The following is a 72,089-nucleotide window of genomic DNA, read 5'->3' on the forward strand; positions in this document are numbered from 1 at the left end:
ACCCAGAGCAATACTGGATCAAATCTCTGTGCCTCCATAGTCTGGCTAAGCTGATACACACAATCAATCATGGCAGTATTATTATTACCATTTTAAATGAGCCACACTGAAAAGGATTATAACCACTGAGTTGTGTCCGTGGGCCTCAACTTTCCCCTAAATACGTTTACATGCACAGATGCTTCTTGACTTAGAGCAGGGTTACATCCTGATAAACCATCGTAACTTGGGATATTCTGCAATTGGAAGGACAACAAGAATCAGGGACAATTCATCTTAAGAGAGCAGACTTCAATTCTCGGTGACTTTTCCCCTCGTTACTCCAGAGTTACACAGAGGAAAGCAGAGCTCAGGGAGGGTCAGGGACACACAAGGCAGGCCCTATGAGTAGGTGGGATGATCTGAGAAATACCAAGAGGCCCCACCTGACAAGCATATCTTCCCCTAGGGACATTCCTGGAATTTTCATCCTCAGAGACAAAACTGAAAGACCCTTTTAAAATGCACAGAAGTGTTAGAGTATCATGGATTCATTTATAAGTTGATCAGAACAGGAATAAAATAGCTTTTCAGGAGGAAAAAAGCGATTACGCTCTCATCTTTGCTCTGGCAAAATGGTTTTTCTTCATCAGACAAAACCACCAGTCTGGCTAAATTAGCCCCCACAGCTGGTCCGCGGTGCACCTAGGACTCAAATCCAGGTCTCTGACTCCAAAGCGTGCGTTCTGAACTACCAGTGTTCTATCAGACTTCCTCACAGACATCTGGAAAGGGACAGATACACATATGCAAAGGAAAAGAAAGAAACTATCAAAGATGTGTACTTTGGGGATAATTTCTTCTTTGATGAATAAATATGCACAAAATGTTATATGTCATAGAGTAATCGCATCTATTATGCTAATTGTGCCACATTTGAGCATAGGTCTTGTGAAGTCCAATATACGTTACTTAACCTTTTTCAAAATTAAGGAATAAATTAAGTATGTAGTTCTCCTTTTTAAAGAAACAATTTCTGTTTCTCACATTTGAATTGCTTTAATAACTTTATAAAACTTTTCACTGTTTTTGTGTATATTTTGTAGTGTATGCATTAGTGGATAGGAGACATGAAGTATTTCTCTAAAATCTTGTAATTTATTTTTGCGCTTTAAAATAACAGGTATTTTGTAAAAGCACAAGAGAATAATCTGTCAGTATTATTTTGCTGACTTGAATATATAAAGGGCTATTTAGCTTTTAGCTAATATTTGGAATACATATGGCTAGATAGTTAAGGTTTCTCCCCTTCCCTGAACTATATGGAATACAGTGAACCTTGTATTTTATATTTCCTAAATTTCTGCATTTATTTAAATAAAAATGCTACCAAGCCAAGTAAAACACTAGTTTGGTAATGCTGAGTTCCAGCAAAAGAACACATACAAATGACAGGGGCCAGGGAACTTGAAGCCTTATTTTTCCCTTTACATAACTACTCATTACGAGTGGTGGCTGTAAAACAAAACCTAAAACTATGAAAAGGAGAAGCTTAATTAAGATTTCCACTCTATCCCTCTAGGGGTAAATATGCTCAAAAAGCCTTATTTGGTTTTTAACAAGGATGACAAGTCTGATCTCCACACTGACCACACTGACACATGCCCAGGTTGCGAGCTCCATCTCCAGCAGGGGGCGTGCAGGAGGCAGCTGACCAATGATTCTCATCATTGATGTTTCTATCTCTTTCTCCCCCTCTCTTCCTCTCTGAAATAAATAAAATAAAATAAGTCTCCACGTTAGGCCTGCATTAAGCACTGTGCATCAGGCATCTTGGGCTAGTTATCAGCATTGTGAAAAGGAATAAAGGAGGAAGGACTCCATCTCTTGCAGAGAGATAAGCCCAGTAAGATCTGTCTATCAATGATAAATATCACAATCTGAACTCTCATTAGTCTCCTCAGCCCTAGAACTGAATCACTGAGCCCTGGATGGTGTGGCTCAGTGGATAGAGCGTCAGCCTGTGGACTGAAGGGTCCCAGGTTTGATTCTGGTCAAGGGCACATGCCTGGGTTGCGGGCTTGATCCCCAGTGGCGGACGTGCAGGAGGCAGCCAATCAATGATTCTCTCTCATCATTGATGTTTCTATCTCTCTATTTCCCTTCCTCTGTAAAATCAATAAAGATATATTTAAAAAACAAAAACTGAATCACTGAAAGATATGATCCAATAAAAGTTTGCATAAAGTCTATGAAAGGCACCTGATTTTAACTGTGCACGTACATATGTACGGCGAGCATTATGCCCAAAGTCTTTCAAAAGGGTAAGGTTTATACTTTCATGAAAGACTCCTAAAACTACCGGAACACGTAAACATGTTTAGCCTGGCAGGTGTGGCTCAGTGGTTGAGCTTCAACCTATGAACCAGAAAGTCATGGTTCAATTCCCATCAGGTTGTGGGCTCAATCCCCAGTAGGAGGAGTGCAGGAGGCCATGATTCACTCATCATTGCTGTTTCTATCTTTCTCTCCCTCTCCCTTCTTCTTTGAAATCAATAAAAATATTTTAAAGGAATTTTTAAATACGTAAGTATAACATAATGAGGTCAATTGCCACTTCTTCTGGAAAAGATGCGAGGTAAAATTATTACACATACATGGAATTGGATATGTACATGTTTACCTAGCTATGGAATGTTTTCTTTGCATCTCTTCCAAAATGACACACACACATCAGCAATGGAATCCTTCATTTTATTCTTTAAAAATATGTTTTTATTGATTTTATTCCTTTTTTTTAAAGATTTGGGGTTTTTTTCTAAATGTATTTTTATTTATTTCAGAGAGGAAGAGAGATATAGAAACATCAATGATGAGAGAGAATCATTGATCAGTTGCCTCCTTCACATCCCCCACGGAGTATCGAGCCCACCACCCGGGCATGTGCCCTTGACCGGAATCCAACCCAGGACCCTTCAGTCTGCAGAGAGGAAGGAGAAGGAGAGAGAGAAACATCAATGATGAGAGAGAATCATTGAGCAGCTGCCTCCTGCACACTCCACACTAGGGGTTGAGCCTGCAACCAGGACATGTGCCCTGACCGGGACTCAAACCGGGACCTCCTGGTTCACAGGTCAACACTCAACCACTGAGCCACTCCGGCTGGGCTGGAATCCTTCCTTTTATAGATTCTAGTGTCAATTCCTCATTAAAGAGGAACCTGAATGCTGACAAACCATGACACAAAATAAAACATGATGCAGAATACAACCCTGCTTGGGTGGCTCTGCAGTCTGCTCTAGGGAGACCGAGGGAGAGAGCTGCAGGTGAGTCAGGGAGGAACACTAACAGTGACTCGCATTTCACAGATCTGCGGGCCCAGGGGCTAGATTGCAGCTCCAGCCACGGGCCAGCGCTGCCTGCATTTCCACGATAGGCCCTGTCTTCACTTTTTAAAATACGAACAGGCTTCTCGTGGGTGGGATCAGATGACTGCCCCTCTCCCTTCACCTGTGAAATTTCAGAGCCTATTTGAAAAGGGCCATTGTTTCCCAGGAATGCCAGGCCCAGTCCAGGAAAGAAAGTCTTCGTTTCAACAGGAATTTGGAGCCTGCCTGGGAAGGCCCGCCAGTTACTTGGTGAAAACTGGCAATTCATTCAAGTTCTGAGCAGTTACTCTCCGGGCCTCACTCTCTTTAACTTTCAACTCCTGGGCTCTATGACTAATGTGTTTTTTCCCCTCGGTCCCGGGATGTGCCTGCGTGTGTGTCTGTGTGTGCGTCACGGCAGAAGGCAGTGTGCGCGGTGCCACCGACGCAGGGGATCTCCTGGAACGGGGGGCTCAGTCCCGAGCGAGCGGGAGACATAGGCCCTCTGTTCCCACGCGGCCCTGCGCTGCCGGTGCTTGAGCGCATTCATGTGCGCGAGCTCCCGTGTTTAACAAGCATCTGGAAATGGGTTCTAATAAAATAGTTTGTCCAAGAAGACAAAACAAAGACACAGGACTTGCATTCAGGATCTGGACAGGAGGCCCCTGTCAGCAGCGCATGAAAAATCACTCCTAAAGTAAAATCTGGATGAGAAGCCAAAAGAATACATTGCTCTAAAAAGAAAAAAAATAATTTTTCAAAAAAACAACAAAAACTGGACACAGAGGTGTGGGGACAACCTTTCTCCTTAGAGGAGCAGGGACTGGCTGAGTTTCACCACCGACAGTCCCGACTGGCCTACTGTTCGGAGCAACCAGACATTTTCTACAAAATGAGCTGGACATTTTCCAAGACGGTCATCCTACTAGTGAGACATTTAAGGACACTGAGTCCTTACTAAGAAAAGCTACCTCTGCCCCCAAATGTTTCAAAGCATCAGCCAACATCCAAATGGACTAAGATGTAGAAACTAAATAATAGTAGTAATTAATAATAATATCACGTGTTTATTAGCCCATCCACTGGGGAGAGGATGGTGGAAATATCCTTTCAAGGCAAGGCAAGCAGTTTTGAATATGAACTGGCATGAATTGCTTTTGTATTCAACATCTAAAGATTTAGGCAATCTTTTTTTATGATTCTTGATACATCACTGATTTAATCCCTCATTTAACAGGAACGCACCATTAACTTGTGGCGGATTAGCACGTAATAATTTTCCAAAGAGAATCTTCTAAAATGAGCAAATGGTGAGAACAGGCTACTCCAGTCAAAAGATGACATTTGTTTTCTTTCCTCCCCTTTCGTCCAATGTTTCCTGCGATCTTGCTGAAAACCCGAAGTCGTAACATTTCTAGTCGTTGGACGTCAGGGAAGATGGGCACAAAAGCCAGCTTGTCCTTTGGAGACCTGGTTTTGAATCGGTTACAGACGACAGAAAAATACTCTTTTGTGGCTGCTAAAGTTCAGGAATGAGTCCTGGCAGTCTTACCAATTCCCCAAAGCAGAGTCCGCATTACCAACATCTCATTGGCAGGCTGCGCTGGGAACTCCCACTTGGGCAGGGCAATGAATGGACCTAGTGAAGGTGTCCTGACTCATCTGCGGGTGGCTGGTCTGGGCGCTGGGGCTCTTCCTTATTATCCCAGACATGTCGCCCATGGAAAAGCCAGGCCCATGTGCTCGCACGACGATGACAGACTCGAAGTTTTATTAAACAGGAATCCCGGAGAAAGGTTTTTTTGTTTGTTTTGTTTTTTCCATGAGTTGATACAGAAATGCAAAAGACTCTTAGGAAAGAAAACGTATGGTCAGTGGACCACTTGGTTCTTCGACTTCCGTCTCAAAGTCTTTCCTATTGGCTGGGACAGCCAGTTCACTTGGTGGAATGGGACTTCCCCCAGGCCTACGCCAGGCTCCTCTTTACGTAGACATCTGGCCCATTTGTGCCTGGAGAGCAAATGACCAGGGCCGACCCGAAAGCCAGATTCCTAGTGGGACAGAGCGAGGTGCTGAGAACGACATTTGGCATCTCTTTCCTAGTCTCGAGGCTGCTGTGTGAGGATTTATAGCTGATGCCTGAACAACGCATATAGCATCCAGCAGATGGGGGGAAATCTTAAATCACATGATTTGGCTGACTCATCCCAGTGGTAATGCCTACTTTTATCACTTAATTATCTGAAACTATTCTGGTTTCAAGTTTGTGTTACAGTGTTATAATGTTGTTATAGGAAGCAGCGCCATGGTCCTTCTAGTGATTTGGGGCAGACAGAATTTAAGATTGAACTGTATTAACCTGTAATGCCAAAAGGCTTTTCATTTGTCTGTCAATACTGACCTCTAGTGGTCAGCTAGAGCAATAGCATAGGTGGCTCAGCAGGCAAAGGTTTATTCCATGAGGAAAAAGGGTATAATTATTATATTAAGTTTAAACTATATTGGACCCTCGATGCCAATTTATAGTTTGAATCTTTAAAATTCCACAATAATCTACTGGTCTCATAAATATCTGTGTACTCTTATTTAAAAACTAAGTGATAGCTGGCAAGTTCTTAGCTGATTTTTTTTTTTTTTAAAGAATTAAGGAACTTTAATGGCTTAGAAGCAGAACAAACTAAAATGCACGTTACTGTCAATCTTTGTGTACAGGACGATGAGGAAGAAAGCATTAAAAAGCTTCTGTTCCTGAAAAGTGTGTAAACATGAAAGCAGATATGAAAGAATGACTCTCTCTTACCTCCAAGCACTGACAGCATTTTCCCTCATCACCGAGAACTTCCTTTTAAGCCAACGGCGCAAATGAGGAGTTGTGAAAAGTCTTTATGCAGTGGTTCTCAACCTTCTGGCCCTTTAAATACAGTTCCTCATGCTGTGACCCAACCATAAAATTATTTTCATTGCTCCTTCATAACTGTACTGTTGCTACTGTGATGAATTGTCATGTAAGTATCTGATATGCAGGATGGTCTTAGGCGACCCCTGTGAAAGGGTCGTTCGACCGCCAAAGGGGTCGTGACCCACAGGTTGAGAACTGCTGCTTTATAGGAATAGGTTAGGTACTTTCATTAACCTGTTATTAATTCATTGTTTTTTTTAAAGACGATATACTCTGGTAAGGCCATCAAAGAGAAAATGCCTCTCTTTGCAGCATTAAATTGGAGAATTCTATACAAATAAACTGGGAAATGTTTTCATGTTGCTTAAGCTATATTTACCATTTTGGATTTTCAAGGTAAAACTCTCTCTGACTCAAGTCAGTCAAAAATAATCAATCCAATAACTAGACTTCCTAGTTTTAGTTACTTTCTTCCAGTTACACTAGATGTCCCAATGAGCACCTGAAAACTAGAAGTGAATATACTGCAACTTTCTGACGTTAATCTCTCATCCTTCCATCCCCTTCCGTTATCTTTTACCTCACGGGGCCTGAAGTTCACAGCCATCTCTCTCTCTTTTTTTTAATATTTTTTATTGATTTTTTACAGAGAGGAAGTGAGAGGGATAGAGAGTTAGAAACATCAATGAGTGAGAAACATCGATCAGCTGCCTCCTGCACACCCCCCACTGGGGATGTGCCCACAACCAAGGTACATGCCCTTGACCGGAATCGAACCTGGGACCCTTCAGTCCGCAGGCTGATGCTCTACCCACTGAGCCAAACCGGTTAGGGCCACAGCCATCTCTTTATGTTCCCTGTCCAAGGCCCAGTACTTGACCCGCTCTCTTGTCACTACTCTCTATTCCTTGACTCTATCCCAGTTCATGCCAGAACCCTAACAGAACCCTAACCCTGAATGCCACCTTCTGTCTGCCCTCTGTATGCCTACGCTTAAGGAGAACTTGGCAACTTAAGAATATGTTTAAGATCTATAAATAGTTCCTAATAAACTAAACAGCATCTCTTGAAAATAATAAGATACAGTTTGTTGGTAAGAAACTATTACTTTGAACAATAAACTCCTACAATGTGGGATATAAAAGGAGTTATTAAAAAAGTCAATTCAGTCCTAGCCAGAGCAATCAGGCATGAGAAGGGCTGAGCGCGGACGCAGGCTCTCACTGTAGAAAGAAGATGCCTCAAGAAGCTGAGGGCACCCCCAGCAAGGAAACGAGGGCTTCCGTCCTACACCCCCGAGGAACTAGCCTCTGCCAACCCCGCCTGAATGAGCTTCCAGGTGCCTTTTTCCTGGAGCCTCCCCATAAAGCCAGCACATTGATGTCCACCTCGTGGAAGGTCGAGGAGAGAAACTAGCGGAGCCCACCCAGGCTTCTGACCTCCGAGATGGTGAGATAGCAGACGTGTGTTGTTCGAAGCCAGTTTCTTACGGCAGCCTTAGACCGTCCGCCCTCAGCGAGTGCTGAGATGACTCTCAGCCACAGGAGGCCCCGCTGAGCCTCGCCAACTGCCAACCCAGACACTTTGATGATGGAAGCCGCCAAGCGTTCGGCAGCTGGCTGGGCAGTCATCAATAAAGGGTAGAGACATGAGGGCTGAGAGCTGGAGGGCGCTGTGTTAAAAACCTCAAGCAAATGGCTCTGGTGAAGGATGGGGCCTTGAAAAGAGAGGACATGGTTAGTGAGGGCCGATGGAGGCACACGGAACTAAGGGAGGGTGTTTTCAAGGCAGAAGTCATGTCTACACATGTATGTTCTGAAGACAAGGAGATGGTGAAGAGGGTTAAAGTGAACTCCGAGGACAGAACGATGATTGGTTTGTGAAACGATACCCTGAAGGCGTGGGAGTGGATGGGCTCTAATGCACGTGAGAGGCATCTCCCCGGAGGCAGAAGGTCAGATGGGTATCAACATGGAGGGCCGAAGCCTTTGGAAAAGATTCTCTTGGTCTGTCCCACCTCCAGTGGACTTCCATCTGAAGCTTGAAGAACGTTCTATTTTTTTTTTAATCCTCGCCTAAGGATATTTTCCCATTGATTTTTAGAGAGAGTGGGAGAGAGAGGGAAAGACAGAGAGATACGTCGATGTGAGAGAAACACATCGATTGGTTGCCTTCTGCACGCACCTTGACCAGGCCCTGGGCCAGGGAGGAGCCTGCAACTGAGGTACGTGCCCTTGACCAGAATCGAATCCGAGACCCTTCGGTCTGCAGGCTGATGCTCTATCCAGAGCCAAACCGGCCAAGGTAAGAATGTTCATTTTTGAGCCACAAGTTTGAAAGCAGCTATCATCATCATCATCATCATCATCATCATCATCATCATCTCTTATTTTCCCTCGTGTATTATAAAAGCATCCCCTCCCCCACAAAAAACGGTAAACTTAGGTATTTTATTGAATTAAAACACACACACACACACACACACACACACACACACACACACCATGAAAGACATTTCCTTACTTGAGTGGTGCTTTATCTAAACACCTTGCCCCCAAATCATGGCTAGGTCCCGGTCCTCGCATACAATTCAGCCTCAGTGATGTGCGTTCCCACTTCATATAAACACGGGTTAGCACAAGGTCTGCGCTTGTTCCCTCGGCACTTGGAATTCACATTTTTGAACACTTTTAACTTTCTGGGTTCTGTGAAAGGAACGTTTTGAAGGCATTTTGGCAGGTGCGCTGGCGAGCTTCACTGAACCCATTCATGAGTACAAGGGCGCCTTCTGCACTGGTTGCAGACCAAATCTAAGGGGAAGCTCACTGGGTAAACACTCCTGTTTACTTGTCATGGTAAATCATCCGATTTACGGTTCAACGAGTTCACTGTACACAATCATTTTGTGTGATAAATAAATTAATGAGTGGCATATAGGGGCCAAGACAGACGGTCGCTTCAGGACAATGGAACACTGTGAGGCTTTACATAATGTGAATTATAATTTGTGTCGCTATACATTGCAATTAGCATCATCACCATCATCATCATCATCATCACCGTTTTACTTTCATGTGGAACAGAAGTGCTCCCAGAAAATGAACATGAACATACACCTCATGGAGCAGCGATGCTAGCTATGCCCTTGTATTTGCCAGGGTTCTCCAGGGAACCAGAACCAACGGGTTGTGTGTGTACACAGATTTATTTTCAGAAATTTGCTTACCTGGTGGAGGAGGCTGGCAAGTCCAAAATCTGTAGGGTGGGCTGGCCGGCCGGAGAACAGGGGGGAGCCGGTGAAGGCCTCTGCTTCAGAATTCCTGTCTTTTCTTCTACTCGGCCTTCAACTAGTTAGAGGAGGCCCGCCTACAACAGGAAGGGCAAGCAGCTTGACTCAAATTTAAATGTTAATTTCACCCCAAAACACCCTCACAGGCACATCTAGAATAATATTTGGTCACAGAGCTGGGCACCACAGCCCAGCCAAATTGCCACATAAAATCAATCACCAGACCCTTCCTTAATTGTAATCAACTGCAATGCGACTTTTAACATTGGGCCGGAAGGGTACACCCGTGAGGGACAGCACTGGGTGCAGCAAGTCACTACCCAGGAGAGACCGGTCAGATGCCCGTCCCTGCCTCCGTCACGTCTGCTCTGCTGGACAGAGCATGTGCAAGGCATTCACCTCCACCCCGGCCACCCCTAATCTCCACCCCTGCTCTAGTCTACATGACCTGGTGTCTGGTCCCATAAGAAGGAGGAGAGGGATGGATGATGGCCATGAGTAACCAGCAGAGTCGACCATATATCTAAATGTGAGTTAACAATTAGATATGAACGTGTGTGATTGTGTGCACTTGTGTACATGAAGAACATATTTAGAGGAAATCGTAGGTAGTGTAATTCACAGCTTAAAACCTGTTAGTACTGCAGCCATCCATCAGCTCCTGTGGTCACACATTACAGCTCTGCCAGCAAGGATTTTCTTTACGTCACAAGGCAACTAGATTCGTTTGGATTAACTCTGAAAAAAGGAGATGCTGTTCAGACTCTCCTTGATTTTAACTTAGCAGAAGTAAAGACTCTCAATAATTCTCTTTCTCACTCTTCCATTATTACAATGTTCTTGAGCCTCATGACTGATACTGCTAATTCTAATTCTTCTCTAATGTACCTAATCTGCTATAAAGAATTAATAGTTGGATAAGCCAGTGAGGATTTTTCAGCTTCCTTGCTGTCAGCATCCTATGGAAGTGTCTGCCAGTGATATTCTTAAATTGAAACATGATATGAAAATCTGGTAAGTGATTACTTAATGAAATATGTAAATCTGAACTTGACTGGATTGTTGTCAAATTTAATTGCAAGACTGAGCTTTCAACAAAATTTAAAAGTTACAACAACATGATAATAATCAAACATTATTTAATTATGACAAAGTTGATCACTCATTACAATAATAGCAGCTAGCATTCATTGAGCTCTTACAGGCACTTTACATATATTATGTCATTAAATCCTCACAGAAATTCTTGAGCTTGATATTATAATTATTTTATAGGTGAGTTTCAGAGAAGTGAAGCGATTTCTCAAGATCACAGAACTAATAATGAGTTTTCCTTCAACCATTTATGCCTATCTCTGTATAGATATAGATATATAAATATATATAGATATAGATACATATATCTATGTCTATATGTAGATATAGATATAGATATAGATATACACAGATAGGCATAAATGGGGGGAAGAGAGGGAGGGAGAGACGGAGGGGGGTAGGGAGAGAGAAACATCATTGGTTGTCTCCCCCACGCACCCAGTCCAGGGACTCAACCCGCCACCTGGGCATGTGCCCTGACCAGGAATGGAACTGGCAACCTATAGGGTGCATGGGACGGCACTCAACCAACTGAGCCACACTGGCTGTGGCTATAACTTATTATCTTAAACATAAATATGCTTTTCTTCATTTATCCATTTTTTCTAAGAAACAATAATCCAGACTGTTCTCCTATAAGTTATAATGCCCTCACTAACAGGGGTTACAATGCACAAGAAGTCACTCTAGAAACTGGGGACAAAGGCACAAAAGGGAAGCTGTGGTCCATTGTCCCCAGGGCTCTTCATTCTGACAGGTTAAGAACATGCACCCACCAACTGAATGGAGGCGGGCTGCCCATTTTTACCCTTCAACTTTTCATTTCTCTACTGGTCGCTGCAAAACTACACAATGGAGGTTCTTAGAATTGTTCATAAATCAAAAATAGGTACCTGCATAAAGAACCAAAGAGATAATCTAAGAATAAACTAGATCCATGAGTTGGGATTCTTTTGGTAGCTACTGCCGGGAAATGCAAAGAAGGTGGGTGTCGGAAGGGAGGGAGCCTGGCCAACTACAGGAGCTGGTGGGGGAGCTGTGTGTCAGGAGAGAAACCAGCCGACCCCAGGGCCAACGTTCAGGCTCCGCTCCTTGTGGAGGCCCTGTTCTGGGCCACGCTCCCTCCTTAACAACACGCCTCGCTGTTTCCAAGCCACGCAGCGCCGTATCACTAAGCCCAGCCTTGAGGAGCCCAGCCAATCACAGCGGGCTTTCATTGGACTGTCTGCTGCTCCCATGAAACCAGGTCAATGGCTGGACCGTGATGGCTTCCAGCCAATGAGTCTAGCCCTGAAGTAAACAGAGGTAGCTCAATGCAAACCCCATGGCTGAGAAACAGGATGGGAGCAAGTTACCCCTCTGAATGTTCAGAGATTTTTGCATATTTCTTTGATAGGGGGGTAGACTTTATTTTACATGAGCTAGGTTGCCAGTTTGCTTAATCCTAGATAATCGAGGTATCGCTGGATAATTGTACTGACCAAAATCATTAATTTGGAAAACAAATATTGACTAAATGTCAGCTTCTGTTGTTTAGATGTACCATGCAGATTACCTAGAAGACAACAATAATTTGTTTTTGATCTTATGAAACAGGTATTTTCTCTGACTTAATACACTGTAATATACAATCTGGCTAAAACTATCTAAGAATAGGTAAAAGCTTTTGAAAACTTCACAGATAGAAGGAATCTTATGCTACTCCCTCCTTTTTGCTAAAAATAGAGAAAAAAATACTTTCACATGCCTTTTGATTAAGAAGCATATACACACATTTAATCAATTTCAATTGACTGGTATTTATAAAATTAATTTTCAAAAGCCTCAAACTTCGATCATTTAGAGGTTATCTCATTTATAGACTCTTCAACACTTTCATTTCTTTCTTTTATACCAGGTGCCTGTTGGTAATGTTGCTAAAAAAGGTGCAATTAAACAGGCACAATAGCAGTTTCTTTTCCCAAAATGGCACACATTGCAAGCTAGTAGAGAACGAAAATGGCACGTGCCTCACACCCATGTAAGTGAGCAATAATTAGAAGAAGAAGAAGAAGAAGAAGAAGAAGAAGAAGAAGAAAAAAGACAAAGTTCTTGCTCAAGAATAAAGGACAGAGGGCATAAGATAGAATATAGCTCATGTTCCAGCCATAATCATGGTAGATTTTGGAGCCAGCAGGTGAAGGTCTGTGGTTGAAAGGAGTAAGAAAACTCTAATAATAATCCTATAAGAGACCTTTCTGACCACTGTGTTTCAATGGGAAATTATGAACATTGTAACAAGGTGTCAGTGGAATGAGAGAAATGCTAGATGTATCATATGTAGAGCATGCCCACTGACCTCTATCCAGTCTCCTGTGTGCTCTGGGCTCTGCCTGAGACTGTGCTCAGCGGGCAGCTGCAGCCTCTGACCAGGGCCTGTACCAGGGCCTGGGGCCTCTGACCGGGTCGAGGAGCCAGCAAAAGTTTTCTCTGGAAGCCCTGAGTGGTGGTTCCTGCCCACAAGGACCGCATGGAGCCTCAGGCTCCGGGATTTTGAAATCAAACACTGACAAGTGCGGCTGGTTTGAGTTTGGTTGCAGTTTGGATGCTGAAGGGATCTTAAGAGCTCAGCAAATATGGATGTGTGTGGCTTTCTTTGGCTTTTTCCATTTGGAAAGAATGTCCAGAGAAAGGGAAAATGGCATCAATTGGTCCTTAAGTAAACAGAAGTAAAGGAGAAATTTCTAGAAATGGAAGAGTTGAAACTTCAGCACGTCCAGTTATGTACGCCTCTTGCCGGCTTTGGGGTTAATGTGTCCAGGATTTGATCTCTATTGAACAGAACGCCAAGGACAGAAGTGCCCATAGGTGCCCTTGGCCAGGTCTCGGGCCTGCCCTGCTGGGGGTGAGCGGGACACCCGGGGAGCAGCCTCGAGAAGGGACACATTGCTCTTTCCCCACAGACATGCAGGCAACGGATTCACTTGTGACTCGGAATCCTAACGGGCCTCACCCGGCTGTCACAGCAGCCGGGCCACATTCAGCCAGTGTCTGTGTGTGCCGGGTAAAACCTTAAAAAATGAAATAAAAATAAATAAATACAATGAAAGATGAGCTAGTCAGAGGGCAGAGCTCATGATGGAATGAAGAATAAAAATAGGCAATTCTTATTTCTGATTAAACTTTCATCTTCCTATCATTCTACCAGTCTAAAAACCATGCACTGTCTAGTATATGACACTTTCCCGTCTTAGTTCCTGGGGGCTTAAGCAGCATTTGCCTTGCCTGGGACAAGCTTGCCATCTAGTGACCGTGACTGATAACTGAGAATATGCAGCTGACTTCAGTGCACACACAGGCATGCACTGTTACCTCGACTTAAACCATTCTTTTTTAAAAATGTATTTTCAACAACAATTTAGAGAGTGCCTGTTATGCGCTGGGGTCTGGAGCTACAATGGTGGGAGAAAATAACACGGTTCCTTAAAATCTAGTGGGGAAGACAAACATCACCCATATAATCAGCAATTACAAGTAAAAATAACAAAGAGAACAACTCTAGGGCAGATTCATTAATTTAATACTGAATAACAAGCCCATGAGGAAGACGGTGTCTTCGTTTTACAGATCAGAGAACTTGGCAGGGCAGTTAAGGAACTCCCCCTAAGTCACACAGCAGGACAGGCATATAAACCGAGGCAGTTTCACTTCCAAAGCTGTGCTTTTAACTACCTCTGAATGCAAAACGGAAACCCTGATACATGCAAGCAAGATAAAGAAAAGATTGGACGTCTGGCCTGTGTGGCTCAATGGCGGAGCATCGACCAGTGGACCAGGAGGTCACGGTTAGATTCCCAATCAGGACACATGCCAGGGATTTGGGCTCCATTCCCAGTAGGGGGCTTGCAGGAGGCAGCTGATCAATGACTCTTTCTCATCATTGATGTTTCCAGCTCGCTATCTCCCTTCCTCTCTGAAATCAATAAAAGTATTTTTTTATAATCGCACTAGGTACAGTGAGGGAGAGCAGACCGCAGGGTGTGTGCAGTGGGAGTAAGGAGACCCATTGGAGGGGTACGGCAACATTCCAGGTGGATAATGAGTAAGTGCACGAATCAAATCAAACTTACAAATAACCGGAATACACAGGAAACCGTGTGGTACCAGAGGAAGAGGTATACGGGAACTTAAAGGCAAGGACCCCAAGGGCCCCTTTGGATGAAGATCAAGATCATTAGGGGGGTGCATGTGCCGCATGTCTAAGTGAACAGAAGCAAGAACACCCCGGTGTCTTCAAGCAAGAGAGCTCTGCTTCACTGCTGCACACGGTGAATGCAGGAGTGAAGCGTGAATTAGTCAAGAAATGAGCCGGGCCTGAGCGCCCACCCGGCTGCTGTGTGCACAGTGACCCAGAAGACAAAACACGTGTGTTTCGACCCTTTGTTCCTTACACCGAGTTCTCCTGCCTGCGTGGACCTCGCTGAGGTGCAAAAAGAACTTGCTGTCTCCGAGGTATCCTATCCCCACAGTAAACCCACACCCACAAGCGCACCCTGCAGCCTCCTCTCCAGGCAGGAGCGGGAAGCCCGACGGCGCGACCGACTGCGCAGGCGCCACGCCCCTGCCGGCGCCCCGGTCCGCTCCCCGGCCGCACATGCGCATCAGACTCCTCCTGTCGGGCTTCCCTCCTCCTTCCTCAGCTCGATTGAGTATTGCCTCTCTGTTCCTTCTTTGACAACTTTTTAAATCCTCACACTCTGTCGGGCACATTTTCGTTTTTAATACCTTCCGCAGCCGCCTGGAATCCTAATCTCGTTCCTTTCCAATCACGGCAGAACCACGCCCTCCAGTCCCAGGAACCGCCCTCCAAAGTGTCACTCTCGCGAGCGTCTCGCGAGAAGGCGCCCACCTCTCGCGGTATTTCCGTGCTACCAGAATCCTTCGCGCGAGGCGGAAAACTTACCGTTGATCCCAGCTTGCGTTTCACTGCGGTGGGCCACTCTTCGTGCCGGTCCTTCCTTTTCCGGGGTCCATGGCGGCCCCCGAGCAGCCGCTGCCCGCGGCCAGAGGATGCCCGAGCTCCGCTTCACTGTCCCCGCCGCGGGGCGACCGAACCCTCCTCGTGAGGCACCTGCCGGCCGAGCTGACCGCGGAGGAGAAAGAGGACTTGCTTAAGTATTTCGGGGCGCAGTCCGTGCGCGTCCTGTCCGATAAGGGGCGACTGGTAAGGCGCTCGCGTGGGGAGAGGCGCTCGCGGCGCGGGGCTCCCCTCTCTCCCATCCCCATCTCCCGCGGGTCCCGCGGCGCTTTGATGGGCGGAAGCCTGGATCGGTGACAGCGCCGCGGGACAGGGAGGTGGGGAAGGCGAGGCTGAAGGAGGGGTCGCGGCTTAGTTAGGTACCCATCCCGGGGTCCCCAAACGCCTCGGAAGATGGGTTGTTCCTCCCAGGCTCCGTGCTCTCGGAAACAGGGAAGAAGGACTTAAAAAAATGTTGGTTCATTTACAAGCCACTCATAAGACAGTCCATGAACAGAGGAGAAACTGCCATAGGAAATCGGAGAGAACTAGTTACAGAATTCCTATTTCGTTTCTTTTATACCTGACGACGTTTTAGCTGGACTTGTCTGCATTAGAAGAGGAAGGCGCTAAGTTTCCGCAAGGTGGCCTTTGGGACAAGTCACCCGTGGAGCTACAGGGCCCCTAGGATTCTGATACGCAGCCAGGGTTGAGGATTAGTGAAGAAAGACCAGTTTGGTCCAAGTGTCAGGTACCGTAAGTCCTCAACGTCATCGATAGGTTCTGCAACTTTAAGCAAAAGGACATACAAGGAACCTGGTTTTACCACAGGCTGATTGATGGAAACAAGAGGTAACAAGTTCCCGAGGCAGCTCATCAACTTAGAAGGAGCGGACTTTGAACAAAATGACATTCATTGTTCCAGGACCTGCTGTGGACCAGCAGATACGAATATTCTAAGTGGTTCAGTTTAAGTGCATTTAATCAAGTCATCTTGGATCAGATGAGACAAAATAACAATTTACTTAAGCAACTTTAAATGCTTTAGGCAAGAACTCTTTCTTAGCATAATAGTTTATTTTCTTTCGATTTAATGTAATTTATATTTAAACATAGAGTTCTTCCTTTGAACCCTTATTACAAAGATAAAGCCCACAGGAAACATGCAGTCAAGGAATTTTCTTCCTTATGAACATTTTTAAACTCTGCATTTGGGTGTATAAAGTTTAAAGATCTTTATATGTATTATAAAATAGCAGGTATTTTATATTTTTGGATAATTTAAGGATAGTCCCTTGGGTATAAAGTTTTTAAACTTTTGATCTGTTGAACTATTTGGCAGGTGTGTGTGTGTGTGAAATTAGCAGTAATCAGTTAAAGTGATATTGATTTTTCATTCTTTTCCAAGATTTTATTAATGTATCAAATCACTAATAACTGGTAAAATATCAGATTTCCTTATGAAAACCTGAAATTATATTCGAAATAATTTTTGTGCCTTAATTCTTTTTCAGAAACATACAGCGTTTGCTACTTTCTCTAATGAAAAAGCAGCTGTAAAGGTGGGACTTTTTCTTTACTATCAAAGTTAACAATTATCCAGTCTTGGTTCAAAAATAACACATAAACTATAGTTTTAAAAAGCGGTTTGCATTTCAAGATTTGGCTCCACAGGCTACCTTGGACTGTCAGTTGGCAGATCTCACCCAGAGGTTAGGTATTGGGATCTAAGAACAGTAGATTAACTATGTGCTGGATTTAATCAGATTTTAATTTTGCTAAGTGATAGGATGCCAGTCAGAAAGGCTGGGCAGCGTGAAATGAGAAATGGGTAAGAAATAGCCAAAGAAGTGGTAACAGCATTAACAAAGGACATGTGTGGATGCAGATGGTCTCTAACAAATCACTGTTGGTGCAGTTATCCGATTTCTTATTCTTCTCTTCCAACTGAAGGCACTGACAAGACTCCACCAGCTGAAACTTCTAGGTCACACTTTAGTTGTTGAATTTGCAAAAGAGCAAGATGAAGTTCATTCCCCATGTCCCTCTTCAGGCACCGACAAAAAGAAAAGGTGCGTAGACAGTTGGGTTTTCCTCACATTGATACGTTTCTCTAATTGAATGTAATACATTAAAACAACGTATTTTTGTTTCTAGTCATGCATTGGGAGTTGATTTAATATTAGGAATGTGAAGTGGGAAGAGAGTACCGTTAACAACATTCACCTTTAAGTGGAGGGAAGGTAATTAGCATAAAGTCTGTTGTATTACAGACCGTGGGTGTCATGCATAGGTATGGCTTTTGCAATCGAAGACTAGTATTTGCTTTCTAGTTATAGCTCTTTGTAAGTTATATAACCTTTACAGATAAGCTTTACACCAGTGGTTCTCAAAGACTAGTAGTCCCTGGACCAGCTGCATCCTCTAGGACAGCCCGTTTGAAATGAATAAAACTAAAAAAAAAAAAAGACCGTACCCTTTTATGTAATGATGTTTACTTTGAATTTATATTAGTTCACACAAACACTCCATCCATGCTTTTGTTCCGGCCTCCGGTCCAGTTTATGAACCCATTGTGGCCCTCGAGTCAAAAAATTTGCCCACCCCTGCTCTAGGACCTTGACTGGCATACAGGTTTTGGGGCCTTAACCCGGTCTGCTAAGTTAGAAATTGGGGGAGGAGAGCAATGCAGTTAGAGAAATTGGAGCATCACTGTTGTACGCCATGTAAATGTCAGGGGTTTTCAGTCTTCAGTGAGATTTACCACACCGTCTTCCTAGGGTTTCAGTGAAGATTAAATGAAATGTCGCATGTCATGGACAGTATCTGAACATTTTATTTATTATGGAACAGTTTTCATCATGCCATGTGTGAAAAGATAATTTTTTTTCTGTATGTACTTTTTCACTCTGTTTCTAAAGTTAAGATCAACTTTGATTCTGTGTGTCCTAGGTCTGAGGAGCCTGTGGAAGATGATAAGGAAAAGAAAGAACTTGGTTGTTTGACTATAGAAAATGGAATCGCACCAAACCACGGGTTAGCGCTTTTTCTTTGTATTTTGTTGTTCTTTAAATTTTGTTGTTCTCTGTGTGTGTGTGTGCGCGCGCGCGCGTGTGTGTGTGTGTGTGTGTGTGTGTGTGTGTGTATACAATAAATCAGATAATTTATTCAAAAGGGATATTTGGTCATGTCTATTTTTAGTCTACGATTAAACATTTTGAGCTGTATGAACTGGTCACTGAATTTGGTTCCATTAGAATGTTCAGAGCTACGAGATAAAGTCTGATAAGAAAAGTCTTATTTTTCTGTACTGCGGCCAGAAGGCAGCTTTCTTCCTAAATGGGCTTGTTTTGGTCTATTAGGCCCCAGCAACCCTAGACTCCTGAATTATTGGGTCGGTTCTTTTTGTTACCAGATTATCTAAAACGAGTTATTGACATGAAAGTCAGTGGAACACAGTGAGCATTTTAAATATTTTTTCTAGGCTGACGTTTCCTCTGGATTCCTGCCTCAAGTACATGTACCCCCCGCCGTCCAGCACCATCCTCGCCAACATAGTGAACGCCCTGGCAAGTGTGCCCAAGTTCTATGTCCAGGTGCGTAGAGTAAAACCAGCTTTCCCCACGGGAAATGCATGAGGAAGCTGACGTTCTATTTTCCATGCCAGTTCTCAGAGTTTTCCACACAGTACTAACTAGACTAATTCCGAAAGGCAGTGACATTATAGTAGCTTACAGAGGTCATCCTCAGTGCAGTCTGCTGGAACTGTGCCACAGAGTAGGCGGCTTAAAAACAGAAAATAATTTCTCACGTCTGGGAGTTCGAGATCAGGGTGCCAGCGAGGTGGGGTTCTGGTGGCCCTCTTCAGGTGGCAGATGGCCTGGCATACGACCTAATTACTTCCCAAAGCCCCATCCCTTCCCCCCACCTCCTAATACCTGCACATTGGGGGTCAGGATTCAGCATGTGAATTGGGGGGTGGGGTGCGTCACAGACATTCCATCCATTTCAAACGGTAATGAAATATTACTGCCTCCAGGTACAGGCTTTTATAAACTATGGCATAAGCAGGCCATTATGTTTGGTATTAATACTAATAAACACAAAGTAATTTGGGAAATGCAGTTTCTGGTAATTCTTGGCTACGTTAGCATACACCTTTAAGTAGAGATTCTTTCTTAAAGAAAAGGACATAGTTGATCCCTTGGCAAAGGTTTGAAAGTATTGATAGTAATAGGATACGTTTTGAAGTACAGAATGTAGATAATGTTGATTTTGTTATTTTACTTGTTTCCTAATTTTGCAATAATCAAGGGAGAAATAGCATGTCAGAAGGTTTTGTATTGTAATAATGAGAATAACGTTTGCAGAACTGACAAAAATTTAGGAAGGCTAACCTGAGATACGCCAGGGCTTGTTCCAGCCTGTCCTGGGGTCATGAAGGTGAGAGGTCTGCTGGCCTCTGCACCACATTCATTAGTGTCATCGCAGAGTTTTTAAGTACATAAAACGTGAGCTGATCACCATTTTACTAAGCGGTTCTAAATGCTTTACCATTTAAGGTGCTTCATCTTATGAATAAAATGAATTTGCCCACACCTTTTGGACCAATCACTGCACGACCTCCCATGGTAAGAAAGCTCTTAGAATTTTCAAGATTCAAAAATGCTCGTGCAGGGGCGGGATTATTGAGACTAACTGCTACCGATGCCCTTGGCCTCTCCTGTGCCCTGAAACTGAGGAGCAGGTACAGAGTCACTGTGATGGAGATAAGGGTCATGTGGAGAACGCAAAGCTGTTAGCCCTTCGGTCCAGAGCAGCCTGCCCCCCCTGTAGGATAATTACCTGGAGCCGACTTCCTTATCTCACCCCCTGCTTCGGTTTTGTGGCATATAGAGCTTTCTTTGCAGAAGGAAGGTTGCTAATACTTTCATTAGAGTTTGCTATGCATATTTATCAGGAATTCAGGTAAAAGGCTTTGTGTGCTGTAGAATAATTCTGGCTGTTATTTTGCCACAGTCCTTTTTCAGATAACCTCAATGAGAAATTATTCAGTGCTGACATTTAAGTAGAAAATTTTCCCGCCACCGCAGTGCCTGACTCAGGGCAAGGATGTTAAGTTTATGCCAACTGCAGTTAACAAATAAACTCAAGTCTTAGTCACTTGACGCAATATAAGCTACTTCTTGCTCATGTCAAGTTCATTCCAAAAATAGTGCAGCATGATGCTCTGCCCTACTGAGTCATTCAACAGACCTCGGCCCCCACTGTGCGTGTTCCCAGGTTGGTGAGGGCTTTGCCGTGCAGCCTGCCAAGCAAGAAGGAAGAGAATTTCACGTGTGGAGGGTTTTCATGCCAACCCTTCATTGGCCAAAACATTTTCCTGGTGAACTCTATAACTGCCAGGGGAGTTTGGGAATACTTGGTTACTTTAGCATACACCTTTAGGTAGAGATTCTTAAAGGTGTATGCCAGGTGCCCAGGAAGAAGCACGTGTTTGCTCAGCTAGCCGTCTGCCACACAGGTGTCCCTCCGTGTGTGTGGAGTGTGTCAGAATAGCATGAGCTACAGAGATGAGAGTCATGCATCGAATGGAGTGGTTTATGTGTTCTGGAAACATCACTGGTTTTGTTGTTTAGTATGAAGATTATGTGCCGTTACACGCCCCTCTCCCACCTGTGTCTCCTCGGCGCCCGGAGGAACCGCCGTTGCCGGATGAGGACGAGGACTTATCTAGTAAAGAGTCCGAATATGAAAGCAGCGATGAGGAAGACCGACAGAGGTCCGTGACGTCATATCATGCTTGTTTAGATTCGAAGAGACACATTCCATGAGAGGAGATTCTCTTGCTCTTCTGAATTTCACTGTAATTCTTGGTAACTTGGGGACATTAGAATTTGTTTATCCCCAGCACCAACCCCTCGAGCATATAGTAGTTATACACTATTTTTTTAGTTTCACCCAAAGACATGTTCATTGATTTTTTAAAATTTTTTTTTTAGAGAGAAGAAGGGGCGGGGGGGATGGATGGAGGGAGGGAGGGAGGGAGGAGGGGGGGGAGAGAGAGAGAGAGAGAGAGAGAGAGAGAGAGAGAGAGACATTGATGTGAGAGAGAAACATCGATCAGTTAGTTGCTTCCTGTACTCACCCCAACCAGGAATCGAACTGGCAACCTTTTGGTGTATGGAAATAATTTTTGCCTTTCCCTTCTCCAAGGCAGAATGGCCAAACTAATGGAATTGGCAAATCTTCAGCCCAAAAGACCAAAAGCAACAAGACAGCGCCATGTGAGAAAAAGGCGGAAAATAAAGGACATGCTGACCACGCCTGCTCCCGTCTCTCACAGGTAGTTCTGGTGGATTATGGAAAAAGGGCTCTGTAGGTGCTAGTCTGCTTGCGGAACTCACATTTTTAAAAAATTGTTGTGGCAGAGATGTCTGTTTGCCATGGAGTTCTATGTATTTCAATATCTTAGATTCAGTTACTCTTAATTGCAATTTTAATTTCATGGAACTTTTCTACTATGTCAACTTCCCTTGAGCTCATAACTTCATAAATTGAGAAAGGCATTTGTTAAAATGATCTTTTTTTCCCTTTTTTTATTAATAGTCCTCACATACTGTCCCTGTCACTTGCTGTGGGACTCTGCAATCTGTCTAAACTAGGACTTTAATAGGACTTACAGGAGAACATGTGCCAGGCTTTACCAAAGTAGTTAATGGAAGTTTTACTTTGTGAAATGCCTGGAGTGGTGCATGCTTTATCAGTGTTAGCTTTTTAAAAGTACAGTAAACACAAAATAGTGTTTTCCCGGGAACATTCTTTATGGTTGCAAAGTAACGCTGTGATTATGAACTGCAGTGTACACCCGGTGCTGTCCCCATCGGATGTATTCGATCAACCACAGCCGGTCGGGAATAAAAAGATTGAGTTCCATATATCCACCGACATGCCGGCTGCATTTAAGAAAGAATTAGAAAAGGAAGATGATTTTGAAGAACAAAATCCTGGTAAGCACGTTCTAGTTCTATTTTTTTTTTTTCTATTCCGTATAAAGGAATGCTCTTTATTTTTTTATTGCATTTACTGGGGAGCCATTGGTTAATACAATTATATAGGTTTCAGGGGCACAGTTCTATAATATATCATCTGTTTATGGTTCACCATCCCAGGTCAGGTCTCTTTCCACACATGTGTCCCTCCTTTACTCTCTCCTACCTCCCCCCATCTCTGTTTCCCTCTGGTAATCACCATACTGTTGTCAGTCTATGAGTTAATTTCTTTTTGTATTTTTTAAAATTCTTTCACCTTTTTAAAGGAATTTAAAGTAAATGTTCTTTATTTTATTTGTTTTCTTTATTGATTAAGGTATTACATATGTGCCCTTATCCCCCCCCATTACCCCCTCACCCCCCCCCACCACACACACACACACTCATGCCCTCACCCCCCTGGTGTCTCTGTTCATTGGTTAGGCTTATATGCATACATACAAGTCCTTTGGTTGATCTCTCTCCCTAACCCCCACCCTCCCCTACCTTCTCTCTGAGGTTTGACGGTCTGATCAATGCTTCTCTGTCTCTGGATCTGTTTTTGTTCATCAGTTTATGTTGTTCATTATATTCCACAAATGAGTGAGATCTTATGATAATTTATCTTTCTCTGACTGGCTTATTCACTTAGCATAGTTTTTAAATGCGATGTAAACATGTTTCTCAGTCAGCGTTTATGTGAGAATTATATTCTATACGCAACGTTTCTCTCTTAGTATTTGTGAACTCTATGTAAACTGCCATCAGGGCTTCCTCAGTACCATGGGATACTGTCCAGTGTCACCTTTTTTACATCATCAGCACTGGTGCTGCCAACGGGAATGTCACATTGCCTGTTGCAAGTAATGGACTGCAGGGTGCACCGGAGTCTGGCTCGTACTGATGTCTGCACTGGAAATGTGCTAGAAGGGTTCTTATGCTGATTTATTTTTTCGTGGTTCATGAAGTGTGATGTGCGGTGGTTCTGTTGGTACAATCGCAGTGCTGGTTAGGAAACAGCAGTGTGACCATCTTGTGCGTAGATGCCTGCAGGCTCCAGTTCTCTTAGTACAAGTTTTTGTACCTTATGAAGACGCTGCGTACTCCGGCAAGCCCTGAAATACTTACTGTTTGAACCCTGACAAACAGACTTTGCCTGCCTGTTCTAAAGTCCGAGAAAAACACCAGAGGGCTTAGTGCCAAAGACGTCCTGACAATTCAAAGTGGAAAACAGAACGTCTTGAAAGAAGGGATTCTTAATGGCTCCTGTTGACCTTAACCCTTAGATTTACCTGCTACCCAAGGTGATGCGTCCACTGTAGGATTTGGAAAGATCTTCCCCAAACCTAACCCGAGCGTCGCCGAGGAGAGTAAGGAAGACTCTGACGAGACGCCGTCAGAGTGCATCTCCAGGCGGGAGCTGGAGAAGGGCCGGGTCTCTAAAGAAGGTAATGCCAGGACATGGACCAGCCTTGCTCCCTCTGAGGCTTTAAAATGGATGTAAAATATCTTAACTTTACTTCCTTGTTTTGTTTTTAAATAAGAAATGGAAACGCTTTCGGTTTTCAGAAGTTATGAACCCGGTGAACCAAACTGTAGGATTTATGTAAAGAATTTAGCTAAACATGTTCAAGAAAAGGTAAGTCAAATTTTGTAAATAAAGTTTATTATTTTACTATTTATTTTTTTGGCTGGACTTCCTTACTTGTTTTTTTTTTCCTTATTGAAATTCTAGGACCTTAAATTTATTTTTGGAAGATATGTTGACTTTTCATCAGAAACACAACGGATAATGTGAGTGGCCGTCATATCCTCAGAGTTTTCTTTTCACCTGTAGGGAGTAACCCTGGTTCATCCCAGCGCTTGTCCTTTCGTGAGAAGCAGAGTCGGCAGGCTTCTTTGCAGATGGGCAGGTCGTAAACATCCAGTGGTTTCACCTCAGTGCAGGCCACGTGGTCCCGGTTGCAGCAGCTCAGGGCCGCGTTCGGAGCATGAAAGCGGCCACAAACAATACATGAAACTGTTGGTGGTAAAATGTACTAGAGAAGCAGCCTCAAACGCGGGCCCCAAAGCAGAGGTTCCTCGGCACAGGAATCACCTGGAGAGACTGGGTCCCTCCCAGAGTCTGGGTTTCCAGACGGAGGTGGGGCCTATGGGTTTGCATCCCTAAGAGCTCGGGGATGGTGCCCAGCTGCTGGTGCCCAGTCCCCCTGGAAACCACTGTCGGTGCCTCGCCCGGTGGCCCACAGCGCCAGGCAGTGTCTCACTCTCCCTGTGGCAGTCACTTCTCTGAATCGGACTGAGTCAGGCAAGGCTCCTGTGAGAGCGTCTCGGGGGGATATGCTTCATAAATGACATAAAAGCTAATGCTTGCAGTTAGAATTTTATTCTTTGAAATTCCATAATAGTTGGCTCCTAAGTACGTAAGGCTGTTGTGTTGGCCATGTAAACTAGAAGCAGAAGAGGTGAGGAGAGAGACTTCTCAACTGGTTAATTTTTATTTAAACTTCTTGAGCAACCAGCACTTTTCAAGTCTGGTCTGGCCTTGTGTGCCTTTGTAGATAGGTTGTAGATAGGTATGCACAGGTCTGAACATTCTCCATTATATGCATTCTCCCTGATGCCTTTTCTTATTAGAGTATCAGAAGGTTTTCTTGCCGGTCCTTTTTCTTGTTGCTGCCTTTAAATCATGATGGTAAGAAACATAAGTAAATACTTTATGTACATCGATATGTACAAATGTGTGTATACATTCTTTCCTTCTATTTCCAGGACTGCCTGCAATTAGAGTTTCATGGGGAAAATAATTCTATATGGAGAAAGTTGTACCCGACAAAATGACAGATTAATAATTGTTCCTCATGGGACTTAGTCATGTGAATTTTAAAATCTCACTGCATTTTTTATGCTTTATATGATTTTCCTAGTCCTATAGACTCTCTAAGTGGCAAGCAGTACTTTAGTTACAAGTTATAATCTGCTTTTTCTAAGGAGTCTCCGATATAGCTTTGTGTCCAAAATGTTAAAAAAAATACACTATTGAAGAGTGGAACGCTACACTAGGAATAACGCATCTGCTTCATATTCCAAGCTCTGGCTTGAGCTCAGTATAACAACAGTGAAGAAGCCAGTCTCTGTGGACATCCGTGGTTTTGACTCGGTGATTAGTAACATCTCTTCCTGCTCTGAAATCCTGTTCTTTTTCTGGGGTCATGATCAGCCCTTCTGTTCTTGGCCATATAGTTGTTTTTTGTCTCTTGAGTAATAATATTGAATCGGTTGCATGGAATTTTTAAAGAATAGAGATACGACGTAACAACTTAAGAAATGTGCTTCATAATTGCTAGTAAGATAATTTTAAAATCACATAAATACATTTAAGATAGCTAAAAAATATATGTAAGCACATCCTCAAACTTCTGTTGTCTACTCATAGAAGTGACTACAAAATACAGTGTTAGGAAGCCTGAGGAATCGATGTGCTAACGAGGTTGTATAGCTGTTTTCGCACTGAAATAGGAACATTTCCATTCATTTGGTCACCATGGTTCTTCCGACCTCCAGGTTTGACATCCGCCTGATGAAGGAGGGCCGCATGAAAGGACAGGCCTTCATTGGGCTCCCGAACGAGAAAGCAGCAGCAAAGGCCTTGAAGGAAGCTAACGGATATGTACTTTTTGGAAAACCTATGGTGGTTGTATCCTTTTAACCTGTCTGTTCCAAACACTAGTTTTCAGAAGAGTATAGTTGAAACTGATTTTTATCAACCTTTAGAAGACTTAACAACTGACATTCTAACTGGAGGTACTCAGTCACAGACGTACTTAGCTGAGAGAGAGGAGTGTTTAGATGATTATTGGAGATGAAGGAACCTCAGCAGCAGCATGAGGTTATTAAAATGTAGCCACGTCTAAACCTATCTCTTACACAGCCCAACAGGGTGTGCATGCTGAGCCTCAGCCTGCAGTTCCCCGAAATTCCTTTAGGGTCATGAACGAGATACAGTTCATTGTAGTTTTATCTTATATTTTATCGTACTGTAATTCATATTTGCATTTAAGAATTTTAATAAACAGAATATACCATTGATTAATCACCCTGCTTTTAGTAGTGAATATAGTTTGCAAGTTATTAATCAGCGGGATAGATGAAGGTCTAGGTGTGGAAGATACTGACTGGAGACAAAAGGTACATTTTTTACTTCTCCCCCAAATCGTGGACAGCAGGTAGATAAACATTTAACAGATGTCTGAGAGTATAAAAATAAATGTAAAAGATAAATTCAGAAACTCTGCTTCTACCCTGAATTAGAAAGTTCTTAATAATTAGAAAAGATTGCTTCCATGTTTGTAAAGGAAACCTTAATTTTTAAATATTAGCAATTCGCTCGATCTGCTAGACCAAAACAAGATTCTAAAGAAGGAAAAAGAAAGTGATACAAATTGGTAAAGGTAAGTGTGGCTATGAACAGGTGGAAGGAGAAGACTTTCTGAGATTCTGCCACAAACGCTTCTGGAGGAGGGTCCTGTGGTTTCTCCGCCTGTCACCCCTGCCTACCACTCGGAGCTGGTAGAGCAGTAACTCCAGTGAAAGCCCTTAGCTCCACGCATCCATCTGTCCATCCCTGTCTCTGTCTAACTGTGCTGTTAATTCTCATTCAACTTCAAAGTGATAACTGCAGAATAAAGCCTATTTGTATATGAAAGTCATACTGGGAAAATAGGTTTTATAAGGGGAGGGTGTCAGATTGCCAGAGTTTCTGTTCAGGAGGTCTGGGGTGGGGACCTTGGAAACCAGGAAGCCAGCTCTCCTCCCCCTCCTGCCCCCCAGTTTTTCTGTGACGGGGTGTGTGGGCCAAGCCAGGACAAACCAGTCATCCTTGGTGGGCCTGTGCATTTGCATTATAATTACTAACTGAACACTTCAGAGAATATATACATGTCTTTTGTGGAATGAAATCTTTGTTTTTCAAATATGTAACTCTAATGCACACTCAAGTAATTTTATTATTAAAAATGGTAGAATTACATTTCCAACTTTAAAGTTGTGTTACATTGATGAAAGAAAAATGAATGGAAATAGATCCTTTTTTATTTTATTTAAAATATTTCTGCCTTTGTACACTGGAAGAAGATGAAGTAAATGAGTCAAAATTACTGTTGTTAAGCTGAAAGAATTATTTACCTTAGAGAAAATTTTGCTTCATGTTTATTCCTTTTATGGGATATCTTAAATATTTGAATTTTGTCTTAAAACATCTATAGTGATGTAGTCAGAAGTCCTACAAATGCCTTAGTGGAACAGTTAACAAGAAACAATATATAGTGTGTGTTTTTAAAAAATCATTTATATGTAAACTTCATGTGGAAATGAGAAGAAATTAAACTGCATCCCGCTGTTCTTCTTTAGAAGCATTCCTGCGTAAATACCGCTGTAATACTGTCATGCAAAGCGTATCCTTTCTCGTATCCTTTTGGGGGCAGTACTTTTTTTTTGTTTTTCTTAGGAATGTTTTGTCCCTCCCACCCATTGGTCCAGAATAAGCAATACTTTTTGCAACTTAAAAGAAGTATTTCTAAATATCAGTGTTGATTGAACAAATCTTCTATGGGTTTGTTTAGATGTGCTGCTAAATTTTCTAGACTTTCCTTTAGGTTACGTAATTTTTTCAGGGAAAGTTAGTGAATCAGGTCAATTTATTTACTTGTAGAATGTATGCATTTACTTTAATAGAGAATTTAGCCCTTTTTCTTCATTTATGTAATTTCTAGACCAAATTCAGTAACGTGTTCTGTTTTATGACATACTAGAGGCCTGGTGCACGGATTCGTGCACCAGTGTGGGGGGGTGTCCCTCGGCCTGGCCTGCGGGGATCAGGCCAAAACTGGCTCTCCAACATCCCCCGAGGGGTCCCAGATTGCAAGAGGGCGGTTCTTGGATGACTCACCCCAGAACCGGGCTCCCTCCTCTCTGGTTCCGGGTCCGTCACCGGAGAACCACTGCTGCCAAGTGACTGCAGCTTAGCAGCTCCTGCACTGAGCATCTGCCCCTGGTGGTCAGTGCATGTCATAGTTACTGGCCAGTCGGCCGGTCGCTTCGGCCTTTATATATATAGATTTAGTCAGGTATTCTGTATAATGTGTTGTAAAATTTGGGGAACGGTTTTATCTTTTAATATTTTAAGAATTCAAATATTAAAAAATATTAGCTAGTCAAAAAATAGCATAACTAGATTCCTATGTAAATTCCCAATAAGGGTAGCAGACCTCACCTTTGAAGTGTTATTGAAATTTCCTTTGAGACAGACAGCAAGTAGGAATATCTTTTTCCTCTTGAAGCAAGAAGAAAAGTGTATTAGCTGGAAGACAGAATGTTGACTCAGGGTAGCACATTAAATGGAAAGAAACAGTCTGGTGGATATGTCAGAACAGTGGTTTCCAGACTAGTTCATGACCAGGATTACTCAGAACTGGGTCTCAGACTTGATTGCACATTGAAATAACCTGGGAGACTTTTAATGTATTGATTTTAAAAAAAGACACACTGAAAAAATCTACTGATGCCTTGGTTCCTCCCCCAGAGTTTTGACTTATCGATCAGGTGTGCACCATAGATTCTGGGATTTTTCAGACCACCCAAAATTCTGACTCTAACATGCAACCAAGGTTGAGAACCACCTAGGAAGGATTTTTAGACTGAGATTTCTGAACTGGGTCCCAGAACTAATAAGTCATATCTCGGAATCAACGAAGAATCTCATTGAAAAGATCCCTTCCCTTAGTATAGTTATAAGGACTGCAGTTTGGGTCCGACTTTGTGAGATTAAAATGGTTAGGTACCTAATGTCACCTACCCATCTACCTTTCTAGGTAGGAAAATAAAGGTTGGTTGGTGCCTCTACATTTCCTTCTTGCAAATCCTGCTACTCTTAGTCCTGTGAAAACAGTTCAAAAATCTGTTGATAATCACTATCATCCTAAGAGTGCAAAGAATTATAGATATTGAAATTACTTTTTTTTCCGTATAGGGAGTTAAATGCTATATTTTTTAATGTTATAAATCACTTTCTTTATAAGTTGTTTTTAGACAAATAAAATGTACTGACATGATTCACTAATTTTCTAAATATAAATATTTTAGCTTTTATTTATTTTTAAACTAATGAACTGTTTTATACTCATTACTGCTTTCAATTAATTTTTATGGTATTTTAGGTTCCTTTTGAATTCCATGTCTTTCCCGTGTTTTGCACCTCTGAGAAGAAATTGACCACCTGGGCTATGGAACTGTGCGTAACAGCTTTTAAAGTGTATTTAAAAATTAAGTGTATATGCACTTAAATTAGTTTATTGGACATATATTATGTATATTTTAATCAGCTTTCTATATAATAAATTATTTTTTCACTAAAATAGTATTCTTAATTTTAATGTTTTACATGGCTAGGAAAGTATGATTTTATTAAGGTGGTTTTACAATATTAAATTAAATTGTATTTTAATATTATAAATAATGCCCCTTTTTAATTCCTACCTGCATACCAGTGCTCTTACTTGCAAAATTTTCTTTAATAGTGATCTTCTTTCTTGTAATTCTTTTAGGAGTTTTGTTTGTCTGGCTATGAGTTTTTTATTTGTTTGTTTATTTGTGTGTGTGTGTGTGTATGTTTGTGTGTGTGTGTGTGTGTGTGTGTGTGTGTGTTTCCAGTTTAGGGAATTTGTTTAGTCTTTGATTTTTGTGCCCCTATAATCTATTAGAATATTATTCAAAAGGTAAAAATGATTCCCATATAAAATTCCCTTCCCTTGGTGAAATTAGTTTCAGCTGTAGGTAAGTAGGAAAACTTTCATATACAGGCATATCTCACAGATATTACAGTTTGGTTCGAGATCAGCACAATAAAGTGAGTCACATTTTTTTGATTGCCCAGTGCCTATAAAAGTTATGTTTATACTGTAGCCTATTAAATATGCGATAGCATTATGTCTAAAAACCACAATGCACATACCTTAATTTACAAATACTTTATTGTTTAAAAAAAAAATGCTACCATGGTCTGAGCCTACAGTGAGTCATTTTTGGGGGGGGGGGGGTCTTACATTGATTATTAATAAACAGTAATATTTTGAAAGTAATCTTTTCTACTGAGCAGTAGGCCTCAACAATAGGCTTAAAATACTTAGTAAGCCATGTTGTAAAGAGATGTGCTGTTCCATTTTTAGAGCCCGGCAGAGTAGATTGAGCATAGTCCTTAAGTGCCCAGGGACTTTCAGAATGGTGAATGTGCACAGGCTTCACCTGAAAGTCACAGCTGCATTAGCCCCTAAGGAGAGAGTCAGCCTGTCCTTTGACGCTTTGAAGTCAGGCATTGACCTCTCCTGCTCTGAAAGTCCCAGTGGCATCTGCTTCCAATGTCACTCTTCTCCCACTGAAGCCTATTGTCGCGTGTGGCCACCTCCATCATGATCTTGGCTGGCTTCCTGGCTGACTTGCAGCTTCTGCATCAGCACCGCTGCTTCACCTGCCCTTTTGTGTTGGGGAGACGGCATCTTTCCTTAAACCGCATGACCCAGTCTCCACCAGCTTCAGACTTGCTCCTGCTGCTTCCTCACCTTAGAACTGACGGGAGTTGGGGCCTGGCTCTGGATTAGGCTTTGCCTTAATTAGGTTGTGGCTGGTTTATCCTATCCAGACCATGACAGTTTCCTCCCTTATCAGCAATAAGGCAGTTCTGCTTTCTTATCATTTGTTCGCTGGAGTAACACTTCTAATTTCCTTCAAGAACTTTTCCTTTGCTTTCACAACTCAGCTGTCTGTCTGGGGCCAGAGGCCCAGCCTGTGGCCGTCTTGGCTTTGGATATGCCTTCCTCACTGAGCTTACTCATCCTTAGCTTTTGACTTGGAGTGAGAGACGTGCAACTCTCCCTTGCACGTGGACACTTAGAGGCTACTGTAGAGTTATTGATTGGTCTCGTTTCAATACTGTGCTTCAGGGAGGAGGGAGGCAGGGAACAGCTGGCGGTGGGGCAGTCAGAACACACACAGTAATATCTGATATGTAAACGCTGATTGCCATACGGTGGTTTTCCATTATGCCTTCTACAAGGGCTCAGAGGACTGTGAAGCAGTGAGACACCTTGAGTGTTTGTTCCCTTTAAGGAGTCTGCCTGTTAGCAACATGAACAGTCAGCGTCATCCTGGTAAGTCAGTCATCAGACAGAAGGCAGAGCATTTAGGTTGCTGTTTTAGGTGAATCAGAAAGTATTTACTATGCAAATAAGACTCCTTCAAAATCAATATCGAGAGATATTAAGGGCCCTAGCCAGTTTGGCTCAGTGGTGTCAACCGTGGGACCAAAGGGTCCCAGGTTCGAGTCCAGTCAAGGGCACATGCCCGGGTTGTGGGCTCAATCCCCAGTGAGGAGCATTTAGGAGGCAGCCAATCAATGATTCTCTTTCATCATTGATGTTTCTCTCTCTCCCTCCTTCTTCCATCCTCTCTGAAATGAATAAAAAAATAAAAAAAAAAAGATATTAAGGCTTTCAGAGGAAGTAAGGGAACAGAATCAATAGCTGATGCGTACTTAACATTCAGTAGGCACTGTGCTGAGTGCTGAGATGTAGTAATTTGATGTTTACCACCCCATAAGAAAATAGGTCCTTCTGTGAGTAATGGAGTTTGTAAGTAAACTCCAACTGTGAGTTAAGAAGACATTTTCTTTGGTCCATTTAATTTCCTTAACTCATGCACATACAACAGAAATAGTGACTCAGGAGGATCGTTCAGTGGACATGAGAGCAGACCAGTGTGTTAGGCATGTAGAGAGAGAGCTGATGCTTCTTAGGAGAAAGAGTTCCCTCCCCAAGAACTTAAGCAACTGCCATTTGTGGGAGCGAGCTGTATAGCGGCAGAGCAGTCACAAAGAGCAGGGGGGAGTCTCAGATACGCACCTGAGACTCACCAGCATGGAAGAAGTGCCAGGAGGAGAGGCCCTGCACCAAACAAGCTGAGCTCTAACGCCATGGGGAAGTTAGGAGGTCACACAAGACTTGAGAACATCTAGGACTAACATACATCGAAATGGGGATTGCATCTATTAAAAATGCACATCAGTTAGAAATGAGAAGGGTGTGTGACAACATAAGAAGGTATTTTATTTGAAAAATTATGACAGCACCAGTATACCACTTACCGGTAGTTAATATACCAGGGTCCTTGAAAATCCCAGAATACAGAAGAAAATCTGAGCCCCGGATTATTTTATTACTTGAAACTTTTCAGAGCTTAGACAGAACTATGTACTTATGGAGGCACTGACTGCCTCACTGTGGAAGAAAAAGATGAAAGGAGAATGAAGTTGGAGTGCGCAGTGCTGCATGTATTGTATTTTTCTTTAAAGAGGGTGTTTTAAGAATATTTTGGCAAAATGTTAACATGTCTTAAATCTGGGTCTTGGGAGATGGAGTCTTTTTTTTTTTTAAATTACATCTTTCTGTATGACAAATACATCACAACTAAAACGAAAATAAAGCAAGAGTGGCGTACCTTTAAACCAGTTTTTCAGCTGTTTTTTAAAATTACTCTCCCTCCCAAAGGAGCATTTTTAGACTTTTTTAATAATCAACCTACATGAAATTTTAAAATCACAACACACCGTCTGTCTGCTTGTACACTGTGTGCGTATCTGTCCTGTGATCAAAGGAAGACTTTTCTTCCTCCTTCACTGGAGAGCAAAATAATCGCTAATCGTTTGGAAGACAGGTGGTTCTGTACCATTAAACAGTAACATCATACAAAGTGTTCTTTGACCTCAGCCAAATTAAACCAGATATCAAGTAACAGGAAAACTTCAAATTCCTGGATATTAAATAACACATCACTAAATAACATATAGAGCAAAGCAGCATTCTTAAGGGAAGTTAGAAAATAACTGAATTTGAATGAATGAAAATACAACAAAAATTTGTGAGGTACAGCTAAAGAAGTGTTTAAAGGGAATTTGCTTATATTAGAAAAGAATAAAAACGACAGATTGATGGTGCATGTTCTACTTTAAGGAACTAAAAAGTGAATAAATTAAACCCAGAGCAAGCAGGAAAAAGAAATAACAGTAATAAGCACAAACCAATACCTTGTGAACAGGAAATATCATTGTAAACAAAACTAGTTCTAGCCAGATTGCAAAGAAAAATAAGAGGAAACCCCCACCTCCCCCTCCAAATTGTAAGAATATAATACTGGAATTTGAACAAATTTGTTTTTATAAATTTGACAACTTCAATGATATGGACCAATTTCTTGAAAGTGAAAACTACCAAAGCTTATTCAAGAAGTAGGTAACTTGAACAATCCTTTTTCTATTTAATAAATTTACTTCGTAATTCAAACTCTTCCTGCAAAGAAAGCTCATGGTCTAGGTATTTTCACTAGTAAATTCTACCAAACAGCAAATGAAAACCAACAATTCTATAGAAGCGAACACTTCCAAATTAATTTTCTGCGTCCTGCATTATCTTGATACTAAAACCAGGCAAAGTACAAGAAAACTACAATATCCCTATTTCTAATGAGTATAGATGCATAAATCCTCAATAAAGTGTTAATAAGTTGCTCAACAATATGTAAATAGAATTATACATCATGGTCAAGTGAAGTTTATCTTAGGAAGTTCAGACTAGTTCAAATTCTGAAAGTCATGTAATTCATCATGTCAACAGAGTAAAGAAAAAGCATAAAGGAAGGGAAAGCATTTGACAAAATTAAACATCCATTTATAGAAACTCAGCATACCAGGAGTAGGAAAGAGCTTCCTTAATTTGGTAAAGAGTGTCTACAAAACCTATGGCTATGCTAATACTTACTGGTTAAAGGCTGAATGTTTTCCTCCTAAGATGAGAGAAAGGCAAGAAAGTGCACACTCCCCACCCCTATTCAACATCTTGACAGCCAGTGCATAAGCAGGGGAAAGCCATACAAATCAGACATAAAGAATTAAGTTGTCCCTATTCAGAAATGGCATGTAGAAAATCCCAAGGAATTAAAAGGTTCCTACAACTAATAAGTGAGTTAAGGCTGCAAAATTAAAAGGTGTAGAAATCAAATGTACATCTGTATACTAACAATAAGCAACTACATTTTGAAAATTTTCTAAAAGTACCATTTGCAATAGTGCCAAAGCGGAAATAATTAGTTAAAATCTAAAATACATACTAAACCTGTATGGTGAAAACCCTCCACCAATTATTATCTATATACATAAAAGCCTAATATGCAAAGTGCCTCCTAGGGAGTTTGATCGCTTGCTATGACCTGTGCTGACCACCAGGGAGTGGCGCAGAACGAAGGAAGGCCCTGGCGGCAGCTGACAGCCACTAGGGACCTGCCCTGCATGAATTTTGTGCACTGGGCCTCCAGTTGATAATAAAAAATGAAAACTAAGTCCTGGCCGGGCAGCACAGGTGCTTAGAGCATTGTCCTGATTCGCCAAGGCCATGGGTTTGATCCCCGGTCAGGGCACATATAAGAATCAACCAACGAATGTACAAATAAGTGGAACAATAAGGTGATGTTTCATTTCTTTCCCCTGTCCCATCCTATCTCTAAACTCTATAAAAATTTTTTAAAATGAAAACTTAAATAAGTGGAGAGAGATAATGTGTACATATGTCAAAAGACTCATGATTATTCTCCAGCCAGTGTGTTAGCCTATGTATGAAGCAGGTTCAGTTCCAGGTCAGGGCACATGCCGCAATTGTGGGCTCAATCCCCATTGTGGGGCGTGCAGAAGGCAGCCAATCAGTGATTCTCTCTCATCATTGATGTTTCTATGTCTCCCTTTCCCTTCCTCTCTGAAACCAATTAAAAATACACACACACAGCCAAAGCGACCATTACAACCTAATGACTGGTGGACCAGTCGCTATGACGTGCACTGACCACCAGAGGGCAGACGCTCAATGCAGGAGCTGCCCCTGGCAGTCAGTGTGCTCCCACAGGGGGAGCTCTTCTCAGCCAGAAGCCGGGCTCGCGGCTGGTGAGTGCAGCTGCTGTGGCCAGAGCTGCTCCTGACTCTGCAGCAGCGCTACTGAGCAGCAGCGGCAGGTGCAGTGGCCGGGATGAGAGCGCAAGTGGCGCGGTGCTGGGCCGGCTCAGACTCCTCCCTGCCTGGCCGCCTGCTGCTGGGCGCACTGCTACATCCCCCGAGGGGTCCTGGATTGCGAGAGGGTGCAGGCCAGGCTGAGGGATCCTGAATCTGTGCACTGGGCCTCTAGTATGTATGTGTGTATATATGTAGAGTCATGATTATTAAAATGTTGACTAAAAAATTATTCTTTCCCATTCAAAAATTCTATATTGTTGATGTTGCTAAACTGATTGAGATTTATTTGGAAAATGAACGAACTAGAATAACTAGCACATTTTGAGAAAAACAAAACTGAATGACTTAGATTACCTAATTTTAAGACTCATTTTATAGCTATGCACTATAGGGGTCTCTGAAGGAGAGAGAAAGGGACAGAGTACTTGAAGAAATAATGGCTGAAAACTTCTCAAATCTGATGAAAGTCATGAATAGAACATCAAGGAGCTCAATAAATTTCAAGTAGATGAATTCAGAGACCCACACTGAGAAACAATATAATTAAATTTTATAAAAGACAGAATCTTGACAGCAGCAAGCAAGAGAAGTGAATTGTCACATACAAGGGATTCTCAATAAAATTGTCAGATTTCTCATCTGAAACCTTGATCAGAAGCCAGTAGACTAATTAATATATTCAAAGTGCTAAAAGAAAACCAACAAGGAACCCTATACATAGCAAAACTGTTCTTCAAAACTCAGAGAGAAATAAGACATTCCCAAGTAAACCTGCACTGGAAGAAATGCTTAAGGGACTCTGGCAGCGTGAAATGAATGGACACTAGACAGCAACTCCAAGCCATCTGGGGAAATTCAGATCCCAATAAAGGAAATAATGGGCAATTACAAGAGCTAGGATTATTGTAACAGTGGTTTGTAACTAGAGTTGTTTTCCACATTATTTAAGAGTCACACATTAAAAAAATTAGTCCATAAGTCAGTATTGTAGCTGTGGTTTGTAACTCCACACATTTTCCACATAATTTAAGAGACTAAGGCATTTCAAATATGTGTGGGGGCACATCATGTATGAAGGTGAAAAGACGTGGGATGAGAGCTGTAATGCAGTTCTTGTGTGTTACTGAAGTGAAGCTGCATAGACTCCAAATACAGTGTTACAGTTTAAGGATGTGAACTCCATGGTACCTACAAAGAAATCAGCTACCGGATATACACAAAAGGAAATGAGAAAGTAATGAGAAAGTAATTTAAATACTTCACTACAAAAAAACAAAACCACAACACAACTCCACACACACAGCTAAACGTAAGACACCAAATTGGGAAATGAGAGACCAAAAAGCTCTCATGCATATAGAAAACAAGCAAAATGACAAAAAGTAAGTCTCTCCTTTTCAGTAATTTTTAAGTGTAAATTAACTGCTCTTCTATTAAAACACAGATATTAGGAAACTCAGTAAAAACACCTGGTCAAACTATATGCTGTCTACAAGACTCTTAGATCCAAAGACACAGATAGATTTAAAGTGAAAGGATAGAGAAAAAAAAATGTTACATGCAATTAGTAAGCAAAGAAAGCAGGGTGGCTTTACAGACAAAATAGACTAAATAAAAAAGGTTGCAACAGAAAATTAAGACAATAGGTATTAATAAAAGTTTCAATAGAGCAAATGGAACAGACCATCAAAATGTATGAAGCCAAAATGGATAAAATTGAAGGGAGAAATAGATATTTCTATAATAATAGTTGGAAACATCAGTACCCCACTCACATAAGGGATAAAATGAGAAAATAAGGAAGGAAATGGAGGACTTAACATAATAAATCAACGGACATGCGCAGAACACCCTACCGAACAACAACACCATACACATTCTTGTCAAGTACACATGGGACATTTTCCAGGACAGACTATATATCAAGCTACTAATTATTCAAAGTATTTTTAATGTATTCAAAGAATTTTCAGTGGGATTAAGTTAGAATTCAATAACTAGGGAAGCTGGAAAATTCACATTCCCATTGAAATGAATGCATTCTTGAACAATCAATGCATCAAAGAGGAAATCACGTGGGAAATTAGAAAATATTTAACTGAAAACAAAAAATGTACCAAACAATGGTATGAATTGACAGTTATAATTACTTACAAATAATGAAGATCTCGAGTCAATAACCTAATTTGCAATTTAAGGAACTAGAAAATGAAGTAACGAGACACAACCTTAGAAGAAGAAAGGAAATGATAAAGATCAGGGTAGAGATCAATGAAACAGAAAATAATAGAGATCAATCAAACCAAAAGTTGACTGAAAGAAACAACAAAATTAACAAACTTTTAGCTAGATGGACAAAGAAAAAGACCCAAATTACTAAAATCAGGAATGAAAGTGGGGACACTGCTGCATAGTCTACAGCAGCCGTGGGCAAACTGCGGCCCGCGGGCCGGATTCGGCCCGTTTGAAATGAATAAAACTAAAAAAGAAAAAGACCGTACCCTTTTATGTAATGATGTTTACTTTGAATTTACATTAGTTCACACAAACACTCCATCCATGCTTTTGTTCCGGCCCTCCGGTCCAGTTTAAGAACCCATTGTGGCCCTCGAGTCAAAAAGTTTGCCCACCCCTGGTCTACAGAAATGAAAAAGAATTATAAAGAGTACTATGAAGTGTTCTACACCAACAAATTAGATACCTAGATGAAATGGACATATTCCTAGAAATGCATACCCTTGACTTCCTACATCCCAAGAGAAAGCAAATGTCATATAGAATGTCTTCTGAATCAAAGAGCATAAGGGAACTTAATGGTTGTATCAGAAAGGAATAGGTTAGTAACAAAACCGACAAATCCTCCGTGGCTTATAGTAACCACGCGTATGTGTTAAGTTCATCATCGGTCAACAAGGGCACTGACCCTACATCTTAGCCACTTCACAGTTGGCCACAGAACTCCATTTTGACACAGATTTAACAAAGAGGCCTCAAAGTCCAACATATTCCTCCTGCTTGCACTTCACTGCCAGAGCAAGTCACATGGACACTCCCCAGCTCGACAGGACAGGAGTGTATAATTCCCCCGAGGGAAGGGGCACTGAGTATGAACAAGGAAACGTTCTGTGGGTGCATATGGATCAAGTCCTAACAGGGGAGTTAATTTTGTTCAGAGTGAAAATTTGAAGAAACAAAAAATAAGAGGCTAATCCTCATTCTGTGATCTTCTAAACATATTCCTGAAAGGTGAAAGTTGGGCAGGCTAAATAGCCACCTCAGGCTGTGAATAAAGAAAAATGAATTTATTTAAGGGATGGGGGATGGGACCATTGAGAGGGAAGGGCTCCACAGCACTGAGCCAAAGGGTACTGGGTCCATGAGGGCAGCAAAAATATACTTAGGACAGTGCAACAAGGAAGGGCTCAGAAGCAACAGAGCGCCGAGGCGGGCTGCTGTGGCTCACTGGGCAGTCAGAGAAAAGGGGCCTTGGACGCGGGCTCAGGGGCTGAGCCCAGATGAGCTGCCGCTGCCCACTGCTCCCCTGGTTAGGAGATACATGCCTGTGGGGGAAGGAGAGGAGGAGGGAGTGGCACAGGCTGGCTCCTTTGTCCTCAGTCTCTCTCTCTTGCGGGTGGAAATCTTAGGGGAGGTTCAGAGGAGGGTCTAATAGAACATTCATCAGCTTTCCAGGCGTGCTCTTTCAGGGCATGGTCTCCCCTGCTTGGTCGGCACCAGGGCAGGGGTCATTAGTCATGTAGCTGTTCCCGGGGCAGCCACTGCATCGCTTCCCTGGTTTTGCTGCTTTTCTGAGCCTGGAACTGAAATACAACTGAGGACTTGCCGCTGTCTCTAGGGAGGAAAGGTCAGGGTCTAAACCGCATGACCAGCGATATGGAAAGTCAGGGTGTGCTAACCACGTGGGCAGCCACACGCTAGGGCAGCGGTCGCCAACTGGTGGTCCGCGGACCACTGGTGTCCGAGAGGCCCGAAAGGTTAGTGCCCGCTGCTCTAGGGGAGGACAGGTCACCCTGGGGCGGTGGGGGGGGGGGGGATTCTGTGTTCCCAGTCTTGCCCCTTGCTAGGCATCCAGGGCTTTCTGCGCTGGTGAGTTTCTGTACCTGGCCCATGGTCCTTGCTCTGCTCATGTCTGTCTAACAGTTACTACTAGCCAAGCAAATTCCCAGATTCCAAAATACCTTCACATACAATACTCTGTGACACCCGGTGACAGGCTGAGAGGACTGGGTTACAAGCTCACTATGGGGTCACACTGTGGTCTCAGTAATTAAAACTGGGTACGAGCATAGCTCGCTCTCGCATTTACACACGTGAGAAATCAAAGCGATAACACACAGAAATGGCACCAGCAGCACTGGATGCGTGTTGCTAGCTGTAGTTATTTTTGAATATTTAACATATACCATGATTCCCATTTGCTAAATGAGGATCGACATGTCATGTGCAGACTTCATGGTTTTCCTCCGGGCTCAGAGCCGATGGCAAAGCTTGCATTCAAAATTAGATTTCTGGTTTAGAGACTTCGTTTACATTCTAGTCACACTTATGTTACTTAACTCATTTAACACAGCAATATTCTAATCTGTCTTTAAGGGTGTTGTTTGATTTAGCAAATTTCCCCCCACTGGATTAATATAAACCATTCAGAAAAGAAAGGGTTGTGGAGATTGGGAGAGGCTCAGAGAAAGAGAAAGGAAGGACAAAACGAAAGCAACCTGGCAGAGGAGTGAGGAGAGGCTGCGGGCGGAGGGGGTGGGGACAGTGCGGGGAGCCCAGGCGCTCAGGAGACTGGCCTGACCTGATGCCAGTGGGGCTGAGGCTAGACCGGGTACCACGTGGGTTTGGAGAACTCAGCAGAGTCCTCAGAGCCACGACTGGAAGGAGGAGGATTATGGGCAGTTTATAAAGTCTAAAATGCAGCATTTTTTCCTTAACTGAAGAGAAAAAGAGAACTGTTTGTTTTCTTAATTTTTACCGTTGATAAGAGACTGAACGGAGGATTTGTGGGATTGCTGGCTTACAGAAGTTGATGTGGTAAGTTATTTTACAGTTCGCTCTTTTTTAGTATCATGTAATCCCTTCCCCCCTTTTTGTCTTGAAATAAGTGGCTCCTGGCATATGATTCGATAAAGGTCAAAGTGTCACAGTCTATTTTAGGTTTGTTGACATCTGAAGTCTCAGTGTCCACCAGCACAAAACGTACAATTTAGATTTGAAATGCGTCCAAACCTTCACTCAAAAGGCAGCGCTCCCTGCAGAGAACTGTAGGCAAACTTGACTGTCTGCCTTCTCTTCTCTAACCTTCCCACGTGACTTACTATCCTGATCTCAGGTGCATTTTTCTTGCTTTTATTTCTCCTTTCTTTCGGTAGAAGGAGGGCTCCTAGGCGACAGGGTATTGCTTTAAGAAAATTGTACATGAGATCCCATGGAAAACTTAGAGGGATTGTGACTATTTTTAGAAGAGAAACCATTACCTCGATCAAGTGCTGTTACTACCTAACATTCTAGAATATTGAAAACTAGGAAAACAGAAAAAATATAAAAACACCCGGAGAGAAATACAAGTGATGAAATAACAGACATAGATGTGAGGAGGTATTTCTACTAAAATTTTTAATACTTTTATTTTTTTAAAATATATTTTATTGATTTTTTACAGAGAGGAAGGGAGAGGGCTAGACAGTTAGAAACATTGATGAGAGAGAAACATCGATCAGCTGCCTCCTGCACACCCCCCACTGGGGATGTGCCCGCAACCAAGGTACATGCCCTTGACCAGAATCGAACCTGGGACCCTTGAGTCTGCAGGCTGATGCTCTATACACTGAGCCAAACCGGTTAGGGCAATTTTTAATACTTTTATTAAGTTACTTGCTATAAAGATATTTATAGAGCATCTACCAGTGGTTTTCAACCTTCTGGCCCTTTAAATACAGTTCCTCATGTTGTGACCCAACCATAAAATTATTTTCGTTGCTACTTCATAACTGTAATGTTGCTACTGTTATGAATCGTCATGCAAATATCTGATATGCAGGATGGTCTTAGGTGACCCCTGTGAAAGGGTGGTTCGACTGCCAAAGGGGTCGCGACCCACAGGCTGAGAACCGCTGATAGATTAATGACTACAAATGACAATAGTAGATAACTTTCTGCTCTTGGTTAATGTTAATTCATGTACATGTTAAAAAATGTATTTGTGTCTGAGACGTGAGACTGCTGGGGGCAGGGGTAAAGAAAAAGCATATATACTCACACATTACCTTTCTAGACATGTGTTAAGCACATGATTTGATGGAGAGACGAAATGTTCTGTTTCCTTAATTCATAGACATTCAATTTCCAAACTGTTTCTTAAATCTAGGTGCAGAAATTTAAGTAACTGAAAAATTGGGGCTAGGGGTAACAATTTTTAAAATATAAATATTTTATTTCAGAGAGGAAGGGAGATGGAGATAAACAGAAACATCAATGATGAGGGAGAATAATTGATTGGCTGCCTCCTGCACGCCCCACAATGGGGATTGAGCCTGCAACCCAGGCATGTGCCCTGACCTGGAATCCAACCTTGACCTCTTGATTCATAGGTTGATGCTCAACTACTGAGCCACACTGGCCAGGCCTAAGGCAACATTCTGACTATGAATTTAGTTGGCTCTGTTTGTTCTTTTCCTTCTATCTTTGAAGGGCTTTGGAAATAAAATCGAATGATAAGTAAATAATACGTGATTGGGGATTGCTTTTTATGTATATAAAGTGCCAGATGTTAAAAAAGGCTGATATTCCCTAATAAAGAAAACATTAAGGTTCTCAGAGGTCAGTTGGACTCATTTCCTGGACAATCTTATGCTTTATTGATAATTCCTTTCAGATTATGAGTCAACATTTTGTGCCCCGAGTATTTGCTCATGTGAACATTTACTTTGTAAACCATGCTTCTTGCAGGAATATAAATAGTGGCTGGAAAGAACCCTGACAACTTCAGAGCAAAATGAAGTTCCTGCTGTTGCTCTCAGCCCTCGGGTTCTGCTGGGCTCAGTACGCCCCCAACACCAAGCCTGGGCGCACCTCCATCGTCCACCTGTTTGAGTGGCGCTGGGCTGACATCGCCCTGGAATGTGAGCGGTACTTGGGTCCCAAAGGATTCGGAGGGGTGCAGGTGGGTCTGGCTCACAGTGTACGTCGCGGGGCTGCTGCGCCTTATAGCATATGGTCTCCTCTGTGTCGGTGAAGTCCAGAAATTGTATTTTATATGCCATCAAAGGAGTTTCATAAGGAACACACAAAATTCAGTATTGTTAGCAACTTTAGGTTCTGTTTCTGGTATATTCTTTCTTCAGCAGGATATCAGCAATAGGCTGGTTCATCGTTTCCAGTGCTTATAGAAAAATGAAGCAGTTTATACAAAGATTGAGAAAGCATTTAAGTCCATGGATTGTTTTCTAGACTATCCAGTGATACCAAGTAAGCCACCATTTGATACCTAAGATTGTTTTCTCTGTAGATCTCTCCACCCAATGAAAATGTTATCATTAATAACCCTTCAAGACCTTGGTGGGAAAGATACCAACCGATTAGCTACAAGTTATGTACAAGATCAGGAAACGAAGATGAATTCAGAGACATGGTGACCAGATGTAACAACGTTGGCGTAAGTGAATTCGTATTCTTTAAAATATCTATGTCAGACAATAGTCTGGTGAAGGCCTGGGGGGAGGAGGGGTGCAGGTGCGGGGTGGAGGGGGTTAATGAGGGAATATAGGGGGACATCTGTAATACTTTCAACAATAAAGATACATTTAAAAAAATAAAAAATAAAAAAATTACGTAAAAATATAATTTCTCTCTGCCCGTCCCCATCTCTTGCTCCTTTTGAGAACATTTCCCGTATTTTTTATTTTACTTTATACTTCACCTGTAACTAAAGTTTAATTGTAGCTTATATTTCATTCTTTGTCATTCTTTGTATGTATGCCATTTATCTACTAAAGACTAAGTCGGGGTTTAAAGGCATCTTGCTTATAAAGCAAATATCAACCTTTAACCCTTGTAACTGTACAGATTTCCAGAGATACTTTCTTGTCAGGAATTGGAAATTCCAGTGACAATGTCTGGGTCCCTTCCACGTGGCTGTGTCTCCATCCGTAATTCCCGAGTCTTCTTCCCCTCGGGCTGTTTGATGATAAACCATCCCTCTGATGAGGAACACAGTAAGAAACAGTGTTTACCGCCCTGTCTTCAGAGGCTGAGTCGGTAGCAGAGGGTGACCCATGGACATTTCCAAGATCTGCAATCTCTCCTCCACTTACTCCTGCCTCCCACAGCAAAGGCTCGTTGCCTTCATTCGTAGTCACAGGAGTTTCTGGTTCTGTTCATTTGCCATGTATGTAAACACTTGGCCTTGTGGCTGGCATGCACGTAGGTCTTTGGTTCACCTGATTTCCTTGTACACTTGGTCTTCTAGGCAGGTACGTTATAACATAACAAAGAAAAAGAACTAGTCTGGAGTGTTATGAACATGCTGTCAGCTTCAGTCGATAATGTTCTAGATGGTTCCCTCGCCATCGATCGAACTGAAGCAGAAGCGCTGCCTTTCAGGTCCACATTTACGTGGATGCGGTGATCAACCACATGTGCGGCAACGGCGTGAGCCCGGGGACCAGCAGCACCTGTGGAAGTTTCTTCAACCCTGGAAGCCGGGACTTCCCCGCCGTCCCGTTCTCGGCCTGGGATTTCAATGATGGTAAATGTAGAACCGCAAGTGGGGACATCGAGAACTACAATGACGCTTACCAGGTAATTAGGAACTCCACCGTGATCTGAATAAAGAGCTCTCTGTCTGCCTTTCTCTGTGTACAGCTCATTCATCTCCATTGAAGTGCTACCTTAACTTCCTTAAGAAAATAGGGCTCCAAGTCTGATGGGACAAAAATAAAACAACTCAAAGCAATAGGTACCACACTTTCTCCAAGTTACTGATTCCCAATTAAAAAGCTCAGCCACTTCATTTCCTTCATGCTCCATTTTTACACCGGGAAGTACCTCAAAGGTATGTCCCGACCAGAGTGTCCATGTCCCCCGTGCCCAAGGCAAAGGCGACGCTATAGAGATACTTATTAATGAACAAATGAATGACTGGCCACATGGATTCTCAGGTGGACACCATGTCTTATGCATCAGTCATGAACTTTCTTCCTCCATAGGTCAGAGACTGTCGCCTGGTCGGTCTTCTTGACCTCGCCCTGGAGAAAGACTACGTGCGCTCCAAGGTCGCTGAGTACATGAACCACCTCATTGACATTGGGGTGGCCGGCTTCAGAATCGACGCCTCCAAGCACATGTGGCCCGGAGACATGAAGGCGGTTCTGGATAAACTGCATCCTCTGAACACAACCTGGTTCCCTGAAGGAAGTAAACCTTTCATTTACCAGGAGGTGTGTTGAGACATATGTGTGCACATACAATGTAGCTTAATTCATCAGAAAATGAGTGACATATTTCATTAAAATGTAATTTCTGTAGGTTAGTAACTGAATCATCCACACAGAACAGGAATCAGTTGTAGAGGAAAGTGTTTTTTTTTAATATATATTTTTTATTGATTTCAAAGAGGAAGGGAGAGGGAGAGATAGCAACCTCAATGATGAGAATCATCAGTCAGCTGCCTCCTGCACGCCCCCTGCTCGGGAGCAAGCCCACAATCTGGGCATGTGCCCTGAGCGGGAATTGAACTGTGACCTCCAGGTTCATAGGTCAACGCTCAACCACTGAGCCACACCAGGCAGGCAAGGACAGTGTCTTTAACCTCCTTTTGTTCAGAGGCCCTTCTTCGTCGAACTCTCTAAGTCTTGATCACAAGGGGTTTTAAGGAAGAGCAGAGATTCTGTTTAGGCTGCAAGCACCTCTTTGTAATTGACGTCTCCCATCAGAGACCATCAGAGAAGACGGGTCATAGTCTGGTTGTCCTGAGCCAGGCTGCGAGAGGTTAAGTCTTGTCTGTAGCACTATGAGCTGTGTTCTTTCAGGCACATTGATTAACCTCCCCGTGCCGCAGTTTCTTCACGTGAGGAAAAGGTCATAGTGATGTCTTTGTTGTCAGGAAGTTAGGGGAGTTAGTACTTATCAAGCACTTAGAGATGCTGTCGGCAAGACAGTGATTGCTCTGTGAGGTTATCTGTTTTCATGGAAGACTCCATTAGATGCGGGTTTTCACAGGACAGCAGCCCACCTGGTCTAATCACTTTTAATATTGTAGTAAATACCGTAACAACAAAAATGAGAATCTTGGTATAAGGAGCATCATCTGGGGCATGTCAAGTAACATTGTTTAAAACCACTTTAAAAAATATTTTTATTGATTTCAAAGAGGAAGGGAGAGGGAGAGAGAGAAACATCAATGATGAGAGAGAATCATTGATGGGCTACCTCCTGCATGCCCTACACTGGGGATCAAGCCCACAACCTGGGCATGTGCCCTGACCAGGAATCCAACTGTAACCTCCTGGTTCATAGGTCGACGCCCAACCACTGAGACATGCCACGTGGGCTAAAGCCATTTACTATATGACATTCACTTGTTGGTTAAAAGTATAACCTAAAATGGCATTCCCCCCTACATTTCTTCTACTTGAATAATTTTTCCAGGTAATCGATCTGGGTGGTGAGCCCATTAAGAGCAGTGACTACTTCGACAACGGCCGCGTGACAGAGTTCAAGTATGGTGCCAAACTGGGCACAGTGCTGCGCAAGTGGCATGGGGAGAAGATGGCCTATCTGAGGTGAGTGGCACACGCCTGGTTCTTGGATTCACTTTACAGACTGATTACATATCACATTATGCCGACAGGAGTTATCTTCTGAAGACCTTATGTAGACCCTTGCGAGGATCAGTTACCAACAGCAAGTGTGCTCGCTCCCGACTCGAATGGGTCATCTTTATCGTATAGAATGTCAGTCCCAGGAAGTATGTCTAGAAAGCCGTCCCCTGGGGTTTCTCATCTGTGGCTTACATGACTCTCCTACGCTGACTGCCAGCACTGACCTGGGAAGTCCAGGTTGTTACTAGAATGGTCTGTCGTTGAGAAAGTCCCTACAATGTGGCCATGCTGTGGCATTCACGAGCCTCCTATCAAATGGTTTCACATTTTAAAATGTCTGTATTGTGAACGCAAACACGGAAACCTTCTTTTAAACCCGTTTGCCATTCTGTATGCGATGGACATTGATCCTTCTGAAGTCCATCTCAATCATCATCCCTAAGACTTCCAAAGGGATTTTATAAATTACAGAAATACCGGTAACATGAATGCAATACAAGTAATTTATGCGCATATACACACATGGAATGTATTCATAGATAACACAGCTATATCTACAGAGAATGTATATAGGGGCAGGCAAAAGTAGGTTTATGGTTGTGAGTTTATTCCTCTATTACTGATATATTAGTTGTTGTATTATTTATTTGTATGATTTGTATATGAACAGCTATAGTCCTACTCTTGCCCACCCCTATATATATAAAACCTTACACAAAAATCCTTTCAGTGAGAGAATTTCATTATATAATGAAAGAAACACACATGTAAGTTACTCTATGGTGTGTGTGTGCGTACCCACAGGAACTGGGGAGAAGGCTGGGGCTTCATGCCTTCCGACAGAGCCCTTGTCTTTGTGGACAACCACGACAACCAGCGGGGACACGGCGCTGGAGGTTCATCCATCCTTACCTTCTGGGATGCCAGGTGGGAACAGAGTTCTCCATTTGGTGTCCCCCTACCTTTTAACAACACTGAAAACATTACTTTCTTTCACGATGATATCGTTTTGTAACTTCCAGACTCTACAAAATGGGAGTGGCATTTATGCTCGCCCATCCATATGGGTTCACACGCGTCATGTCAAGCTTCCGTTGGCCAAGGTATTTTGTGAATGGAAAAGTAAGTGCTGGTGTCGTGCAACATACCTTTTTCTCAAGAAAAGGGCAGCTTTGTTCTAAGTTTACCAGATGCTGCTACATTTATTATTTGTTTATCAACTCTTTATGTGTAAGCTGACCCAGGCCTCTTTTAGCAATGGAGTGGGTATTAAAACACTAAAATGCATGGTCTCTGTTGTTAAACGGTATGCAAGCTATTTCTGAAACGTGAGAAACATACCTCCTTACTGCCCCCAGACACTTGAACAAAAGGATACAGTGAATATAACTGGTACCTCTTATAAGTGCCTGCTACTGCCTGGCTGGTATGTGGATTACAAATGAACATGTGTAAAGAACTTAAAACAGCACCTGTTCATAATCTAAGCAATATAAATACTGGTTAAATGTTTTTTTTTTTTGTTTTTTTTTTTAATATATATTTTATTGATTTTTTACAGAGAGGAAAGGAGAGAGACAGAGAGTTAGAAACATCGATGAGAGAGAAACATCGATCAGCTGCCTCCTGCACATCTCCCACTGGGGATGTGCCCGCAACCAAGGTACATGCCCCCGACCGGAATCGAACCCGGGACCCTTCAGTCCGCAGGCCGACGCTCCATCCACTGAGCCAAACCGGTTTCGGCCTGGTTAAATGTTTTAAAAAAGTTGTATGGAAGGCAAAAAAAATATATAGTTGAATTGAGGTTAAATAGGCAAAGTATTTTATAAGAAGAAGGATCATATATGTATTAAAGAACAGAAATGTGCAGAGTATACCGGGAAAGATGCAGATGAGAAAAAATTTGGTAAATTCACTCATCTGCGTAAATTGTTTTAAAAATATATTTTTATTTATTTCAGAGAGGAAGGGAGAGGGAGAGAGAGAAACATCAAGGAGGAAGGAGAATCCTTCCTGCATGCCCTTACTGGGGATCAAGCTTGCAACCCTGGCATGTGCCCTGACTGGAATCGAACTGTGACCTCCTGGTTCATAGGTTGAATGCTCAATCATTAAGCCACACCAGCCAGGCTTTAAAAAATTTTACCTTTGCAACATGGCACTAGGAAATGAGAATTCAGAGGGAAGGTGATGAGAACTTGGGGAAGGGCTGGCAGCTACGGAAGGAGTTGGCTTCTACATGAAGACACTCCAGAGACAAACAGGGGAGATTGGGTCTGGCATACTGGAGAAGGAAGAGGCAACACTGACATTTAAATCTGAGCATTTTTTTATTCTTTTTGCTAATGAAGGATATTAATGATTGGGTTGGGCCACCAAATACTAATGGAGTAATTAAAGAAGTCACTATTAACCCAGACACCACCTGCGGCAACGACTGGGTCTGTGAGCATCGCTGGCGTCAAATCAGGTGGGGCCCTTATTCAGAGAGATCCTACGATAATAAACTTGCTCAGCATTTTATGTGAAACTGTTGAAGAGCACATAGCGATCCCACTGTGTTTTGATTTCAGGAACATGGTCATGTTCCGTAACGTGGTTGACGGCGAACCTTTTACCAACTGGTGGGATAATGGCAGCAACCAAGTAGCTTTTGGAAGAGGAAGCAAAGGATTCATCATCTTTAACAATGATGACTGGTAAGTAGATAGCAGTCAGAAATTATATTTTATACTAACGTGTTCTGGGTTCATTCTTTCCTCTTGCTGCTCATTTAATTTTTTCTTTAATATCAGAAAAATTCTTTAGTCAGTGGATTAAATGAACCAGAAAAAAATGATGGTTCCTATTCTTTTGATCTCCTCTTGATGAGGGCTCTCTGTTCTCAGAAGAGCTGTGTTTGTACACCTTGTATATCATGTGCAGGTACGAGGCACATTCTATGCGCCCACATCCACCCATGTTAGTGTACAGGTTGTGAAATCACTAGATGAACATGTCGCTTGACCCCCTTTTATGTCAATGATGGGAGATGACTGCCTGGTACTGAAATACCTTTTTCTAGTTCTTTTTCTCAACTAGTCTTATATCTGGTTCTCTGGTCCCTTTCTTCACTTCCAGCTCTCCATGCCAATCATTTTCAAAGCATACATGTAACGAATATGTATCTTAGGGTCAGCGATTCACCTGAGGAGAGTTGAATTTTACACTTGAGACAAGAGCATGACTTAGACCTTTTTGCAAGCTGCTGAAATGTCTCCGTCCAAGGGCAACTTCTATTTATGCTCAGCTCATTCCAGCCTAAATTATATTCCACGGACAAAACAAAGAATCCAGTATATCTCTTCTTGTGTCTGTCTTTTGTGGATGGGAGAAGCAAAATAAATGTATGTGACAGCTTCTATTTAAAACCATATACTCCTTTAAAGGAATGCTAGATTATTTTTATCTCCAGCCCAAATTCATTTTGGCCTCTTGAAAAAAAAGATTTTTTGGAAAACATAATCAAATTAAAATTTTTTAAAGTAATTTGTATTTCTTTAAGTTCAGATGAGGACATATTTTAAATATTTGTGTACCACAGGAAGTACTTTTTCAAAATATATATTTTGGTTGATTTCAGAGAGGAAGGGAGAGGGAGAGAGAGAGAGAGAAATATCAATGGTGAGAGAGAATTATCTATCTGCCTCCTCACACACCCCTTCTGGAGATTGAGCCTGAAACGGTGCATGTGCCCTGACCAGGAATCAAATCTTGACCTCCTGGCTCATAGGTCGATGCTCAACCACTGAGCCACGCCGGCCAGGCACCTCAGGAAGTACTCTTACCTGAGGGGGCCTGTACAACTCAAATCCTCACCGACAGTCCTCACCCATCATGTTTGGTGGTATTCCCTGTTGACCAGGAAGTTGCTCCGTCTCCTAGAGGATTCCTCTGTCCCTGAGAAAACGCATCCCATGGAGAGGTCTCTGTGTTGGAGTCTCTTCTCCCTGAGACCTGACTGTGTGGTGTCCGTGGCATGAAGGGCAGCCGCTCATTTCAGAGGTCATCTGCATCCTTGCTTTTCATTGTGTTGAACTCAAGTGAAATCTTCACGTTTCTGTCACAGGCCATTGTCTTCTTATTTGCAAACGGGTCTTCCTGCTGGCACCTACTGTGATGTCATTTCTGGAGATAAAATCGGTGACAAGTGTACAGGAATCAAAATCTACGTCTCTGCTGATGGCAAAGCTCACTTCTCTATCAGTAACACTGCCGAAGATCCATTTATTGCAATCCATGTGGAATCTAAATTATAAGATTTGAATTAAATACATATGACCCCAGAGAAATAACCACGTGTATTTCTTTTTTGTACATATATAAATTCTTGTCACTCATTATTTTTTTTGTAAAAGTTGTAATAAGTAAACAACTTGAAATCTAAGAAAAGGATAAACACTCACATAATTATACAAGTATAAGATAATTACAATCCACAGTTTTATTTTAGAAGCCTCACATTAACCTGTTTATCAGGGTTTGGGGTCTAGGTGAAAATGGTAAAGGGATTAACCCCCTCCCCCAAACCAACAACAACAACAACAACAAACCCAAAAACTCATAGACTCAGACAACAGTATGTGATTACCAGAGAGAAAGGAGAAAGGGCAGTATAGTAGAGGGTAAAGGGGTAGAAATAGTGATGGAAGGAGACTTGACTTTGGGTGATGAACACACAATTCAATATACAGATGGTGTATTATAGAAGTGTACACCTAAAACCTATATAATTTTATTAACCAGCTACAGGCCCAGTGCACGAGATTCATGCAGTGGGGTGCGGGGGGGGTCCCTCAGCCCAGCCAGGACCTCTCGGGGGATATCCACCGGCAGTCAGACATACCTCTCGCAGTCTGGGACCCCTTGCTCCTTACTGCCCACCTGCAGCGGAGGTGGGAGAGGCTCCTGCCACTGCTGCTGCACTTGCCAGCCGTGAGCCCAGCTTCTGGCTGAGCGGGTCTCCCCCTGTGGGAGCTCACTGACCACCAGGGGGCAGCTCCTGCATTGAGCTTCTGCCCCCTGGTTGCCAGTGCACATCATAGTGACCGGTGTTCCGCTGTTCAGTCAATTTGCATGTTAGGCTTTTATTCTATAGGATGTCACCCCAATAAATTCAATAAACATTTAAAAAAAGAAATTTCTAAAAACCCAGATAGGCATCTTAATGAACACCTTTGTTGATAGTCATACCCGTTGCCCAGCAATGGTTCATTGATGTATGCTTGTATTTATTTCTCCCCTACAGTGTTTCTAGCAGTCAGTTAGGGATAGCTGATTTAAAGATGAAGCCTGTGAAAGTTCATAACATTTGGGTGCTTTTAACAATATGAAAGCCCCTTTGCAGTTAATAAGTTAAACAATAGACTTAGACTGTGCATCTGTAATTCTTAGTTACCCAGAGCTCACAGGAACCTTTGCCTCTACATCCTCCCCCTTTCGTTCTCTTTCCAACGGCTTTAGCCTGATGCTGTCGGGCTTTCTGTTCTGCCTCTTAGCGCCCAGTGTGGATGGATGTTTATTCAGTGCTTTCTTGACACCAGATACTCCAGGTTTTCCTCCTGATTGTCTAGCTATTCATTCTCCTCCACCCTGACTTGAAATGGACTTTAAATGTCAGACTTGTTAAGGCTCTCATTTAGGTCTTTTTATAGCTCTGTTATTTTTCTTATGAAAACATATGAGGAAACAGAAGCCCCAACTCCGAAACCCTCTTCTTTTACCTACAAATATATCTATTCCTTGCCCCGATCACGTTCCTCTTACCGCCTGTCATAATGAGGAAAATGTGCCTCCTTCTACCATTCTACCACTTGGGTTAATAACACCATGCCATTCCAGTTTTATCCTTCTGAGGACTTTGTTTCATAGATGATTTTCCTCTTCTGCTCTAACAGCCTTTTCCATTTTGCTAGATTTAGTCCCTTCATACGACACGTAGTAGAGTCTTCCAGACAAAATTGACAACTCCCGTTTACTCGCTCCCCTTCCTAGTCATTTTTGGGGGTTTGTTTTCATCACAAAGTGACAACGTCTCAGTGGTTTTAACCAGTCATTTTTCATCTGTTGACTGTCCAGTTTCTATTTTCATCACTTTATTGCATCTTCTCTCATCAACATCATCAAAAACATTTATGTGACGAATCCAATGTATGTCTCTACCATTGTCTTGTATCGCTTTGCACCAGCTTTCAAAATGCTGAGCCACACTCCTTCCTCAGCTCCTTCGGCATCTGCGCTTGTTTTGTCTCCCACTTTTCCTTTTCTCTCACTGCTCTTTTTTCACACATTTTTATGGGCTCATCTTCCGTTTGACCTAAGGCTCACACAGATGTATGTATATTTGTACTGTTTTACTCCCTCAGTGTATTGGACCTTTAGCCTCAGGCAGTGTTTGGCACGTATTATATAAGAGCTCAATGCTTGTTTGTAAAATAAATAGAGATCATGAGAGGAAGAAAAGAAAAAGATATCATTTTTGAAGACAGATTTATTAGTAAAGATATGGTCTTAGAGTAGAGATATTCTTTTTATTCTTTCTCCCATTCTTCCCAAGTTTAACTGATTCCTGGTTAACCTTGATTTCTCAGGTCATAAATGTCATGGGATCTCAACAGAAATGAAAAAGGTATTTGATGAAATTTAACAACCTTTCATGGTAAAAACGCTCAATAAATTTGATATAGAAGGAATGTGTCTCAGAATAGTACAGGTCATTATGACAAGCCCATAGCTAACGCTATATTTAATGGTGAAAAGCTAAAAGTTCTTCCTCTAAGATTAGGAGCAAGACAAGTGTCCCTTCATTCACCACTTCTACTTACCACAATACTGGAAATTCTAGCAAGATCAATTAGGCAAGACAACGCAATAAAAGGCACCCAAATCAGAATGGGAGAAGTAAAATTGTCTCTGGTTCCAGATGACATGATCTCATAATGGAAATTCCTAAAGTCTCCACCAAAAGAGTGTTAGAGCTACTAATAAAATTCAGGTTAAGCAGCAAGATACAAAATCAACATGCAAAAGTCAGTTGTGTTTCTGTACACTAACAATGAACTATCCGAATAAGAAATTCAGAAAGCAATCCCATTCACTATAGCATAATAAAATAAAAATACTGAGGAATAAATTTAACCAAAGAGGTGAAAGATTTATACACTGAAACTGTAAGACACACATCACAGAAATTGAAGAAGACACAAGTAAATGGAAAGGTATCATGTGTTCTTGCATTGGAAGAATTAATATTATTAAAGAATATCCACACTATCCAAAATGATCCAGGATTCAATATGGTCCCTATTAAAATCCAGTGGCATTTTTCACAGAAATAGAAAAAAAACCCCTAAAATTCTATGGAACCAAAAAAGATCCAGAAAAGTCAAAGCAAACTTGAGAAAGACAGATAAAACTAGAGACATCACGCTGCCTTGTTTCAAACTATATAACAAAGCTTTTGCCTTCAATAAAAAACTAGATATAAAGGGGGAAATCTAGATATCTTAAATGTAGCATACAATTTGTTGCAGAAAAATCACAAGGTTTTAGAAGAAATCATGTAAGAACTCTAATTAAAAAAACACACAATACTTTGAAAAAACAGAAGAAAAGTGATATACTAAAATACCTTTAAAGGTCTTTCACAAGAAATTGAACAGATGGGCAAATACAGCCTGTTTGCTCTTTTTGTCCTTGAACATAAATTCTGGGAAAAGAAAAAAAGAGAGAAGTGTGGCTCAGGGCCACTTACATAATCTGTTTTTAGGTAGAACTGGGTGTGCTGAAAGGATTTGGGTACAAAGAGCACCACTTACGCTAGAGTAAAAGGTGATATTTATTATTTCCCTATAATTGCATATCTGCCAAGACCAGCTCAGTATTTTCCTATACTTTTAAAGACATTTTCTAGTCAAGAAACAATGATATTTTCATGATCAATTCAATCCATGGCCTTTTTTGGAGCACCTCTCCGCACCTGGGTTTCCTCAGGTGTAAAATGAAAACGACAACTCCTTTTTCAGTTTGGTGTATTAAGTGAGGAACTGTGTGTATCACATACTAACTGCTGTTGCTGGTTACATGCATACTTCATGTCCTCAGTCAAGATGTGTCTCTTACCCTAAGGCTGAGGGCTAGCAATTCAATATTTCTCCCAAGAACCACAAAGTCTTGGGCCTGGAGCAGAAGGCAACAGTCTACTGTAATTTGAAATCTTGCCAGGTTCAACCTGTGTGCCATTAGCTGAAAGTTAACAGAAAACCCCACTTGGCCATGGCCAGTGTGTTCAGTGGTTAGAGCATCTGCCTGTGCAAAGAAGGGTCACAGGTTCAGTTCCTGGTCAAGGGCATGTACCTGGTTGCAGGTTTGATCCCCACCCCCAGTCTGGGCGGTTCCTTGAGTCTCTCTCACATTGATGTTTCTCTGTTTCTCTCTCTCTCTGTCTTCCTCAAATCAATAAAAACATATCCTTGGCTCAGGATTAAAAAAAAGGAAAAAGAAAATTCCTCTTGGCTTCAGTGTTTCCAATTCAGTTCTTGCTCATAGGACCTAATTCAGTTTTGGGTCTAAGGATGCCACAATCAGAAATTTCAGTCTCAGCTTTGTATGTTTTGATCTTATCCATGTTCTGTGGCCACAAGTAAAAAGATTAGGTGTATTCCAATAAAAATGAGCATTGATCAAGCCAACGTGTACTTACTATGTGCCCAAGCACTCTCTGAGGTACTTCGGAACATGTTACCCATGCTTAAGTACCAGGTAGAGTGGGGAAAACAAGACAGAGCTGTAGGACACATTAACTAGAACATAGAGGGAAGTAACATGATGCAAAGTAGGATGGATAGTAAGTGGTTTGATTTCAAAGGAGACAGGTCTGAGAGGCTCTGAGAAAGATTTGTGGGAAAGGAAGGCCTCAATGGGGATGAGGAGGATTTGTGAGGAAGGGGAGGAGGGAGGAGTAGCCCAGAAGAAGAAACGTGATGATGACAAGGCACCGAGGAACGAAAGAGGCTGTGGAGTGGAGCACCGATGGCTGGATCAGTGAGGCTGCAAAGGGCGTATGGAATACTACCGGAAAGGAGGCTGCAGAGGTAGAATGAAACTCACCAGTGAGGTTGGATGTATGGACTCCAGCAAGGGCACTCCTGAAGAGAAAGGATATTACTCTCTATGCAAGATAAGCATGTGTAACTGCGGGGAGAAGCCAGCGACTATCGTTCCTGATGCTGCTATTAAGACAGAGTTAGTTAATGACGCTTCAGTGCAATTACCTTTATGGTTTTTTCTCTTCCGCTCCCCGCCCCCCGCTGTGTAGCTGCAATGGCACTGGTTCTACTGGGGTCCGCTCAGCACACAGGTCTGCCAATCTTCCTGCCAGTTCCGAGGGCGGGCCTGTCCTGCCAGTCCCCAGGCCAGGCTCCTATTGTCATGTTGAAATAACTGACTGGGAATGACAACTTGCTTCCCGCTCACTATTTTTATATAATTGGGGATGGAAATAATGGAACTACCCCCTGATTTAACTGTCAGTCAAGTGACAACAGAAGCACAGGATGAGATTAAACCAAGTGCCTCAATCTGCCAGGTGCTGATGGTTTTAGTAGGAGGAAGTTCAGATATAAAATGTTTTTCTATATCACAATGAGTATTCATGCATTTTAAAATTAAACTATAGAAGTATGTCCTGCAAAATTCTCTTTCAATGAAGATAGACTTTTAACATTTTCATGGAGAGAAAAAAGCATCATTTGGTACAAAGTATTTTGTGCCTTTTTTTCCAAAAGGTACCAAACCAATGAAGAAATGTGTATCCATGCCACACAACAACTAAAAGAAAGAAAGGAAATTATATCTCAGTAAAACGTTTTCTGAGAAAGTGTTTTTGGAAAAACACAGTTTTAGAGATATTTCATTTTAGAGGTACTATATGAAAACATTTTTAGTGTGCAGGCTAGAGATCTCCCAATATACATAATACATTTTTTTCTGGGTCCTGGGGTCAAGCTAATTGAAAAAGCAAACAAAAGAATAATGAAGATAGAAACCAAAATATCACCTTTACTAAAAAGCCTATCTAGGAAAATACAGTTTGTACCAATGGGCAGGTGGCATTCCTAATGGTGAATCTAAGAATTCCACATTCCCACTCAGCAGCCTAAATTTGGGCAGGGCTCCCCTGAACAGGGGCAGACACTCTGTAGAAAAAAAAGAAAAAGCTTGATATCGTTCTCAAGAAGAAGCCAGGGCCAGCAGGAAGAGGAGGAGCTGGGCTGCATGTCTCCAATCTTTCCTTCCAAACTCATCACAAAGAGCGTTCCCCCTTCAACGGACCCACACTCACCAGCAGAAGTGAGAGCTGTCAGAACCCTTTCAGCCAGCAGACTGAGTCTTGGCTTCCTTCTTGGCTTTGTGGGATTGCTGACATTGGCCTTACTTTAGCACCTAGCCCCGCTCTGAGACCCCTACTCTACCTGCGTATCAATAATTCTACGGGGAATTGACTTATCTTACTTAGTCAGCTCAAGGTACTTGGTAGGTTAGCAATGCAATTATGAGAGTATTTAAATGCATGGATGCGTATATTTTGAAATATACTTTAATTCAATACTGTGTTCATTACTGGCACTGGAAAACTTCTCTGAACCCAAAGCCTTCCGCAATGACGCTACTTTCTATGGTAAAATCTTTCATTTCTGAAATTTGTTCTTATGAGATCCCATGGGAAAGGAAACCACGTCAGGAAAGATGTTACTGGGAAACTGTCACTCGGGGTCTCCCTCAGATGCCCTATGGCACAAAGTGCCCTGAATGAGGTAAAGGGTACAAATCTTACACCTGGTCAGATCTGGGGCCCTTGTCAGATTTGGGTACTAATGGAATAGAGGCTATGGAATTGCCTTCTTTCTGTTTAGTGTCTTATTGTAGCTGATATCCTTTGGTTGTCTGTATTATGAATACCTGTTAACCTCGAAATAAATGTCAGATTGAAAGTGAAGAGGGATGTGGGGACTTCGCTAGAGAAGAATCCTTTTCGAGAAACTAAGAGAGGTAATATGGAACCTCTGTTTCTTAGCGGTCCATTCGCTAAGCATTGGTGTTACTGTAGGAATTCTAGGCAAGTTCCATCTTGGGCTCCTGCCTTCTTTCAGTGCCAATCCCCTCTGTAATTTAATTTGCCTGAGATATTTCTTTTTCTCTCTTCTCTTTTCTGACAAATGTTACACTGCTCGAGATTTTCTCTGCCCATCCAAAAGAGAATAGTCATACCTCATCTCACTGCACTTCGTTTCATTGCGCCACACAGGCCAAGGCAGGGGACTTGGTCTAGTCTCCCTGTTGGCTGGACTTCTGGGGCAAGGGAATCCTGGTGTGTGGGAGGAGGAAACAACCTTATGTCTGAAATGCCCTTTTACAATTCCATAGCCTCTATTCCGTCAGGACCCAAATATATATATTGTTGTTGATTTCAGAGAGGAAGGAAGGGAGAGAGAGATAGAAACATCAATGATAAGAGAGAATCACTGATCAGCTGCCTCCTGCACACCCCCCACTGGGGATTGAGCCTACAACCTGGGCATGAGCCCTGACATGGGAATTGAAGGGTGACCTCTAGGTGTTCACAGGTTAACGCTCAATCACTGAGCCACACCGGCTGGGCTGAAATGCCTTTTGTAGCGTGTCCCTGGCTAAGGGTTACCTATAACAAATAGACCCTAGCCAGCCGTGGGCAAACTACGGCCTGTTTGGCTGTTCTATCCGGCCCACAGAGCCGAAAGAGCGGAGGGTTCTCTTGCTCTCCCCTCTGCTCCTTCACCAGCAGCAGTGTTAACATGTATTAGTTCACACAAACACTCCATCCATGCTTTTGTTCCGGCCCTCCGGTCCAGTTTAGGAACCCATTGTGGCCCTCGAGTCAAAAAGTTTGCCCACGGCTGCCCTAGACTCTATGAGGCATGGCAGCCATCTTCTAAGTTCTTCAGCTCTCTGATTTTTGAAATGGATACGTTTTCTATCTTGTGTTCCTATTGTGTGAGGCAACCCCCAGACCTTATTCGGAGACCCCAGCCATTGTTGGGAGGCAGATACTCCTGCTCATACAGGAACATGGGCCCTCTGGGGCTGCTGTTGACATCACAGGCCTTTTCCTACTTTCTCTGAACCTCTTGATTGACAGTACCCTTCAAATCGTGAGCGAAAGGTTGATGCGGGGATGAGTCTCTGCTTCACTGTGTCTGAGCTGATAGTCTCATGCTGTGTGTTCCCAGGAGGGAATAAAATGTACCCTCTGACACCATGGAGGGAACTTATAACCCCAAAAGCTTCATTAATGAGTCATCTGATTTTCAGCTCATTCTGAAAAGATGTGAGAGATAGGCAAAGGTACTACGACGAAAATAAATGATCTGAGAGCAGACCCGGAAGTTTAGAAGAAAAAAGTCTACTGAGGCAATATACACCAAACACAGCTCACAGGCCTCCTCACACGCAGCACACACACAAAGTGTTAGGGGGAGTAAGAGACCTACTCAAAATTAAAATGAGTGAGAATCAGAAAGGAAAGTACCTATGGCCCATGTGAAGTAATTATTCAACAAGGAAAGGAAAGTAAACAAGAGAGGAACATAAAATTCCAGCAACACAAAATCCATAGTGTTCTTTAAAACCACCCCAAATCATTGGAAAAAGCAATTCAAAAAATATAATTTACAATAAACAACAAAACTGTAAGATACCTAAGAATAAACCTAGCAGAATTATACACTGGTACTATAAAAACAATCCTAATTTTTTTTTAGAACACTTAATGAAAATGGAAATATATTTATACATGAATGGGTTTCTTGAAATTAAAACTGTGATAACTGAAATAAGAATTCTGTAGGAATGTTGGAATGTAAAATTGAGGAAATCTTCCAGAAAATAGAGGAAAAGGCAAGAGGGAGAAAATAGGTAGATAAGAATATTATTCCAGGAATTCCAACATCTAATTTTGATGATTCTTGAAGAGGCTCTAGGGAAGACAGAAAAGAGGCAGGTAGGAGCTCAAGGATGAGGACAGAGGCCTAAAACTGATACGTTGGAAGTAACGAATATCACCAATATTTCAGAAAACGGAAAGGAAAAGAGGCGTGATAAACACTTCCTTAGGAAGAGAATGACTTGTTCTCATCTCCTGGATCAAAATACTCCTAGCACCAGAGGGGAAAAATGTTTTAAATGAAAAGTTTAGCCCCAGCGAGCCAATGGCAGGCAGTCGACGGCGCGCGGATGGATCTAGATTCTGGCTATACAACTGATTGGCTACGTAACCCGAGACAACGTCTTGATTTCTTTGGACCGCAGTGTCCTCTGTCATCAAGGATAGTATGACCTTTTCATAAGCTTGCTAGGAGGGACCAGGAGGCCAATGCAGGACTTAGAACATAGGAAGCACTAAGTTCATGTCAGCTGTTATTAGAAAACCAATGAGCAGTATCACTGGGAGCTCCAGCACCATGGAGCAATATTGGAAACATCCCCAGGGCAACTTTTTCCAACTTGGAATTTTCCGGGCAACCACACTCGCAGCCATAATTTGTGGGGAAGAATCAATGTTTATCCCGTGCAGAAACCTAAAAATATGTAACTCCCGTGTGTCTTTTCTTTTTTTTAAGCCCAAATAAGTAAGTAACTCCAGGTGGAGGAAAATAAGGTTTCAGAGACGAGAGAATCCCATCCAGAAGAGACGGGAACGCGACTTGGAATAATGACCAAGTCCAAGGACAGCAGGATCCCATAGGCTGGGGAGAAACCAGGAAACATCAGATGAAGACATGAGTGGGATCTGTGAGAAAGGTCATTTTAGAAAAATAAAGCTGATGTATTGTCTGAGGCTTGACCATGGGAAGATTTGATTAAAAAGCATTCTAGAAAACGGATGCAGGTTTGGGGAATGGATTGTTTTTAAATGCCAAGCAAATAAAAAAATTATAATGTAACTTTCAGAAGAGGAAAGACGATCGTCTATGTAATGTTATAATGCGCGGCTCAGGATGAGAAATGCTTGTGAAGACATATATTGAAAGCAGTAAATTTAGATTTAACTAATAAAGCCTTATTGGGAGCACGGGGAACAGAACATGCACAAAGTGAAGGATGAGTTATGGTGCTCATTGCTGCCTTCTATATTTGGAAATCAATGCATAATATCTACAGTGGGTGGGGGTGGTTCAGAATAGATTTTGCTTATAAAAAACCCCAGGAGAATCCTTATTTTTCAGTTTACGTTTATTTTTAAATATTGAAGGTCACCTGAATGAGAGTGCCAAAGTCAGTGCTAGATTCAAACCTTTAGAGTCATTAATTACTAAAATCCACTTGGAACCCACATTCCCCAATAAAATAATTTTTAAAAAATACTAGCCCTGGCCGGTATGGTTCAGTGGGTTGGGCCATCGTCCTGTTCACTTAAAGGTTGCAGGTTTGATTACCGGTCAAGAACCGACCGATGGTTCTCTTTCTCCCCCTTCTTCTCTCTCTGAAGTCAATGAAAAACATGTCCTCAGGTGAGGATTAAAAAAAAACCCACAAAAACTAAATTGCATACAAATGCAAGAAACTCTAACCAAGTTCTGAGCTTTGCATTATGATATTTTAATATTGATCTTTAAAAAAATATAAATGTTTCCGAAATGCAGTTTTCCCTTGTTTCAGGTTTTCTGAAGCCACTAGCACAGGCTAACCTGCCTGTGGCATCTTCCATCTTCGGTTAGCCTCGGGCCAGTGGTCAGCAAACTGCGGCTCGAGAGCCACATGTGGCTCTCCGGCCCCTTGAGTGTGGCTCTTCCACAAAATACCACGTGCGGGCGCGCACGTACAGTGTGATTGAAACTTCGTGGCCCATGTGCAGAAGTCGGTATTTTGTGGAAGAGCCACACTCAAGGGGCCGAAGAGCCGCATGTGGCTCGCGAGCCGCAGTTCGCTGACCACTGGAGGCGATCCAGCTGTGGCCTCCCTACCATGCGAAACACACTTTGGAAAACCCTGGTGGTCTGGGGGCCACTGCACCTTGAAGTTTTGGAGAAACGTGTGTTCTACAGCACGACCGACACAGTGTCCAGAGCGGGCTTTGCTGAGCGGCTCGGTCTGCACGGAGGCGCCTGGAAGAAACAGGCACCCATGCAGGAGGGCAGGCTCCCTGTGGGCTTTGACGCAGAAGGAAGTGCGCAGGCCGATATGGAGGCCCTGGTGTGGGTCCTGGTCCATCCCCAAATCAAGAGATTTTCTGAAATCTTTTAGAACTTGAGGCACAAATTGAAGGAGGTGCCAGGAAGTGTCTGCTTTTTCTGACATGCTGCCTGCCATCAAGTTAGTTGAAGTCAGGTTAGGTTTTGGAAGAGGTTGATATCCTTGAGCTCATCCTTGGTAGATGATTAAAGTCCAAGCTGCATTTTAATACATGAACTTTGAACTTTAAAAATAGCACCTAACCCAGCTGGTGCGGCTCAGTGGTTGAGCATCAACCTATGAACCAGGAGGTTACAGTTCAATTCCTGGTCAGGGCACATGCCTGGGTTGCGGCTCAACTCCAGTAGGGGGTGTGCAGGAGGCAGCCAATCCATGATTCTCTCTCATCATTGATATCTCTATCTCTCTCCCTCTCCCTTCCTCTCTGAAATCAAGAAAAATATATTTAGAAAATAAATTAAAATGGCACCTTTAAGAAAAAGAGATTTACTCTGGGGATGCCAGCTGTTCATAGAGTTAACTCATCACTGGTCCGTGGATGCTCTGGGTGCCGCGAGGTCAGGTGTGCCCAGGCTCGCATTGCTGCCAAGTTTGTCACTGCATGTCACTCAGAGAAATGCTGACAGATTGCCAATTAGGGTGAGCTTTCCTGTCACCCCTGTCCTCAATTTTTATTGTTCAAAGATGAACACTGTGCCGTGTGAACCCATATGTTAGGGACAGCCCAAGAGGCTAGGAAAACACATTCAATATAATTGGGTGAGGTGAGCCCAGGCACGGGGCAGGGAAGGCTGCATTCTCATCATTCCAGAGATTTTGGAGGAAAAATTTTACATGAGGAACTGGCAAGGTTTCTAAGGGGGAAAATAGCTCAGACAGCTTAGAAAAGTATTTTCAAAAGTTATTACTGCATTCATAGAATTTTATGTTATCTATTGAAAGAAATAGGTAATTTGAGAAAAGCTCATAAAAGAAAAAAAAATGCCATTAGGAGGACAAATCTTCATGATTAGTCCAATACCTATGTATCTTTAATCTTCCACTTCCCACGCTACCTGAGCTCTCGCTGTGGCTTAGATTCGCCTCTTCCTAATGCTTCGTGATGTGGAGCACTTTTTCATGAACCTGGTGGCCATGTGGATGTCTTCTTTGGATGTTTATTCAGGTCCTTTGCCCATTTTTTAATGAATTTATTATTTCTTATGACACTGAGTTTTAAGAGTCCCTTATATATTTGTGAGATTTACCCCTTATCAGATATATGGCTTGCAAATACCGTCTCCCATCCTGCAGGTTGAGTTTTCCTTTTATTGACTGCTTCCTTGCTGAGCAGAAGCTATTTTTGACTTTGCCGCATCTGTTTCTGGTGTTACAGCCCAAATAACCCATCGCTGAGGCTGAGGGCAAGGAGCCTCTTCCTGTTTTCCTTCCTATTTTGTGGTTTCGGGTCTTGCATTTAAGCCTTTGATCCGCTTCGAATTAATTGCTGTGGATTCTGAAACATAGGGGCCCAGTTTCATTCTTTTGCATGTGGATATCAGGTGTTTGGACACCATTATTGACCATCTTCTTCCCATCATGTGTTCCTGGCAACTGAGTCAAAGATTAATTGACTGTATATGTGTGTGCTCATTTCTGGGCTTTCTCCTCCATCTCGGTGCTCTATGTGCCTGTTTTTATGCGAGTGCCATTCGGTTTCATTAGTATAGCTTTGTAATGTGTGAGATCAGGAAATGTGATGACTCCACCTTTGCTCTTCTTTCTCAAGATTGGTTTGGATATTTGAGATCTTTTTGGTTCCATATTCCAATGGGTCAGAGGAGAAATCAAAGAATATATCAAAAAATACCCTGAAACAAGTGAAAATGGAAGCACAAACATACCAAAACTTATATGGTGCAGCAAAAGCAATTTTGAGGGAAAGTATAGCAATAAACATGTACATTAAAACAAGAAATATCTCAAATAAACAATATAACTTTACACCTGAGGAACTAGAAAAAGATCAAACTAAGCCCAAAGTAAGGAGAAAGAAAATAATAAAGATCTGGGCAAAATATAACTAAAATAAAGACTAGGAAAACAATACAAATAAATCAATGAAACTATGAGCTGGTTTTCTGAAACAAAACAAAACTGACAAACTTTGAGCTAAGAGAAGACGAGAGAAAACTTAAACAAATAAAAGCATAAATGAAAGAGAAGGCATTACAACTGATACTACAAAATACAGAGTCATTAAAGACTACAGTGAACAATTATATGACCATAAGTTGAGTAACTCAGAATAAATTAATAAACTTCTAGAAACATAACCAAACAAGGCTGAATCATGAAGAAATAGGAAATCTGAAGGTAATGAAATTCAATGGGCAGGCAGACATATAGATCAGTGATGGCGAACCTATGACATGCGTGTCAGAGGTGACACGCGAACTCATTTTTTTGGTTGATTTTTCTTTGTTAAATAGCATTTAAATATATAAAATAAATATCAAAAATATACATTTTTGTTTTACTATGGTTGCAAATATCAAAAAAATTCTATATGTGACACGGCACCAGAGTTAAGTTAGGGTTTTTCAAAATGCTGACACGCCGAGCTCAAAAGGTTCGCCATCACTGATATAGATTCAGGCTTAATAAGAAAAATCTTTGCCGTATCCATGTATTCGGCTTCAATACATGTATTAGCTATTTGAGTTTTCACTATATAAGTGGTAGCTGAGCCATAGTGGAGTTTATCTTATATTTGTAGAGTAAAAAGAGAGGAGAGAAGAAAGAGAGGAAAACGAGATGAAAAAGTGGGAGTGAAAGCATGGGAAAGGAGCTAATACTAGGGGTAAGAAATGGCTATGGAGTTCAGAACTAGGAAGTAGTGTAACAAAAACAATGGAGCTAAAATAAGGAAAAGACTCATGTGACACACAGGGGCGGAAAGACTGCACAGACAACTGACAACCTTGCCATGGTGACCTGGGCAGTACCAGTGGAGCGGTGGGTGTACAGGGAGACCTCCTATCTGAGAATTGGAGGGGGAGACACACAACTTCACATCACTGTGTTTAGAAATCTAAAGCTTAAATTCCATTAGAATATCAGCGTAGTTTGAAGACAATATACATAATATGGGCCTTGTAGAGCTTAAGAAGGTTTTGTAAAAGAAATGTACGATTACAAGGAGATGAATAGATGTTTGAAAACAATGGGCTTTTTATTGATTTTAATTTAAGTGTATGAATTTTTGGCAGTTTGTGTTTTCACAGTACTGTGGCATTTAGATGTTGAAGCTTTGCAGAATTGCTAGCTGAATTGAAATAGATAGCTTAGGCTCTCTGATTTCCATTTAAATGTTCAACAAGCCATCACCAGGAAGTAGTTTTGCATGGTCTATAACAACTTTAAGAGATTTGCAGCTGTGCTAGGAATACATTCAATTATAGTAAATATGACTTTTAAAATTACCTTTTGCTATACCTTCAAGTTAGTGTAGAAGGAAGTGGTTTGTCTAGATATAGGATGCGAATATAGGTTTGAACATTTGATATTTAAAAAAAAAAGAAACTTCTGGCCCAGCCGGTGTGACTCAGGGGTTGAGCATTGACCTATGCACCAGGAGGTCACAGTTCCCTTCCTGGTCAGGGCCTATGCCTGGGTTTCGGGCTCGATCCCCAGTAGGGACCATATGTAAGAGGCAGCTGATCAATGATTCTCTCTCATCATTGATGCTTTTCTCTCTCTCTCTCTCTCTCTCTCTCTCTCTCTCTCTCTCTCTCTCTCTCCCCCTCTCCTTTCCTCTCAGAAATCAATTAAAAATTAATTGATTAAAAAACTGCACACATAAAAAGGAAAAATTGCAGCAACTATTTTTTACAGATAAAACTAAAAGAAAAAGTTGAGTTTTCAGGGTGGACTTTTTTTTATTACAGAGCGATATTTTTATTACGTGTCTGAAAGTTTAATTAGAGTTCTCAATATTATCTGTTGAATTTTAGATGATGTCATGTTTAATGTTGGTAACAGTATGATTGCAGTAGGAGGGCCGAATCTAAAATCATAGCATATTAGAGCAGGAAGACAGGCTGGCTGTCATTTTGTTGGTCCCAAACCCCTGTTTTTCAATTAAGAAATAACTTGAGAAAGTTAAGAGACTAGAAGGTACATCTACAAGGAATGCCCTGGAGGTGCTGCCATTTTCTGGCAGAAAAATGTAGGAAGTTTATGAATGACTACTTTAATTTTTTTTTTTTATTGATTTCAGAGAGGAAGAGAGAGGAGAGATAGAAACATCAATGATGAGAGAGAATCATGGATCGGCTGCCTCCTGCACGCCCCACATTGGGGATTGAGCCCACAACCTGGGCATGTGCCCTGACAGGGAATCAAACTATGACCATAGGTGGATGCTCAACCACTGAGCCATGCTGGCCAGGCTTGAATGACTGCTTTTAATTATACAAGGTTTTCAATATGCTGCCATGAGTGAAAATATTATGTCAAGCCCATAACCTAGAGAGTGGCTGGAGGGGAATCTTTAAATACTTAGCTTTTTTTAGCTGGTTAAAGTTATGCTGACATCAGAAAGCACAAAGAACAGAAGAGGGGGCACCTTTTCATTACATTTCATGACAGGATCTCCTTAGGTACCAGAGTGACAGGCAGCAGGTGTAGACAGAGCACGGAATTAACAGACAGATTGCAGCAGGCATGTAAAGTGAGCATGTGACTCAAACATACATGTGACTCTTCTCATCACTGAACTCTGCGAATTTCAACATACCCTTTTCCGTACTGCACATAACATTTTTTTCAGAGAAAAATGACTCTGTGTCTGAAAAATATCTATTTGCTGTGGAAAAAAAACAAACCCAACAAAAATACTTAGAGGATGAGACCTGATTATTTTAGGACTAATTATAGTTACATTTTTTTCACTAGTGTAACAAAAGGGCTCCAAGAATTTTGAGACATACTGGGTTAATCCAATGGTAAGTATTGTTAAGCCTGCCCAAGGTCACAGAAAAATGGATGCTTGGTGTTCAAGGAGCTAAAAGGTAAAGGAAGGAAAGCAAACAATAAAATAATAAAATATAATAAATAAGGCTTAAAATATTATAAAAATGTAAAGAAAGGAATAATTTTGGGCCTATTTTTCTACCCTTTTACTCGGGTGGACTGCTTCATAATGGTGATTTGGTTGTCAAAACAGTCATTGTAGAAAGGATGAAATGCCAGTACTGCTGGCTGCGGTGGGCAAGACCTGGCAGTTTTCACCGGTGCCGCTCCCTTTCCCTCTCCCCATAGTGTTCCCAAACCAGGGCCCTGGAGTCCAGCTACTTGCCCGGCCCCACAGATAGCAGAGTGATAGAGCTTTGGGACGGGGAACGGGCAATCTCTCTTGCGATCAGCTAGAGTTTTGGCAAAGTAACGTGCACAGCAGGAAGACAGATGTCCTTATTCCTCTTATTGTCTAATGGGTATTCGATACTAATTGAGATTTGAATTGTTCATGTGCACTAACACGCGGAGTTTCCAGATCGATACAGATCATATCAGAGAGTAATTTAATTTTTCAGCAGATGAGACGACGGCCTTCTAAATGCAGCACCTGCCTGCATGCTGCGAGGAAAGAAACACACTGACGCACACATTTAAGTGTTTAAAGTCTCCTTTAATGCAGGCCTCCAGCACGAAATGGATCCCACTGTATTGGTCCTGTTCACGTTATTTTACAGAAATAAAAATTTTCTAACAAAAAACTGCATCTTTAAAAAACTGATTTGAGAGCGAGAGGAGAGAGAGGGACCAATTTCTGTTCCACTGATCTATGTGCTCATTGGTTGATTCCTGGATGTGCCCTGACCAGGGAGCAAACCTGCAACCTGGTGATCAGGACCACGGTCTCACCCACTGCCCTCCACGCCAGGGCAAACACTGCACCTCCCATCTCTGGAAAAAGGGAGTAGGAACATAGATGGAAAGAAAAGCATGAGATAATACAAAAGGAATATCCTTCCCAACTAACCTTTGTTAAAACATTTGAGCGGTTCTGAGCACCGAATTGGTACAGAATAGAGGTCCTTTCTCTTCGCCAGAACGCCTTCCTGGGTGAAAGTGCCATTCTCTGTGATTTTGTGTATTTTCCAATTGTTTGTTTCTTGGACCTGGTGTTTGATGGTCTTTCTATTTGTTTATGGGTTTGTTGAGAGCTGCAGTCAGAACCAATGGCCATTTCTTTCACAGATGTTTCTGCAGCCTAAGAAAGTGTGTTAAATATGGTGGCTGCTTGATGATTGTTAGTCTAATGGTTAATTAATACTAAATGAAGATTAACATGTTCCCTTTAATATGTTAATTTAAAATGTCCTAAAGAAATCAAAGCCCATTATTTCTCTCATTATATTTTTATACTGCAGAGGTCAACACAGCTGGCTAAGAATAATGAAATACAGAGAGAATGATAGTGAAATATCTTGTCACAAGGGGGCACTGCTATTTCAGATATGAGGCTAAATAGAGCATTTCTCTTCAGGGGTGAATTTTCTTTTGTAATGATAAAAGTGTTTTGAAAATACTTCATGCTATCTTAAGAATTTTTAGATCTCAGATAAACTTTTAAATAGAAAACTTCACAATTAGTGTTGCCTTTGGCTACATTTCTTTTTCCCCCCCCATCAAGGTCTGTGAATTCCGTGCCTCAAACATCCAGCTTTGATTGAATTTAGATATGCAAATCGAATCCAGAGCCCATGGGGGAGGGGAGAATATGCAGACAAACATATTCCAGGCCATACTAGTTCTATTTCTGACTTTTTTTTCTTTGTTGACTGGTGAAAAAAATAATGGATTTCATTTTACTAAATGTCATGATTAGGGGTGACAATTGACTTTTGTCCGTTGGGTTAGTCATTAGCATTTTTCATTTTTAGGAAAGAGGAAAGTGTGAAGGTTCTGAATTGGCATGGTGGGAAGGCGGCAGTGCCATACAACTCCTACCAACGTACGGACATCTTGAAGCTGAAATCAAGACCAAGGGAAAGCCCTGGCCAGGAGGCTTAGTTGGTTAGACCATCACCTGGATATGCCAAGGTTGGGAGTTCAATTACAAGAATCAACTAATGAATGCATAACTGAGTGAACAACAAATTGATATTTTTTCCCCACTCTCTTCCCCCCCTTCCTCTCTCTCGCTCTGAAAAATCAATAAATAAATTAAAAAAAAAAGAAAAGTGAAAATAAAAAAATTTAAAATAACATCACAGGCTCTTATATTCTCTGTGAGAAATATTCATTTAGGCTCCTTTTTCATTCAGTCGTGGCTTGTAGAGCTATCATGATAATTACAGAGGATCACTTTTTACATGAAAACAGGACTCTCAGAATGAAGTAGCTGAGCTGCAAACACCGTAAGGTGAGAGGTGAGGTTCCTTAAGGATCTGGAAAGGCTAATAGGGATAACGGTTTGCTAACCGCAAACAGTCACCTTCTCAAATATAAGGAGAAAAGCATCAGACCCACAACACCTTCCTGCCCGAAGTCATCGGGAGAGACAGCATTCGTTTAAAAATGGAGTTTGAGAAAGGACAGCACGTCAGCCTTTAAGCATCGCAACTGCAACTGCGTGTGGTTCAGGGCTAATGGTGCTGAGGCTCAGACCTGAACTGCCTGTATGAGTAGCCTGGGCATTTGTCTTTGGCGCTAACGCATGATCTGGCCTTGCAGGCGTGTGGACAGCATGTCAGTCTTGTAGGCCTTCCTTCGGCAACTAACCTAACCTGCAATGAGTCAGTCCTCTGCATATTCTCTTAACAAAACCCTCCAACAACGTCACCTTCTCAGAGAGTCCCCCTTCCTAGACCACTCCTCACTCTGCCTGGTGCCAGACGTGTGTGCTCTCTCTGCCTCACTGGAGTAGAAACTCATTGGTTTCTTGATTTCAGAGCGGAATGGATTCGGGGCGGGGGGGTGGGGGAAGAGAGGGAGAATGAATTACTACTGACTGGTTGCCTCCTGCATGCCCCACTCTAGGGATTGAGCCTGCAACCCAGGCATGTGCCCTGAACTACGAACTCCTGGTTCACAGGTTGACGCTCAACCACTGAGCCATGACAGCGGGCAGGTTTCCTGTTCTGTGCGCTGTGGCATCCTCAGTGTCTCAGCCACCCAACCCATAACCGGTGCCTCAGTACATGTTTGTTCAATAACGAAATGAATTTTCAAACATCATGGATCTAGAGATTCGATTTATTTTCATCATAGTAAGCAACCAGTAGCAGATACTTAGTGAAAATGAATTTGGGGAGCTATTATTAGAGAATTCCTAAAATTGGCTTTACCTGACTAAAACTTTTGCATGTCCAATGTGGTTTTTCTCTAATCATTCTACACTATGGAACATAGAAAAATACGTACAGGTTTGAGGAATCAGAATATTTGAGCTGTGGCCACCAAGGGGACTCCCCCAGGGGCATTCACCGGATACAATCAGAATATTTAGGTCTGACTTCAGCCTTAGACATACACACATTCAATCTTCCTATATGGTCTTCTCACTGGGGATGCTATTATTTTCAGAACAATAATTTGGCCAACTCCTACTTCTCCAGCAGGGCACACTCACCCCCTGGGGGCAGCTGGCTGAGCTCACTGCCAAAGCAATCCCATGGGGTGAGGACTGAAAGGTCTAGTGTGAGCCTCTACAGACTTCTATGCAGAGATTGGGGTGGGAGAGGGGGGAAGCTCAAAATAGCTTGCCTTGAATTCTAAGGATGTAACTCAAAGATGTTTACACATTTTATAGTTCACTTCATTATCTATTCATGTCTCTTTTAAAATAAAAATAATGCTCTGACTTTCTTACTGTCTAAAGATAAGGCTCTGGGATTCTGTTCTTTATATACCACTGATACACGGCCTCCAATACAATATTGAGCTTGATAAGCGTTGGCTTATGCCATCATGGAACCACTTATGGACTCAGACACCCGTTATGTGCCCAGTACCGTGTCATGTGCTTGGAGAACAAAGATAACCAATGCAGGAGCCACACTAATAAACAGCTGAGTGCAATGTGGTAACTGCAGTGATAGGGGTGAGCACAGGTGGGCATGGGAATATCGGGGGAGGGGTACGCAGTTGAGCCTGAGTGTTAGGGAACATTTTATTAGAAAAGCTTCCTTGCCCTGCCGGCAGCATGGCTCAGTGGTTGAGCATCAACATGTGAACCAGGAGCACAGGCCCGGGTTGTGGGCTCCATCCCAGAGTGGGGCGTGCAGGAGGCAGCCCATCTAGGATTTTGTCTCATCATGGATGTTCCTATTTCTCTCCCTTTTCCTTGCTCTCTCTGAAATCAAGAAAGACAGATTATATATATATATATATATATATATATATATATATATATATATATATATATATATATATATATTTTAAAAAGAAAAGCTTCCTAGACATCACCTTCTGAAACAATCTACCCTGGCCAGAGGTACAATGAAATAATTGAGGAATGTGGAAGCAGAAACCGTGAAAGGGAGCGCCTAGGAAAGCTGGGGGAGAGGATGGTACTTTCCTCATCTGCACAGTGTGTCCTGGAATTCCGTGATTGCCATGGGCCCATCTAGCTCCTGACGCAGGCCTCTTCCCAGGTCCCCGAAAACGCCTGGAGGAAGTCTGTTATGGTGGAAGGCCAGGAGGCACTATAAATGAGTTAATAAAATGTCCTGTAATATGAGTTTATCCGGAGTTCAAGGCGACGATGTATCATTTTTAACCATACATTTTTAGGTGACAGGCCATTAATATAAAACTTTAATAAGACAAGGAACCCAAACCAGACGACTTCACTTTATGTTAAATACGTTTTAACTGCGTTGTCATACTGACAGTCCCCACCCACAGACATCATGGTAAAGTAAATCACACTAAAGAACAAGAGAATTTTTATGTAAAAATGAAGAATTTGCTTCTCATGGCTGGCATTTCATATGTTGAAGTTACAGGCTTATCATTTTTAAGTTTATTCACTAAACCATCTTTATAGTCTTCATGTTTCCAACACAGCCTAAACATTTATGAAGCTTTCACCTCAAAATCTCAATATGAATATTTTTTTCTCAATATTAATTTTTTTTTGGTGTAGACATTTTATTTTGTTATTTTATTTTACTATTTTAAATCCTCACCTAAGGACATTTTTTTCCCATTGATTTGATTTTTATTTTTTTGC

At 42.1% G+C, this 72,089-nt stretch overlaps 2 protein-coding genes across 3 annotated transcripts; both read left to right on the top strand.

Annotated features, from left to right (window-relative positions):
* Positions 1-15,556: 15,556 nt before the first annotated feature.
* Positions 15,557-30,073, top strand: RNPC3 (RNA binding region (RNP1, RRM) containing 3). Its single transcript, XM_081112004.1, has 15 exons — positions 15,557-15,833; positions 17,141-17,188; positions 17,580-17,698; positions 18,579-18,662; positions 19,111-19,222; positions 20,189-20,257; positions 21,266-21,408; positions 21,847-21,972; positions 22,488-22,636; positions 23,944-24,105; positions 24,202-24,296; positions 24,393-24,451; positions 26,222-26,354; positions 27,037-27,108; positions 29,872-30,073. The coding sequence occupies exons 1-14, from the start codon at positions 15,642-15,644 to the stop codon at positions 27,091-27,093; spliced, it is 1,548 nt and encodes a 515-aa protein (XP_080968130.1). The 5' UTR covers positions 15,557-15,641; the 3' UTR covers positions 27,094-27,108; positions 29,872-30,073.
* LOC308533852 (pancreatic alpha-amylase) lies at positions 29,129-50,931 on the top strand. Of its 2 annotated transcripts, XM_081112005.1 has the most exons (12): positions 29,129-29,945; positions 40,760-40,808; positions 42,723-42,936; positions 43,282-43,428; positions 44,376-44,573; positions 44,981-45,211; positions 46,422-46,555; positions 47,399-47,521; positions 47,617-47,716; positions 48,949-49,067; positions 49,171-49,296; positions 50,706-50,931. In XM_081112005.1, the coding sequence occupies exons 3-12, from the start codon at positions 42,769-42,771 to the stop codon at positions 50,893-50,895; spliced, it is 1,536 nt and encodes a 511-aa protein (XP_080968131.1). In that variant the 5' UTR covers positions 29,129-29,945; positions 40,760-40,808; positions 42,723-42,768; the 3' UTR covers positions 50,896-50,931. The 2 variants fall into 2 exon arrangements, with proteins under 2 accessions (XP_080968131.1, XP_080968132.1); XM_081112006.1 differs by lacking the exon at positions 40,760-40,808 and having other exon boundaries at positions 29,501-29,945.
* The last annotated feature ends 21,158 nt before the right edge of the window (positions 50,932-72,089 follow it).

This window comes from Myotis nattereri, assembly GCF_964212035.1.
Source record: "Myotis nattereri genome assembly, chromosome: 18".
NCBI classification, from domain to species: domain Eukaryota; kingdom Metazoa; phylum Chordata; class Mammalia; order Chiroptera; family Vespertilionidae; genus Myotis; species Myotis nattereri.

Bases quoted from the DNA above. Each gene is read 5' to 3' on its own strand.
- RNPC3 (XM_081112004.1), top strand. From the start codon at position 15,642: ATGGCGGCCCCCGAGCAGCCGCTGCCCGCGGCCAGAGGATGCCCGAGC. The intron at 24,106-24,201 runs GTAATGCCAGGA...TTTTTAAATAAG, and splicing joins GGGCCGGGTCTCTAAAGAAG to AAATGGAAACGCTTTCGGTT. The intron at 24,452-26,221 runs GTGAGTGGCCGT...TCCGACCTCCAG, and splicing joins TCAGAAACACAACGGATAAT to GTTTGACATCCGCCTGATGA.
- LOC308533852 (XM_081112005.1), top strand. From the start codon at position 42,769: ATGAAGTTCCTGCTGTTGCTCTCAGCCCTCGGGTTCTGCTGGGCTCAG. The intron at 47,522-47,616 runs GTGGGAACAGAG...TGTAACTTCCAG, and splicing joins CTTACCTTCTGGGATGCCAG to ACTCTACAAAATGGGAGTGG. The intron at 49,068-49,170 runs GTGGGGCCCTTA...TTTTGATTTCAG, and splicing joins CATCGCTGGCGTCAAATCAG to GAACATGGTCATGTTCCGTA.